The sequence below is a fragment of the Pyrus communis genome, chromosome 3 (genome assembly GCF_041283825.1).
Source record: "Pyrus communis isolate YQ-2024b chromosome 3, ASM4128382v1, whole genome shotgun sequence".
NCBI lineage: Eukaryota > Viridiplantae > Streptophyta > Magnoliopsida > Rosales > Rosaceae > Pyrus > Pyrus communis.
This window is the reverse complement of record NC_142567.1, coordinates 7,617,842-7,689,930: the sequence shown is the minus strand read 5'-3', so window position 1 is coordinate 7,689,930 and position 72,089 is coordinate 7,617,842. Positions and strand designations below refer to the sequence as shown.

General features: G+C 37.0%; 5 protein-coding genes across 7 annotated transcripts; 3 read left to right on the top strand and 2 right to left on the bottom strand.

Annotated features, from left to right (window-relative positions):
* Positions 1–6,255: 6,255 nt before the first annotated feature.
* Positions 6,256–7,247, bottom strand: LOC137716305 (uncharacterized). 3 transcript variants are annotated; one of them, XM_088690851.1, is made up of 2 exons: positions 7,040–7,247; positions 6,256–6,742 (listed from the first exon to the last, which is right to left on the bottom strand). In XM_088690851.1, the coding sequence occupies exons 1-2, from the start codon at positions 7,225–7,227 to the stop codon at positions 6,517–6,519; spliced, it is 414 nt and encodes a 137-aa protein (XP_088546977.1). In that variant the 5' UTR covers positions 7,228–7,247; the 3' UTR covers positions 6,256–6,516. The 3 variants fall into 3 exon arrangements, with proteins under 3 accessions (XP_088546977.1, XP_068311844.2, XP_068311845.2); XM_068455743.2 differs by having other exon boundaries at positions 7,064–7,247; XM_068455744.2 differs by having other exon boundaries at positions 6,256–6,736; positions 7,064–7,237.
* A 3,664-nt stretch (positions 7,248–10,911) lies between these two features.
* Positions 10,912–14,098, bottom strand: LOC137715306 (GDP-L-galactose phosphorylase 2). Its single transcript, XM_068454587.2, has 7 exons — positions 13,202–14,098; positions 12,774–12,895; positions 12,608–12,667; positions 12,236–12,478; positions 11,962–12,147; positions 11,600–11,848; positions 10,912–11,501 (listed from the first exon to the last, which is right to left on the bottom strand). The coding sequence occupies exons 1-7, from the start codon at positions 13,329–13,331 to the stop codon at positions 11,148–11,150; spliced, it is 1,344 nt and encodes a 447-aa protein (XP_068310688.2). The 5' UTR covers positions 13,332–14,098; the 3' UTR covers positions 10,912–11,147.
* A 23,448-nt stretch (positions 14,099–37,546) lies between these two features.
* LOC137732686 (uncharacterized) lies at positions 37,547–38,400 on the top strand. Its single transcript, XM_088690311.1, has 2 exons — positions 37,547–37,639; positions 37,810–38,400. Exons 1-2 carry the CDS (start codon positions 37,547–37,549, stop codon positions 38,398–38,400), a joined length of 684 nt encoding a protein of 227 aa, XP_088546437.1.
* Positions 38,401–46,927: 8,527 nt separating this feature from the next.
* Positions 46,928–49,706, top strand: LOC137715903 (uncharacterized). The gene is made up of 5 exons (XM_068455263.2): positions 46,928–47,235; positions 47,535–47,691; positions 48,517–48,567; positions 49,170–49,262; positions 49,397–49,706. Exons 1-5 carry the CDS (start codon positions 47,093–47,095, stop codon positions 49,454–49,456), a joined length of 504 nt encoding a protein of 167 aa, XP_068311364.1. The 5' UTR covers positions 46,928–47,092; the 3' UTR covers positions 49,457–49,706.
* Positions 49,707–51,232: 1,526 nt separating this feature from the next.
* Positions 51,233–54,673, top strand: LOC137747758 (uncharacterized). The gene is made up of 4 exons (XM_088690310.1): positions 51,233–52,558; positions 52,676–52,768; positions 53,246–53,432; positions 54,009–54,673. The coding sequence occupies exons 1-4, from the start codon at positions 51,233–51,235 to the stop codon at positions 54,671–54,673; spliced, it is 2,271 nt and encodes a 756-aa protein (XP_088546436.1).
* Positions 54,674–72,089: the final 17,416 nt, after the last annotated feature.

Here is a 72,089-nt window from a genome sequence, read left to right as displayed (position 1 = left end):
AGCACCGGTCCGGCCCCACTCACGGTTTTGTTCCCCTCTGGAACGCGTCACTGTAAACTAACAAGTTGCGAATGGATATATAAGGCCCAAGGACAGCCCTCACTTGGTCGATGTGGGATACTACAGCTACTCAGCTACAATGATAAAGAATGAGCATGTGTGGTTCATTGATAGTGGATGTAGTAATCATATGACTTCATATAAATCCTTGTTGATATATGTTGGTAGGTCAGTGAATACCATGATCAAGATGGCCAATGGACAAATTGTTCAAGCCATAGAGAAGAGTACATTGGTGATTGAAACCAAAGATAGAACCAGGTACATGAAGGAGGTAATGTTGGTTCTTGGTCTTGATGAAAATCTTTTGAGTGTTAGTCTTATGATTCAGCATAGATATTTTATGTTGTTTGTTGATGACATGGTGGCAATCTTTGAAGATAGATAGCTTGAACATCATGTGGTCACAATGCAAATCACAGGAAATAAATGCTTTTCATTACTTATAAAGGATATAAATACAGTTGCTAGGAAGGATGTGATTGAAGAAAATATATGGGATTGACATAGAAACATGAGGCATTTGAATTTTCAAAGTTTACAACTGTTGGATGAAAAAGAAATAGTGTATGGGCTACCTAAGCTCAAAGGATGTGGTGGAATTTGCACTAGTTATGCTGCAGGAAAGCAACATAGAGAGGCATTCAACAAAGAACAAGTGTGGACGGCTTCACAACCTTTGGAATTAATACATTCAGATGTGTGTGGACCAATGCAAGTGACTACAATGGGAGGAAATAGATATTTCTTCACATTCATTGATGACTGCACCAGAATGTGTGGGGTGTATTTCTTAACATGCAAGTCTCAAGTATTTGGAGTGTTTAAAGGGTTCCAGTCAATGGTGGAGTTACAATCTAGTTATTAAATTAAGAAGTTAAGGAGTCACAGATGTGGAGAATATACCTCAAATGAGTTTCAAAGCTTCTGTGAAGATATTGGGATTGAGAAATAATTGGCAGATGCCTATTCACCATAGCAAACTGAGCTTGTTGAGAGGAAAAACATGGCAATTGTTGAGATGGAAAAAAGTATGCTACATGAGAAGAGACTGCCTTATTATCTTTAGGGTGAAGCTATTAACATACATGTCGATATATTTAATAGATGTCCTTCAAGGGCAGTGAATGACACAACTCTATTTGAAGCTTTTACTGGAAGAAGATCAGGAGTGAAACATCTTAAAGTCTTTGGTTGTATATCACATTCCTGGACAACTGAGGTACAAACTGGATGAATGTAAGGAATCTTGGTGGTGGAATGAGGAGGTACAAACAAAGGTGAAGGCTAAGAATGAATGTTGTAAAGCCTTATACAAGGATAGGACCGATGAAAATGGTGAAAGGTATAGAATAGTGAAGCAGGAGGCGAAGAAAGAAAGTTGTGAGAGAAGCTAAGCTAGCGGCTTATGAAGATATGTATAAGTGACTAGATACCAAAGAAGGAATATTTGTTGGATATGTGATAGGAGCATATTTATGCGACTTAGTTTGCTTGTTTTAGTGCTTTTATTAGTTCTTAGTTATTTTAGTTCTTTAAGCTTCTTTTGTGTGTTTTTAGGTTCATAAGACGTATTTGGCGAAAGGATGCATTTTGGAGCCTTTTAGAGCAGTTTTGGGCTTATTATGGATAGCTTGTATATGGAGCAAGGTGGATGGACGAATTTGGAGTCAAAAGAGGTTAGAAGCATGCTACAAATCAGAAAAGGAAAGTTCATGACAAAGAAGATAAGGAAAGTGCAAGAAAAGAGGAAACATTATCCAAAACCTTATCCAACCTTATCTTATCCAAACCTTATCCTATCTTGTCCTAACCTAATCTTGTTCCTAAAAACCTAATTTCTAGAAGCCCTATCTGACCCTAAAAGGGTGCCACACCTCCTCCCCCCCCCCTTTTATGCCTTCTAGAATACCCAAAATCAGCCATAAGACACTTAGTTTCTAGAAGGCCCAATTTTGGACGAAAATTCTGAAACCTATTTCTAATTGGATTCTGATTTTATTTGGCCCTTTTTCTCTTGGATTTGGATTGTTTAAGTCCATATCTGAAACCAATTGGACTAGGAATTAAGTTCCCAACCTTTGCCGCAAGCCCTAAGGGCCCTAATCACTTGTATTTGCTAGGTTTAACCCTAATTTTGATTCCTAGGGTTTTTACCATGCTATATATATATATATATATGAACCTTAAGCAGCCACACCCCCTAACACATAACCTAGGCAGCCATCCATCATTCATCACAGAAATTCGTCCATTCACACCCTAGGGCAGAAAAACACCCCAAAACACCATTCTAGCGCCCAGAAAATACAAGCAGCCGCTCCACCTCCTTCCACCCTCTTTGCCGAGTTCTCCACCACTTTCCAACCATCAAATACTCATCCACACTCAACCTACACCCCTTGATGTGCCTCTACACCCCCCCAAAATCCATTCTACATCATCAAAATAGCCCAGGAACCATCATCATCCAATCTACTGCAAGCAAAGGAAAGGAGACAGTTTCACACAATTGTTTGGCTCTTCATTTTGAGTTGTTGAACAATTTTAGGTGTAGTCTATCTTATATTTCAATGTCTAATTCATGTAATCTTTGTTTTGCTTTGAGAATGATTGGCTAAATTCGTTTTGGCTAAGGGTGTATTCAAAACCATGATTATATATGTGAAATAAGTTGATTACTTCCAGTTATCGTTGCATAAGTCGTGAATACAATTTGCTTAACCGTTTGATTTAGAACTTATTCTTGTATGTTGATTGAGAGTGCACGCTTAATTTGCATGCTTGAATTTGGTGCTAGGACATAAATTTGTTTCACCTAATAGTTATGAATTTATATCCACAAGTAGTGAAGGTCGCTAGTCACGATCGTGTTAAGTAGATTCCTGGCAGGAGTATCATGCTTTTCATAGTGACAAATGCCTTGTCGATGCTTATGATTTCCAAAGAACGTAATGATTCTAACTTGTGTCTTTATCATGTTGTTCATATAGAGAACTTGTTAGGAATAATTTGTTTACGATGCATATTCATCCAATTCAATGATTCTAGGGAAATCTTAAGGTTAATTTGAGCGGACCTAATTAACTTGGAGTGTCGAGGTTCATAACTTATTGAATTGATAACTGGAAATTGATTTACGTTGCATATATTACATGTGTGGAGAAGAACCCCTTAGCTATTCCATCATCCATTGATTCATCACAAATTTGTCTTACAATCTGTTTTCTTTACAATCTGCCCATTAAGTTTAATTTCGTCCAAACACAATTCCCCCATATTTTGTTGAGTCTTAATCATTCAAATCTGTCTTATTTTGTGTTTTTAAGTATTTGGAGTCACAAACACTTCCAAATTCGTCCAATTCAAGTTTTAGTTTCTATTTGAGTCAATTTGATTTTTTTGGGCAGTTTTGAGTGTTTCAAATCTGTTTTGAGTCATAGTAGTCTTGTTAGAGTCTTTAAGTTTAGTTTTTGTGTTTTTAAGTCAATTTATATTATATTAGCACCCCTAGTTAATCCCCGGTTAGAATGATCCCTATTACATCATTACTACAATTGTCACAAATAGGGTTTAATTTGTGTGTCAACATAATTTTCACATCAAATTTTGCAAACTGAGAAAGGGTACAGAGTGTTCATTCCAGAAACAAAGAAGTTCATATTGTCTAGAAGTGTTATATTTGATGAGAATGCTACCTAGAGTTGGAATTTTGAGAATGAAAAGAACTTGTGAACTTGCATTTCAATGAAGATGTCAGTTCAATTGAAAAAGATGCATGTAACCAGAATACAGGATAATTACATTTAGAAGGGAGAAATTCTCCAAGAGTTGTATTTCCTGAATCTGTGACTGAAGTTGGTGAAACCAGTTCTGCAAGCATTACTCCAGTGAAACTAAGATCATTGAGTGATGTTTATGCAAAATGTAATCTCAGTATTGTTGAACTGAGAAATATGAAGATGTTGTCGCTAATGAAGCTTAGAAGAATACTATGGACAGTGAAATTAAGATGATCAAGAAGAATGAAACATGAGAGTTGTTGATAGACCAACAGATAAACCTATTGTTGGTGTGAAATGGGTGTTCAAGACCAAATTGAATTGGGATGACACCAGACAGAAACATAAGGCAAGGCTGATTGCTAAGGGCTATTCATAAAAGTCTGGAGTGGATTACAATAAGACTTTTGCTCATGTTGCTAGGTTGGATGCCATAAGAACATTTATTGCTCTTGTAGCTCAGAAAAGTTGAAAATTATATCATCTAAATATTAAATCAACATTTTTTATTATGGTACTAACTGAAAAAGGTTATGTGGATCAACCTTAGGGATTCACTGTTCCTGGTTCTGAAGATAAAGTGTAGAGTCACTAATTGTATCAATTTATGTTGATGGTATCGTGTATACTAGAAGTAGTATGGAGCTGATAAATTATTTCAAGGCTGATATATATGATGAATAAGTATGAAATGATAGATCTTAGTTTGTTATATCACTTCTTAGGAATGGGAATTGTGCAATCTGGACATGGGATTTTTATCAATTAGATGAAGTATGCTTTAACTCTCTTGGAGAAATTTGATTTGAAAGATTGTGAACTTGTAAGTATTCATCTGGCTGTGAATGACAAGCTCAAGAAAGGTGATGGGAGTGAACTAGCTGATGAATAGTTTATAGACAAATTGTGGAAAGTATTTTGTATCTCACTACCACAAGACTTGATATAATGTTTGCAGGAAATCTATTGTCAAGATTTGTGCACAATCTAACCAAGAAACATTTTGGAACTGTAAAAAGAGTACTCAGTATATTCATGGAACCATGGATTATGGTATTGTGTATGAGAAGGGAAAATCAGCAATCTTGTCGACTACTGTGATATTGACTGGATACAATTTTGTCTTGGTCTTAACATTTTAGGTTTGCAAAGAGAAAATTGGATGAGCATGCTTTCCTCGGGAATCGACTTAATGTTTCATACGCTCCTGAATTTGAGACTCTTTCTGATGGAGGCAGATTGTCTGCCCTCCTATTTGTGTGGTCACGATTAAATTGCGTCAACATTTTATATTCCTATTTTTTTGTCTTATTATCTCTATAAAAAAAATCAATATAAAATATTGACGTGGCTTAACCGTGACCGCACAAAATAGAAAGGCATGGGTAGGGCACCATTTTAGGAGGGCAGACAATCAACCTCCCTTTCTGATACAAAGGACAAGCTGGAAAGCAGGGGAAGAGAAGTTGTAGGACGATTGAACCGTATGTTCTTTTGCATAGTGATGTGACCAATAGGTTCAAACTTATCATATCTCCCAGGAACATGACCCATTTATTTGTTTTTTCAGCTGGAAGATATGAGGGGTCTACACTCAATAAGTCACGTACTTCAACTGAATGTTTTCCCCAGCATGTAAACTCGAGTCGAAGGTATTGTGAACTTGGTATGCTGAATTGCCTTTCTTTTCTATTCAGGGACTCCGGAGAATCACAACTTGCTTCACACGTTACCAATCCTCCACTTTCAAGGATTTCCTCTGACAAGGTTTGTTATTATTTTTAAATTTATGGGAAGATTGGTCGGGATAATTTTCCTTAATGAGTAATTTCATCTTCTGCCTTCAAGTCACACCCAATTTTTTCATATTTCCATTCAACATAGCTTGAATATATTGGCGTTATCCGTTGCAATACAATCCTAGACACCAAACAAACCATACTCTTATGCTATCTTGCTGGTTAATTGGCTCGACTAACACTCGATCCTCTTGTAATTCGTTGAAGGAGTATTTTCCTTCCCAATCTATGAATCAAACTGTCAAGATGGCGAGGGAGAAGCTCAATGAGGTGATAACCTCAATGGCATCTTCTTTTTCTTCGGCCTTTATTCTAGGTTTTGTTAGAAATGCAAGGCATTTCTTATTCTCTACCAGGTTCAGTCGAGTAGTGAGCATCTGCAAGATGAACGTGCATCCAAGAAAACACGGGTGGATAGTAGGAGGAGAGTCTAATGATTTTTTTTTTTTCTTCCAGAGATGGAGTATCGAGTAATCCTACTGGGTCTACGAGAAAAGTTTCTGAAGGACGGTCATAGCACGGACTCATGCTGGTGGCATGAGTTTGTAAGACACAATCTACCTCCCTGTTGCCGGTGACTGATCCATGACGAAAATGATCAAAACCAAATCATATGGATGACAAAGTAGATAATATAACCGTGGCATACAAACTCTGTTAATACGCATACAATAGACATGGTAATCCAAAGCCAAATTATACAACAGAAGTAGAAAAGAGCGGTAAGAACTCAAACTTGCGAATCGGAAAAGTTCTCCAACCAAAAATATCAATGGCAGTCAACATGAAAAACATAATCAGAATAGCAAAAGTGCTTAGAAGTTGTCTCAGAATACAAACCCCTCTGGCATTTCGAATGCACATTGAAGTAGCTCTCAAGGCTCGTCCTTCGGGGCAATCTGCTTCTCGTACCGCTGCTTAAACTTGGCAACCTGGCCGATGTTCTCAGCCATTTGGCGTTTCGCCTTCAAGTGGTAGACTTTACCAACGGGGTGGATTTTGGTCATCATAACCTGCATCAATCTGCCGCTCTGCGTCACGTACGATATCCATTGCATCTGAGGGTGCAACCCTTTCTTCATCTTCCCTAACAATCTGCAACTTTAAACCATAACCTGTCAGCAATCCAAACATCGCCTTTCACAAATTCACACCCAAACATTAACAAAAAAGCAAACAAAATCGAGAAACAATTACTCTCCTCTCCTATCACCAAAAATAAATACTAAAACTCGAAAAAACAACATTATTCAGAGTATCGAATGGTTGGTAGAAGCATTTCATCGAACAGTTGGTGTTCATTCAAATTTTTTCGCATCGGTTTGGTTCCAAAATATACTTTAAATAAAGAAAGTACGAGAAATCTGATTGCGTGCGAAGTGCGAAGTGGAACAATACTGGTACTGGTACGGTGGTACTTGCCGAGATAAAAGCAAATCCGAGGAAAGAATGAGATCTTCCAAATAGATGGCTCGTGTGGTTTGGACAAAATCAGAATCAGCCTCTCTGCCGCCCTTGTTTTTGGTGGTCGTCAAAACAGAGTGTAATAAAATGTGATCGACGGCCTTGCTATCGCGGGCTGACATTTGGGCCTCCACCTTACAATTTTAATCCGACTGGCTAGGGTCTTTTTTTATTATTATTATTTTATTAAATAGATGCTTTATTAAAAAGAGACGGTCAAAAAAATTATAACTCAAAACCCAAAATAAATGCAGGTGACATTTTACTATAATGGTAAAAATGTGTTGAATCTTTATATGATGGTGTGAGTTCAAAACCGATCGATGCTAATCTAATATTTAATTCAACAAAATCTATTATTTGACAAGAAAAAGAAAAAAAAAACCAACATTAATATCGGGAGCAAAAGCAAAAAATGAAAACAAGTGGAACTCTAAAATAAATAAATAAATAACTTCCCGAAGAAGACCACACATGAGAAAAAATATCGATAAAAAAATTCTTGACAAGTTCACCCTTTTTGTTTAATGACCTGGAATCATTTTTCTTTCATATCTCATAATACGTAAAGTACAAAAAACTACCTTAACTATTAGTGTCACGACACTTTCATATCTCATCTTTTAAAATTGACAATGTCATACCTCATCTTTAGAATTTGGTACAATGTTATACCTTCCGTTATTTAGCCGTTTACTTTTCAGTTAGATGCTGACGTGGCTTAATTCGGGACCCACTTTCTATTAAAAAATTATTAAAAACTAAAAAAAAATTATTTAATATTTTTTAAATATTAAAAGAAAAGAAAAAAAATTAATTTAAAAAAAAAAAAAAAACCCAGTAACACCCCTCCAGGGCGCGTGAAGAAGAAGAAGAGGAAGAAGAAGAAGAAGAAAAAGGAGGTCACGAAGGTTTCCTGATTCCACCTCAATGGGATCTGGGTTTTTTTTTTTTTTTTTTTTTTTTTCCTTCTCCTTCTTTTGCAGATTTGGGTTTTTTTTTTTTTTTTTTTTTTCTTCTTCTTCCTCCTCCTTATTCTGGGTTGCAGATTCAGTTTTTTTTTTTTTTTTTTTTTCTTCTTTTTCTTCTTCCTCCTTTTTTTTGGGTTGCAAGAAGGGGACTGGAAGGGAGAAGAAGATGAAGATGGGGGAGAAGAGAGAGAAGAGGGGTGGGGGGGGGGGTACGAACATAAGGTTTTTTTTTTTTCTTTTAAACTTTTCTTTATTATTTTAATATTTAAAAATTATTAAATGATTTTTTTTTAGTTTTTAATAATATTTATTAATGTTTTAATAAAAAGTGGAACCCAGATCAAGCTATGTCAGCACTTTACTGAAAAGTAAACGGCCAAGTAACAAAAGTTATAACATTGAACCAAATTCTAAAGATGAGGTATGACATTGTCAATTTTAAAAGATAAGGTATAAAAGTGTCGTGACACCAATAGTTGAGGTAGTTTTTTGTACCCCTCATAATATTTAAGATACAACAATAAATTTTCAATTACGGGTGAAGAATTTAAGTTAAGTTACACAATATAGGGCAACTATAATAATTAACATCGAACTTGTCATTCACATTTTCAGGTATAAAACCTTAGTCCTTCCACTTACATAGTCCTTATCTTGTACTAATTGCACCAATACTAGGCAAACAACATACTTGGGCATAACCACATTAGCTAGGTGCTCCCCTGAGACTCGAGTTCGGATCCTCTTCTACATTATTTATTGTTGGAAAATATTAGTATTTCCATTTATTTTACTTTTGGTTTTTTGAGCTTAGCCCATTAGTATTATGGATCGGTTTCTGATCTTTTAGGATTATGATAAGTTTATTATAAATACCATGTTTGTTATTCAATCATCAACTAGTTAGACACAATTAATGTAGCGTCTTAAGGTTTTGTAGCCATCTCGGCTTACTTTGTTTTTCCTTAATCAAATAATCGTTGTAGTTTGTTTGTATGTTCATTAGCGCACTCTGATAGTCATCTTTTACGTAAGCATAAGATTGCTTTTGAGAAGGAAATGATTAGAGGGACTCTCTCCTAGCTGCCTAGTCTAGAAGGAATACTAACCTTCATGCACACGTTCACGCGCGTGCAAACATTTTTTGAATCATGTGGCGCTAAACGCGGCTAACACATTTTAAATGTATTTATATGTGTAAATTGCTTCAATTTTTTTTATTTCATTATTTTCCTTTTTTTACAAGTCAAATTGGAAACATGAAGGAAACACGATCATCATCACTATCTAATGTAAACAAAATGAAAATGGAAACGCTAAACAGGAAAATGTTGAAATTTCATTTTCATTTCCTTCTAACACTATCATACAACTTTTATGATTTTGCTTATTTTTCATTATATTTTCCATTCCCATTCACGTGCACACCGGTCTTTCGTTTTTTTTTTTTTTATTATTCTTTTCTCTCTTCTCACTTTCTCCAAGTATATTAAAATATATATATATGTGTCTGTGTGTGTATATATATATATCTTAAAAAAGCACTGTTTTTATGACGAAATTACCCCTGCTTTATTTCATGCATTATTTTAGGCTGCTTTTAAACTTTTTTGTTTGGGAGGCATTTTTGTTCAAAATTTTTTGGTGAAGCCGTGACCCCATAAGACCATCTCCAATGGTTGGGCTAAAAGCCAAATATTTTAGCCTGAAAAATTTAGCTTTTAGCTCAGAAACAACTTTTCTGCTCCAACCGTTCTGCCCTGAAATTTTATCCCGGGATTATTAAAGAATGAACTTAGGCTATTTTTTTTCTTAAATTAATTTAAAATATATATATATATATATAGACTATCGTAAATTAATTTTATGAACATTTTAATCTAAAAAAATTTAAATTTCGATAAATATTGAAAAATCACTAAATTTTCCACAAAGCAAGCCTTCAACTTTTACCAATCTTTCAACCCTGAGCTAACTTTCAATTCACCAACAATTCAACAATTTGGAAATGGAAAGAAATGGTAGAAAGATACATTGGAAGAATTGTAAGAGAAAATTGAGTTTTGTATGGATATTTGAACAAATACATAGGTGTTTATAGAGTTTTTGGGTGAATTTTGAGTTAAATAATTTTTTTTAATTATTTTAGCCGTTGGATTTAAATTTGGGCCGTTAGATCTTTTTTTACCGTTAGATTTGATTATATTCAATCTCAATCATTGGATTCAATGTATTTTAAAATAACATATTCTAAAAAAATTAAATTTGAATCTGGACCGTTGGATCAACCAACGGTCCTTAATGCCCATAATCCAACGGTCCTTACTGCCCAGCCATAGGATCAAAATTATAGCCGTTGGGTTTTTGTGGGTGGCCGACACACGCCTGACGGCGGGGCCCACCCCTGTCGAGAAACTTTTGCAAGCGCACCGCGTGGGGCGCGTTGGAGTGTAGGTGGGCCAAGACTGGCCCAACAACCCACGAGTCCACTCGCATTTGGGGGGGGGGGTTTATTTGGCCCAGCTTTGGCATTTAACCCAAAGTTTTAGCATGGGTTGGAGAGCGTTTGGGGGGGGGAATTTGGGAAAAAATTTAGCATTTAGCCCACCATTGGAGATGGTCTAAGGGGCCTAATGGCCTTATATATACTGAAGATAAAAAAGCACTGTTTTTATAACGAAATTACCCTGCTTTATTTCATGTATTATTTTGGATTGCGTTTCAACTTTTTTGTTTAGAGAGCATTTTTGTCCAAAACTTTTTAGTGAAGTCGTGACCCCAAAAGGAGCCTACTGGCTTTACATCCAGAAGGAATGTGTTACAAGAATGGTATCATTTATCGACATTATGTAAACATTTATTCACCCACAAACGAAACCACCACAACAAAGCATTTTACATATCCATAAAGCACCCTAAAATAGATCAATGTTGTTATGCAGTATCCATGCACAACAAACTGCAAACAATGAAAAGCTCACTATGCAAAACCAGTTTTGCTTATTTAGGCATCGGCTAGCATCCAACAAAGGCACATACATTAACCCAAATCGCAAACTGCAATAGTAGATTCACATTGTAAACCGACAAATCTGCTCATTTACTGCAGAACAATGCACTCTTTTGTTGATGGTGTTGACTTCTTCATGAGAACGAGGCTTAACTTCTGGATCCTCGAGCAAGTTTTCATTCCCGTTATCATCCGAAGCAATACCTTCGAAAATAAGAGCATTCACTTCTTGGAACCTCTCTTCAGAAAGGGAGACCTCTGCCAGGAGCTTCCAAGCATTTTCATCCGACGCCTCATCGTAGTCCTTTTTCCTCTTTAGCACCATATGCCCACTAATTTCCCACACAGCTGGATTCACCTGTGTATCCAGAATCTCTGCTCTCACTTCCCCAAGAGCTTGTTTCTCAGCATAACACTGCATTTCATAAGACCATACGCGCGGGGGGTTAGTGAAATGGTCTGTGAATAACACAAATATGCCAAATGAAATATTAAGTTTCATTAACTACATACCTGTGGCATGAGAAATATTCGCTTTCCAGAGTCAGAGATAAGGACATTGTAAGGTATGTTGTTCTGTTGAAGGCATATGCAGTCATCAGAGACAGTGTTTGACAAATCTTGCAGAGTATTTCCACCCTCAAACACAAGACCTCTGACTGGATAATTCAGAAGCTCAGAGACCTTCACCTCGGCATTCAACGTGGCTATTTTTTTGGTAGGAGCCTTCTCAATGGGAAAGGTTACGGCCAGGTAGTAAGCCTATAAATGGAAGAAAAAACTGTTGAGTGACAACTATAAATGGTAGCGAACCATATCAGAAGCTGAATCCAATATTTAAGGCCAGCTTGATTGAGAGGTACGCGGTTAGAAACCTGGAAGTGAAGGTGATTGATGGTAGCAAATGCACCCAAGCTGTTGTAACCCAATCGAAAGTAAGGATTCCCTGCTTCAGCCGCCATGTGAAGTGCAAGCAAGAAGCTTTCCCGGTCAATCCTTTGCGGCAATCGCTCAAGAATACGAGGAATCAACAGCACATGGCCGTATTCAATCGGACTGACCTGTGGAATGGTGGACGAAAAACAATTTAACTTTTTATCCTCAAATAACTAGCAAAGAACTAACAATGCATAAGAAGAAAGAGCATACATTAATGGCCACAACGCTTGGAGAACTTTCAACATCAATGGGTGCGCTGGGGAAAAACTGAACTTCACCATCTTCGCTGGCTTCAAACTGGAACAGAACCTCCTCTTGTCCAACTTTAGTGAAGTTAAACTTGCTGCAATCAAAGGGCTGGAGGACCTTATCAACTCGAAACTCAGTTGGCCTCTTCTTAAGATGGCGACCCTCATTCAGCTGGGCTATGAAACCAAATTGCCCTGGGATCACCTACACCAAATTATCAAAGAAATTGGTATCCATATCCCAAATAAGTATATAGTGTGTATGTTCCTAAGCTCGAATTCCAATTCCCGTTTACGGAAACTACAAAATTGAGGAAACAGTAAGTGAATTCACCTTGGTTTCACAAGCAGTGACATCATAGCGAAATAGCCCTCTCTGCATGCGATCCTCCCACTGTACCATGGAGCGGTCAACAATTTTATTCCATAATAATTGTTAACTACAAAAGGAAACAAACAAAGCTGGTGAGTCTTTCTTCATCTCCTGTAAATCAATATACCTCCCCGAGAAGCAGTGAGTCAAGAAATGCAACGGGAGGCTCTCTTTTCTCATGTCCGAGCAAACCCGTGTCACCATCATTCACGTTCAGCTTCTTGAAGGCATACAATGGAAGTTTTGCACCTACGCAAACCGAAAATGGTACACAACCCAGTCATAAACATAAAAATCATTTTCTTCAAATCCCAAAAAAATAAAGAAAAGAAAGAAGCTTCGCTACTACGCCAACCCGTATAGATTGAGTAACTGACAAATACCCAGATAAGAAATAACGCCCGAACCCGTCGAAAAACACGAAAATAACCAAATGAAGCAATTTCTTGACAACATATCACACAGGGAGGTTTGTTTTGCAAAACGCCAATTCAAGTACGTAAAAGATAAAGCACAAAAATTCAAATTCAAAGTGGAGGACGTTTCAACAAATACCTGGAATGCAACACTGGTTAAGGCAGTTGTGGCCACAACCCCCGACGCGGCGGGCACCTTCCTCGGCCTCATCTTTCTGGTAATTCGAAACGACGGTGGGAACCCTCTTGATCCTCAAAGTCATGCTCATACAGGCCTTCTTTCTCCCTCTCTTTTCCCCTTTTTTTCTCGATTTCTCAGTAAAAATCAAACACCACCAAACCTAAACCCCCCCCCCCCTCGAAAACAACAATGCGATCTACTCGAGCGCTTTATAGAACAAAAAATCTCTAAAAATCTAAGCAAGAAACTCTTAAAAAAAAGCTAATAAAAGCAGAAGAGAAAAACATAGGAAGGGGAACCGCCACCGGCGAGGAAGAGGAGGTCAGAGGGGCTACCGCCTTCGGAAGGCAAAGCACCACGCCCGCCGTGCGGCGAAGGGTTGCTCTCAATTACACAACCCTTTCGTCCGACACCCCGGACATGAATGAGCGGCCGAGGAGCTCTGGGTATAGCCGTGATGTCTACAACTCGTCGAACCTGGGTCTTACCCCAAACGAAATTCGAAAAGAAAATGATCAAAACGCCTCCCTTTCTTCTTCCTCCTTAAAACCCGGAAAGGAAAACAACCAGAAAGGTGAAGATCGCCTGGTTTCGAACTGAATCGAAAAACACAAATGGGTATTGGGGAATTGGGGGAGCAGGCGGGGTTTGTGGTTGTGGGGGTGTGGAGAGGAGACGAGGGCGTGGATTTATAGTGATGGGGAGGAAAAGGGGGGTTGTGGTTGAGGATGTGCCGTGAGGTTTGTATTTGTATTTTGGGGGGTTTAATGGCCTTAGTTTGGTTTGATGGTGTATTTTTTGGGACAATAATTGACTAGTACGTATGGTTGCCGTATAATATGGACCCCTTTGTGTACAGATGGAGGGAAAAAAAGACTGACTTTATACGCAAGAAAATGAGGGTTGAAATATATAACCGCTTTGAATTAGCCCTGATTTGGCTTAACTTAACTTTTAAAAAAAGTGAGTATGGAAAAAGGTTGGAGCATTTTAAGTGTTTGATAAACACTTTAAATTAGTTTTTTTTTTCAAAGTTATGGGTGAAAAAAAGCTGAAAGCTAGAAGCTGGAAATAGCAGCTTCAACAAAACAGCTTATTTTGGTAAAATAGCTTATTTTGGCAAACCACTTTAAATCAGCTATCTCTCTTCCCTTTCGCTTCTCGCGTCCACAGACCACTAACCCAAGAGGAAAAGGAAAAGTGAGTTGAAGAAAAAGCAACTCAGCAAATTGATTGGGAAGGATAATGGGGGAGTGGCGGCAGCAGCAGCTGCAAATAATCCACCAGAATTTGCATAGCCCAGAAGAAGATGATGGGATTGGAAATGGAAATGGAGGGTTGTTTGTGAAGGTGATGACGGACGAGCAAATGGAGGGTTGTTCGCGACAACTGCTCTTGCAGTGTGAAGGGGATAAAGAGGGAAGACACAAGAATGAAGAAGATGAGAGAGAGAGAGAGAGAGAGGGATTTATTAATTTTTAGGCATTAAAAATTATTTTTTTAAATATCTTAATTATAAATATTTGAGATAAAGTTATAAATATTTTTATTTTTAAAATAAAGTATATTTAGAAATTCACCTTTATTTGTTAAGAAAATTAAATTAATGACATATCTAGTATTATACTTTTTTTGGTCATTTCATACAGTCACAATCGTTTTATATAAAAGTTTACCAAACACTATCATACTGCTTTTTCTTCCAAAAGCACTTTTATCAAACACTCTACTGCTTTATTTTACAATTGCTTATTCTCACAGCACATCAAAAACAATTTTTTTTCCAAAGCACAACAATACCAAATCAGCCCTTAATTGGAAAAGAGAATGGGTTTAACGGGTTTTTAATGGTTAACAAATAACAATACTTAAACCACCTTGAATTAATTGGGAAAGAGAAAGGGTTTATCGGATTAAAAATCAATCAATCCCCGTTTACAACATTTCTCTTTTGTTGAAATGAAGAAAATTGTTCAAGATCTCGGAAATTTACAATTGCTAAAATTCAGATTGAAAATTTGATAACATGGTGAAAATTAGGGTATGGCAATGTGTACAAGCATTTTTATATGGATATTCTGTTGTGTTTGTTTTGATTTTCCGTAGCTGTTGGTTTATTTTCCAAGTGTTGCAATCGTCTTTAACTTCTGGAAACATAATAAAATCAATTTTGTGGCTGATAAGCTTGCTAACGTAGGGGTGTTGGTGTCCAATCCCCACTTTTAGAATTATTGCCTCCCTGCTACTTTGATTTGAATTGGGAGTTTGTGTAAGATCTCACATCGTCCAGGAGAGGAAAGGTGATGTGCCTTATATGTACATGCTCACCTCCTTATAGCAAGATGCGTTTTGGGTGGAAGCCCAAGAACAAAACCGTGAGGACGTGGCCCAAAGAGGATAATATCTTGCTATACGGACTGGGATGTGATAGTTGGAACATGTTGTCCTAGATGATTTTCTCTTTAATAAATTTATTTTCCAAAAAAAAAAAATTAAACTGAATATTGTAATTTTATGTGTCATTTCTATTCGTTAGCTATAGAAGGGGTTTTCTAATGTAAAATTTGACGCCTAGGTTTTTTTTTCTTTTTTTCTTTTTATCTTAATATACTAATTAATTGTGTGTTACAAATTTTTTATTTTTATTTGATATAGTAAAGTCTAAAAGGATGTATCCATATGCTAATCTTTGTTCTTTTATAGGCCTAGAACCTCAAGTACAGAGAAATATTTTTAATCACTTAACTTACGAGTCATTTTTAGAGGACTAGTCTTCATATATAATTAGAAGGATTAACTTTTGGAAAAAAAAATAGACGGGTTAAACGCACAAAGTTTTAAATAAGACAAAACAAAAATCAATCAAAGTTTTTTTTTTTCCATTTACTTCAAGAAACGATAAATCTACCAAAAACAGTAAGCCCCTTTCTTACATCTCTCCATCTTATAAACAAAACAACATGATGAGCCCCATAAGCATTCACTCTAATAAAATCTAGATCTTGTTCCTTTGGGAGAGGATTCGGAACAAATACTGAGAGCGATTCAACCTCAAGTGCAGAGAGTCTAGCACTACCCCAAATAAAGTAACCCACGTTTTCTTATGTCACAAACACAAGCGTCCACATAGGAAATTTCCCAACCCCAAAGGCAACATTTGATCTACCACCACATCGCGCCATGCCAATCCATAAAACCAAAATTCGCACTGCATCTCCGAAGCTTCCCCCTTTACAAATTCTGGATATTGTGAATCATTATTTAATTCCTTATTGGCCCCAAAAAGGTAGGAAAAAGAACTAAATATCTAATTTAAGAGAGATTTTTCAGAGTGACTGGCACAAGGGGTGGTACACCATGTGTCATTATATAAATTGTGGAATATGTATGTTAAAAAGTTAATAACCTAAAACATAAAATTTCTTATCACTTACATAAAAACACGTGATGTATCATCTGTATTCTCGTTACAATGAAAAATTTCTCCTAATCTAATCCCACTTAAAGGAATCCACCAATAAGAAAGAATGAATATTCTAAAAGAGGACTATTTTTTAAATAATCCAAAAATATTATTCAACATTCGTGTCGCATTAGCATCCCAACAAGATAATTGATAGAATTTTTTTTTTTTAATACATCGAAAATTTTACACTAAGAAAAGAGGGAGTTCGTCTAAGCCACATAATATGTAACTTAATTTGGTATCGAATTTGTCATCCACGAGATTTGAACCTAAAACCCGGTGAAGAGGAATACCAACAAATAACCAAATGGATGTATGAGTAAATTTCATGAAAGACATTGATGAATTTTGAAATTGAGAGACTAAAATAAAGAAGGCTAATGGTATTTGAATTTCAAGAAAAAATTGTAGTAATGATCTCTTAACTTTAACCTAATTGGAGTAATGGTCCCTTAACCAAAAATTCATGACCATTAGTCCCTTAACTCTTCAAAACGTGCAGTTGTGGTTTTTGTCGTTAACTCTATTAAAACTTCCGTTAAAATGAGTCACGTGTCACATGTGAGAAGGTTATCAAGGGGTAAATATGGAAAATGAAATGAGAAAAATTGTAGCAATAGTTCCTCAACTTTAACCCAATTGGAGAAATGGTCCATCAACTTTAACCAAATTGGAGCAATGATCCATCAATTTTAACCTAATTGTAGCAATTGTCATTCTAACATGTTTCATTTTGACAAAATTCTTACTGATTGACGAAAAAGACTATAACTACACGTTTTGAAGAATTAAGGAACCAATCATCATAAATTTTTAATTAAAAAGTCATTATTCCAATTGAGTTAAAATTAAAATAACAATACTACAATTTTCTCGAATTTCAAATACCATCTTTGATAAAGGGGTGTGCTATTCACACACCCATTATTACTTCTCTCATACCCCTTATTAATTTCTGTCATTTGATCTTCTTCATTTCATTTGATCCGACAGCTGAAAATAAAAAAGGTATGAAAGAAGTAAAAATGTATGTGTCAATATCACATCTCTTGATAAAAACCTTTAGATAAGAAAAAAGAAATAAAAGTTTCAATCTAATCCCACTTAGGGGACCCACCAATCAAAGAGGGTAACACGTGGGTTGTGTGCTTGCCTGTTGGTAACTGGACGAAGTATACCAGGGCCGCGTATTCTATCATAAAAAATTGGAGCCAAGTAAGAAATTTACAAGTACACGGTCCACAGAGCAAGCAGACAAATATTGATTGAAAACGTTTGATGATTCGGGATCTGAGGAGGAATCATTCTACGTGATGCAATTGCTAAACTATTGGTACCACCCATGTTGTGTTTTGGATGACATGGACTTGTAACTTCATACCTACCATTGATGATGGACAGTGTGCCCTTCAAGTATTTACGAGCCTAACTACCCTCATCGTCATGCTTGTAGATTTTTTTTTTTTTAAGAAGTCTTAACCAAACACTTTTAATATTATTTATTTTTAACTTGTAGATTTTTTTTTTAAGAAGTCTTAACCAAACACTTTTAATATTATTTATTTTTAACATTAAAAATATTTTTACTCTAAAAATTCACTTTTGGTACTATTTACTTACAACTTTTTTTTTTCATTTTCGTTAAAACTCACAGTTTTCAAGCCATTTTCATTAATATATTTTTTTAATGGGAGATGGGGACGTCAAGCAAGAATTAATCAATTTCTTGGTGCTCAAGTTACTCACTTAGCACTACCGTATTCATTTTCACTTGCATATTTAAGCGGGATTACTTAAGTTTAATTTGTGTAGATGGCGAACTCGATACTAAATTATTAACCCTCATACACCTTTTTTAATTTTCGGCCATTTATAGTCACACAACCAAAAATTGAGAGAGGTGTGTGAAAAATAAAAATGAGTGTGTAGATAACACTACCTTTAATAAGTTGAACAGTTCTAATTATTTCTTTATGAAATTGGTATTTGATTTGTAGTTTAATTGTATTCAAGTATTGAGTTGAAATGTTACTTAGTACTACGGTCTAATGATATTCCTCTTTACTTGTACGCAAGAGGTAACACACCCTGACCCGAGAGGTCCACTTGGACTCCAAATCAAGTTGTGTTGGGCGACACCTCGAGGTAACGAAGCCATAAATTGAAGTGATGTAGAAAATGTGGATAAATTTAAACCTAAAAGTGCCTAAATATAAGAGTGCGCTTATGAGCATAATTGAACCCAATTCACACATGAGGCAAAACACAAGTAAAGTATAGGAGAGTGGATTGAGAATTATACCATCAAAGGTAATCTCCATTGCCAAGAATCCTGGTCGATACGAAAGCTCAACTACTACAACCTGAAGGGGCGAAAAACAAAGGTGAGTGGGCCTAAAAAAATAAACCTTTGTAAATGCTTTCCAAAACGTAATAACCTTTTGTTGTAAAACAAGTATAGTTTCCAAATATACATACTATGTATAGTATGAAAATACTTACCATAGCCTATAATTTCTCAAGAACTCAATACATCACAATATACTTCGTTAATAAACATCTAACGTCCAGAAATCACATAATCTCATCGACATATGCTGACACACGAGTCCATGCAGAGGCATTCTGACATGAACATGACTGGGTGTAATAATGATTTATGCTCTAGTACTACAATCACGTGAAGACTGGCATTATGTGCATCACATACGAGTCCTAATTGCCTATAGCAATCAAGGACAGGACTGGTACCTACAATGGATCCAAAGTGAGCGTACTGTGCGAAATGAACATACACTTGAAGCCTGGCCCCAACTCGGTCGAGTACAAACACTAGTGTAGCACATGATGAGCAGACAACGTAAATATAGTCATACCACAGTGATTCGATAAATCTAGTCAACAACATACTATTCAAATAAAATATTGATCATAGCCGTATATAAAATTTCTGACACACCACGACCCAGAAAGTCCACTTGGACCCTGAATCGAGCTGTGTTGGCCGACACCTGGACGGTGACGAAGCCATAAAATGTGATAGAGTGTAGAAAAAGTGAATAAATTTGAATCTAAAAGTGTCTAAGTACCAGAGTGCGTTATGAGTGGGAGCGAACCCATTTCACACTCGATGTCAGAGCATAAGTAAGGTACAATAGAGTGGGTAAGAATCATACCCACAGAAATATCCATCAATACTAAGATTCGCCACATATTCTTGTCGATACAAACTCAGCAGCTAAAACCTGGAGGGCACCAAATAGAAGGTGTGAGTAAGCAATAAAACCAAGCTTCCCAAAGTTATTATCTCTCTAAAAGTAATGCCTCTAAATGTAGAACCCGTATTGTTCCATAAGACAGTACAACATATATACATATATCCAAACCATACTCAGAAATGACCAAAACCACGGTTTGCCATCAACTCCACCATACATTAATAAGTAGGCCAAATGAACTAAATCAATACAAAGTGATATATCAGTCAGAGTCATCTAAGATGACATGTACAACTTATCCATATCTCATCAATCATGGCTAGCATATAAGTCAGAGTCACCTATAGTGACCTGTACGACTTATCCATATCTCATCAATCCTGGCTAGCATATAAGTCGGAGTCACCTATAGTGACCTGTACGACTTATCCATATCTCATCAATCCTGGCTAGCATATAAGTCGGAGTCACCTATAGTGACCTGTACGACTTATCCATATCTCATCAATCATGGCTAGCCAATAGCTCAATAAGTATACCTGCACACGAGTCGGAACCACCTAAAGTGGTATGTACGACAGGACTGGATGTAAATAAATACGCTCAAGTGCTACGATCACGTGAAGACTGGGTGAATAATCGCGGGTCACCTATAAGTCGGAACCACCAAAAGTGGTCTGTACGACAGGACTGTGCACCTACCTTGAATCCAAGGTGAGCGTAAGGTGCGGGAGGTGAACTTCACGTGAAGGATTATGCCCTGGCCACGGGCGGGAGCACTAACACCGGGGTGCAGGTTTATGAGCTATACTATGTCTCAACACAATCGTACTCACTACCATCACTAACATCAACATGTACTCACCCGAAGCTTACCTGGGGGTCCTGCGTCCACCTTTGCACTTGAAAGCAGTCCCAATAATTATATGCAAGTATAATACATATGAAGATACCATGATGCAATCTAACACTCAACCATGTTGTAGCATTTTCAATTATAAACTATACAGTGTGAAATGTACAATCAATAACGCTCTACTCCCGAACTACTTATTTTCAGGGATAATTATCCATAATAACCCAATTAACACTATTAACTAACTAGTTAACAAAACTAAAACTTGTCTTTATCAATTTCCTTCACATTACTCAATTTCCCAAATAAGGCTTTTGTCTCAAATATTTTATGGCTGCATCTAACGTCTTGTTAGACTGCCTACGTACCCTAGACAAGGATCAAGCCATTCGTAGTTCATATAGGTACTTTAAGCATTCACAATAATTATACGAAGGTAATATGCCTAATCAATTTAAAAGTGTCGATAGAACTCTCAACAATATGTACGATAAAAAGGAAAAGATCCACTCACCAGGAGTCCACGCTATGATTCTCTAGTGCACGCATCGAGGCGTCCTGAATGATTGGTCCCTGTGACCAATTATCAAATCACATCTCAGAACTCTTATCCGTAGAATATGTAATTCACATAAAACACAACCTCAACGACATTCTAAAATAGTTTGAGACCCATTTACCACAAGTCAACCGTCGATCAAAGATCGACGGTAGGGTTTACAACCCTGTATAACTTGACCCGGAAGATCCGCATATCAGATTTCCAATCCGCAACTCCCAACGATCCACAATATGTTTCTAGAATAACATATTAAAATTTCATTACGATCCAACGGTCAGATCTCCGCCAATTGCCTAAAACAAGTGGCCGTGAACATTTATTTTACTAACTTACAAATCCAATTCAGGAAGATCCGTAAGTCAGATTCCCGATCCATAAATTCCTATGATCTTTAAATATTACGTATTATAATGTATCCAATTTTGGTGACGATCCAACGGTCGGATCATCGATTCACATTTTTATCAAGTAACGTATCGTAACGAATTTAGGTTCCAACAATCAACTTACGTCATTCAAATGACAAAACTGAATTCAAGACATTCGACATAGCCTAAAAATAGCATTGGTGGCCCACTGGCCACGCGCCGTCGCGGGTGGCGGTCGGCCGCCCCGACTCGTCGGAAAATCCAACTATTTCAAAAAATTCTCAAACTTCACAGAAATGAAGATCTCAGTGAGTGGAGCAACTTTCATACCTGCCACGAAGTCCAAAAGTGGACGGAAGATGGTCAATTTTTCCCACAAAGCCGGCGGGTGCCTAAAACTTCCCGATGTTGATTCGTCATCTACGGTGGTCCAACGGGGTCAAGGTTGCTTGGGTTTTGCTCCTGGGATGATGGGCTACAAAGCCCAAGTAGTGGCATCGGCCATCGCTTTGCCGATTTGCCGAAAAATCGAAAAGGGTGGCCGGAGCACCATTGATTTTCGTCAACTTTCGTGGCCTCAAACCGCCCCATACCATGGTTAATCAAGGTGGTTCTTGGTGGGTTTTGTAGAGGGGAATGAGAGCTTCAAGATGGTGGTGGTGGCATCCAAAAACTCCACCGGAGTTGGCCGGAATCGGCCTTGGAAGATGGACTCGCGGTGGTGCGGGTATGGGTGCACGGGAAGCTTTTCCCCTTTTTTTTTTTTTTTTTTTTTTTTTTTCTCTTTTCTTTTCTTCTTTCCTTTTTATTGGCTGCAAACTTTTCTTCTTCTTCTAATTGGTTCCTTGTCCCTTTAATTTAATTGGTCCACTAATCCCACAAGGTGGGAATTCAAATATTTAAATAACCAATTTCAAACGTCCATAACTATACCGTTATAATTCGGACTCGCAAACGGCTTTCGCCTATACGTTCGTACCAATGAGTACTACGAGGATATGCTAAAAGAATAAGTCCCACATCTCTCAAGTCGATGGTCAACGGAAGTCAAAGTCCTTGCCTCTAGTGCAATTTCGTAAATTCACGCTTTTAAAATAAAATAAAAACGTAAAATTTGGAACGGGTTGTTACAATTTCATAATAGTACGCATACTTGTGCATCTCGTAGGTTTAGCGTACTTTCGTAAATTCCGTCGTTTAGCTAATTCTTATAAATGTTAATCTAATATAGGTATACGTTGTAAATTCTTTATTAAACATATATATGGAAACTAGATAAATATATATAGTATTTAAAAGCAAAGACCCACTCACAAATCATGTCGTCATGTCGAACCTGCCTCGCAGGCATCGAAGATCTTTGCAATGCATTTCACTTAGAAACGAAACCATTTACGTAAATATATAACGTACTAACTTATAAACTTGTTTTTGTACAAAGTACGGCAAATAAAGAAACTATTTTAAAATGACTGAATTTCGGAGAACAGACGGCGAATTCAGATTGGGCACGTTGAGAAACTTAATGAGGGACCTCGGGTTCCCACACGTGCCACTGCACGCGCCATCATTGGATAGCGGCTCGGGAAGCCCAGCGCCACCGCGTGCGCCGAATTGAGTTGCTGAAAAATTGCCCGGAAAAGTCACCGACACCGCCATGGACGGCAATGGAGCACAGTACCTCTGGGGAGGCTTATGTGCTCCACCCACTGAACACTGCAACACCATGTACAACCCATACGCCCACGAGTACAACATTAGGCTAATATCTAGCTCGATTAACCACTAAAATCAATGACACAAAAACCAACTTGAAGCTAGAAATGTAGGGAGTCGATTTATACCAATTAATAGTCGTGGTCAGTGTTAGCTAGGAAGTTGGTCTGAAAGTGGTCGGATGGCCATGGTTTTTCCTACTAGTTTTTTGGAAAATTGTCCTCGAGGTTTTTCTACGCTTAAACAGCACCAAAACAAGCACATAACTTCAAAAGTAAACTCAGAGCAACAAGAAGGGAAAGATCGAGGAAGTCCCGAGGCTTACCTTGATCGGGATTGTGGAGAACTCGTCGATAAACTCCTCGAACATAAATGGTGTTACATTGACGCGTAGGTTCTAGTTTAGGTGTGATATGAAGATTTGAGTTCAACAGAGGTGTGAGGAATGATAAGGTGTGGTGGTTTGACGGTTTGGCTTGTCGGAGTCGACGAGTGATGGTGCTCGAGTTTGTAGGATTCTCTGCACTTGCAGAGAGAGAGCTGAAGGATGAAAGCGTAAGTGAAGAGAGATAGATCTGGATTTGTTGGAGAAAAAGGAGACACATGACAGAAAATGAATGGAGAGCTTGGGTGGGGTGTGGGTCCCACAGGCCTAAAAATATTATTAAACTATTAAAAATATCCCCCAAATAATATTAAAATAATAATATAATAACTATGAGAAATATACAAAATTGTTATAAAACTTTTTATTTAAGTGTGATTGTGTAAATCCTAGATTAGATTTGATTCTAGTTATTATTCCCTATTAGGGCTTGCATTCATTTGAGGAGAATGATTTCTTCCTTCCCTTATTACTATAAATAAAGGCACTGTGTAGGGGAATAACACATCATTTACACAACCCTACAAACACATCTCTCTCTGTGCCACCGACCCTATTTTCCTTGTCAGTTAAATATAGGCCACAACACGTTATCTGCACGCTCTTACCGCCGCGCTTAGGAATTTGACTTGGAAGTTTTTCTGCATCAAACCAGTTCATCAATATTATCACGCAATCAGGTTCTTTCAAAACAACGGTTTTTATCTCAATATTTTTGCAGCCCTGATAGCATGAACAATCACCATAATGCATGACCCAACTTTACGTTTTTCAAATTTTAGATTCTACATAAATTGTGTATGCATTATATCCATAATTGTTGAATTATGTGAATTGATATTGCCATGAATTGCATCATATATTTGCTCATGCATTAAATTATATGTTGAATTAATCTGAATTTTTTTTAAAAAAAAAAAAAAGGGTTTCATAAAACCCTAGCATCGCCGGCTCCATGTTGCGCCATCGTGCAAATCGCTAATACCAGGCCAGCAGCCTGCGTCAGCTTGGAAATCCCAGCCCAGCCATGAATTACAAGGCTGTAAGCCCATAACCAAATGGTGCGTTTTAGGCACCATCGTCCTCATTCCAACCCCTCGGCCTAAAACCAAGGTCATCCCCGTCGACTTTTTCGATGAAAACATGATCAACAATCATGTGATTTGGACCAAACTCATCGTTTTCACCAATGATCTTCGAAATTCTAGAAGAATTTTGTGAGTTTTTCATAAGATTCACTCGAATCCCTTCGGTTCTCACACCTCTGACATTAAGGTTTAACCTCCATTGTGCAATCTTGGTTCTTCGATGAACCAAGGCTTGCACCGACCATGGAACACTACCTAAAGCGGTGCCATTGACCATCTCTGGTGGATCCCCAAACCTAACGCCGCTGGGGTGGCCTGAAAATCCAACACGAGCCCTAACGGGCCTCGGATTCCTTTTGGTCCATATTGCACAACACCCTTTTTGTTAGGCCTGCTTGTGCCTAGAGCCTTGACCCACATCACCAGCCCTTTGGGCTTTGGTGATAACCCGGCCTAAGAACCAGTTGAGCCATTCTGGGTTCCTGCTGTTTCTCCCATGCATTGCGTCACACACAATCACAGCCTTTGTTGGTGTATATGTGTCTATACCACACTGGATCCCAGCCCACGTCTTGGTGCAGTCGTGTATGCATCACACGGTATTAGAGCCCGTCATGGGCCCCTATTTTGGGCTTTCACATGCAGCCCACTTATTTGTGATACTGGGCATGCTTGCATGCTAGGCCCAAGCCCAACCTAGCCCAAATTTTGGGCCTAGACCACGGTACTAAATTTGATAAGCCCACCCGTGGGCTTTGGCCCATTATTTTGGGCCCCCGATTTTAATTGTTTATTTTTTTTAGACAATTTGGGTTTTATAATTTTTTACCCGCACTTTAATTTTGGCCCGAAGTCCAAATAATTAATTCAATTATTATAAAGACCTGAAGTTATGTTTGCATATTTTTTTGTTCCATATTTCTGTATATATTTGTGTTTGTCTGCAAGAACATATGAACCAGAAGTTCATAATTATTTCGAAACTTGAAGTTACTAGAAGCATGCCTTGTTTGAAAACCTAAAGTTTTCTTTAAAAACATCACCTATGAAAAATCGAAGTTATTTTCATGTAAATTTAAACCAATACATGTCTATTAGAACCTGAATGTTCTACTCCTATGTGAATGGATTGATTTTTTCTTCATTACACTAACCATATCTTATCCATTTATTTTGTGATAGGAACATATCAAATTTGAACAAACTTGACTTCACCGCTTTATAGGTCTCTAGAAGGAACTACTTCAAGTGGGTCCAAGATGTGAAGCTTCACTTCACCGCAAAGAATTTGCGTCCCACCATTGAAGATGAGATGGATAACCCATTTGGCGAAGCTAAGAAAGCCACTACATGATCTTCGTCCAAAGACACATTCATGATGCACTGCAAATCGAGTACCTTGCTGAGGAAGATCCACTAGCACTTTGGGTTGCTTTGGCTGATCATTTTGATCACCAAAAGACATCTTCTTGCCTGAAGCAAGACATAACTGACAGCATCTACGCTTCCAAGACTTTAAGTATGTGAATGAATATAATTATGAAGTTTGTCAAATCCGATCACTTCTCAAGTTTTGTAACGAGAACTTGACTAAAGAGGATCTCCTGGAGAAGACCTATTCGACTTTCTTTACTACTATATTATCCTGTAGCAATAATATAGGGCTCAGAAGTATACTACGTTTTCGGATTTGATCTTTGTTTTACTTCTCGCTGAAAAGTAAAATTAACTGTTGATGAAGAATCATCAAACTTGACCTACTGGGGCGATTGTTATGCCTGAAGCATACTATAGCACAAACCAAAAATGACAACATATCGGTGGTAGGGGTGGCTAGAAACCACCCCGTTAAGGTCAACAAAGCTAAGGCCCACCTAAGGGAAGAAATCGAGCCCAAAAGCACATTAACCTCACTCCTAAGGCCCCAAACTTCAAGAATAAGGAAAAATCACGTGAAACCATGGATGCAGACATTAGAGATAATAATTACCACACTGAAACCTACGTAGAAAATGGAGTTGAATTTATGTGCATAACTTCCTACGAATATGGCTAGAAGCGTATTCTAAAGAAGATTGAGTGTATCCTGAATGGTCTGTATACTATGACCATATGCCCTATAGAAAGCCATTATATGGCCGGCCCTACCTTTGGGACCGCGCATGAAATTACACTTTGGCATGATCGTTTGGGACACGCTGGATGAATAGCGATTCGCCGTATCCTTAAATCATCACACGGACATCCACTAACCCGAAGTTTAGGTTCGATTCAAGGAATCGCATGTCAAACCTGCTCAATGGGAAAACTTATTATTAAGCATTCTTATGACAAGATTCGTTCGAATCCTTCCATTTTTTCCACAAAGGATTCAGGGGAACTTTTGTAGATCGATTCACCCTCCCTACAGACAATTTAGATATTTTACGGTTTTGGTTGACGCTTCCATACGTTGGTTATACGTTTGCTTGTTATCTATAAGGAACGTTGCATTCTCCAAAATGTTGGCTCATGTCATCAAGCTCAAGGCTCACCATCCTGATTATCCGATCAAAGCTATTCGATTAGATAATGCTAGAAAATTCACATCTAAAACTTTCGATGACTATTGCATGCCCGTTGGGGTTGAAGTTGAACATCTAGTACCTCATGTTCACACCCAGAACGGCCTGACATAGGCATTCATTAAGCGCTTACAAATGATTGCTCGATTTCTGGTCATACATACTAAGCTCCAGATCATTGCTTAGGGCTATGCAATATTGCACATAGCCATGTTGGTCCGCCTAAGGCCTGTTGTGATCCAACCATATAACGTCTTTCAGTTAGTTACCGAATACGAACCTGATATATCGTATCTGCGCGTTTTTTGTTGTGCGGTTTATCTGCTGATTTCGCCGCCCTTATGTACAAAAATAGGGCCTCAGCGAAGGATGAGAATCTATGTCGGATATGATTCTTCTTTGATCATTTGTTACTTAGAACCTTTGGCAGATGATCTGTTTAACGCTCATTTCGCAGATTGTCACTTCTATAAGACAATCTTCCCATCGTTATGGTGAGATAAGAACGTCAATGTTCCTAAAAAATGACATGAATTATCGTGGACGACTCTCACTTTGTCTCATTTAGATCCATGTATGGCTCAGTCTGAAATTGAAGTGCATTACATATTAGATCTTCAGAGCATGCCAGATGTTTTCACCGATCTAGCGCGTGTGATAAGATCACATATTCTAGCTGTGAATGTGCCTGCAAAGATGGATGTACCATATGTACAATGGTCTTCCCTCCTGGAGGCCCAAGACACCATTTTGGCTAATCCACTTTCATTAACAGTTAGCCAATCATCTACCCCTACACATAAGTGTGGCAGACCACTTGGTTCAAATGATTCAAACCCCGAAAGAGGAAACCCAAGGCATAGGCCCTTAAATAGCCTACCATGAATCTGACAGTCGCCTACTCATTTTATCCAACTCATAAGGAAATTCTAGATGGCGGAAGCGTCCTTGAAGAGACGAATCCACCTCTTTAGAATTGTGAGATTTTGGTCCATTATGCTAGCTTGGATGATGTTTGGTGTAGAAATGAAATGATTGTCGACGATGCATTAACATATGCAGTAGCTACTGAGATCATGTTAAGCGATGACATTGAACCCCGTTCCGTTCATAAATGTCGACGTAGAACCAATTGGTCAAACTGGAAACAAGTAATCCAGTCGAACTCAATTCGCTTGCAAAACGTAAAGTGTTTTGACCTGTATCTCCTACTCCTTCAAAATTGAAGCCTGTTAGCTACAAGTGGGCTTTCATTAGAAAGCGTAATGAGAAGAACGAAATTGTGCATTACAAAGCTCGTCTTGTTGCGTAATGTTTCTCATAACGCCTTGGGATTGACTATGATGAAACTTATTCACCCGTTATAGATATGATTACTTTTTGCTACCTTATCAATTTAGTAGTTTCTGAAAAACTGAGTATGCAGCTGATGGACGTAGTAACTGCATATCTCTATGGGGATCTTAATATGAAAATTTATATGAAAGTTCCTGAATGACTTACATTAATTGGATCAATATTTCCAAACCATGGAACATGCTTTCAATTCGGCTGAGGCATTCACTCTACAGTTTAAAGCAATCTGGAAGAATGTGGTATAATCGTTTGAGTGATTATTTGACTAGTCAAGGATATGTGAACAAGGAACTATGTCGTTGTGTGTTCTTTGAGAAGTCACATTCCAGTTTTGCGATTGTTACAGTATATGTCGATGACATGAATCTTATCGGAACTTCTGAAGAACTCCAAAGAATTGTCGCGCACTTGAAGTCAGAATTTGAGATGAAAGATCTAGGAAAGACTCGATACTATCTTGATCTCGAGATAGAGCACCGTTTGGATGGAATCTTAGTACATCAATCGAACTACACCCAGAAGTTGTTGCACGCTTTAATGAAGATAAAGCGAAGCCATCAAGTACTCATATGGTTGTTTGATCGCTAGATGCAAAACAAGTTCCCTTTCGTCCGAAGGAGGATGATGAAGAGATTTTGGAGCCTAAAGTTCCTTATCTAAGTGCGATAGGCGCTTTATTGTATTTAGCACAATGTATTAGAACCGACATCTCCTTCGTTGTTAATCTTTTGACAAGATACAGTAATGCATGAACACACAGACACTGGACTGGTGTTAAAGACATCTTTCGCTACCTTAAGGTTACCACGGATTTGGGCTTGTTCTATCCATATGGATGCTCGAGTGATGCCTCACCCTTTTATCTCAAGTCAATTCTTGTCTTGTTGGTTATGCCGACATATAATATTTTTCAGATATGCACAAGGCACACTCTTAAACATGTTATGTCTTTACCATTGAAGGCAATGCAATCTTTTAAAGGTCAGCTAAATAAGCCTTAGTTTCCACTTCGTCTAACTATGCTGAAATTCTCACCCTACACGAAGCAACTCAAGAATGCTTTTAGCTAAAAGCAGTTGTGGGCCATATTCGAAGTTCCTGCAATCTTTACCCCGTCGTTGACGTCCCAACGACGATGTATGAAGACAACACAGCATGCATCGAACAGTTCAAGAAAGGTTATATCAAAGGAGACAACACCAAGGACATTGTGCCGAAGTTCTTCTTCTCACATCAACAACAAGAGAATCAGAAGATTGAAGTCACGCAAATTCGTTCATAAGACAATCTAGCCAACCTTTTCACCAAATCACTACCGAATGCGACATTTCAGAAGCTTGTTCAAAGAATTGGTATGCGTAAACTTTCTGAGTTGTAACATTGTTAGTTCTCTTTGGAATTATGTCAAACTCAGGAAGAGTATCCTGAAGTATACTTGCTTGATCTTAATGTACTTTTTTTCTCTACGAGAATGAGCATTTTTCCCACTGGGTTTTTGCTACCTAACAAGGTTTGGACGAGGCATCCATCTTTGGTTGATCATATCCTTGATGATGTCCCATAGATGTTTCATTTGACTTACATTTTTCACTAAACTATGGATTTTGTCCCTACTTGGGTTTTTACCATAGCCTTAGGGTTTTTTGTGAGACTTACTTCCTTATGCAAGTTCCTACCTTATTGAGACTAGCGTGTTCCCATAATTAGTGCCGACGAGTCAACTTCCACAATTACTACATGATGCCGAATCTACTTTGAGTATTTTCATATTCAATGGGGAGTGTTATAAACTTCTTATTTAAGTGTGATTGTGTAAATTCTAAATTAGATTTGATTCTAGTTATTCTTCCCTATTAGGACTTGTATTCCTTAGAGGAGAAGAATTTCTTCCCTCCCTTATTACTATAAATAAAGGCACTGCATAGGAGGAATAACACATCCTCCATGCAACCCTACAAACACATCGTTCTCTATTCTCTCTCTGTGCCGCTGACCCTCTCTTCCTTGTCATTTAAATATAAGCCACAACAAAAATAATAAATAGTAATTTTTACAAAACTATTTTTCGGATTCGTAGTTCCGTCAAATCCATCGTAACTCCAATTTCGTTTCTGTTTGCGCTTACTTGTTCATACCATTGAGTACTTCGAGAATACGATAAAATGGTAGCTCGTACGTGTCACGAAAATATGGTCAACAAAAGTTAATAATCTCGCCTCAAGGGCATTTTCGTCAATTCACACCTTTAAAATTAATAAAATTGTAAAATTAGGGACGAGTTGTTACAATCTACCCACCTCAAAAAAAATTTCATCCCCGAAATTTGAAAATTTTTTTATAAAAAAAAAAATAGTCATAGATAGAAAGCAAATATATAAAGAAGAAATCAAGTTAGAGCGGTTGCATAAAAGAGAATGTTATTCCATCGCAATCGGAGTGCAATGATTCCTCTTTCTTGTCTCCAAACTCATACTCTCCTTCTCCTGCAGTATAACACTATAATATAATACCTTTATAAAAATATGAGGTCAAAAATACATACATAATAACATAACGTCAATAAATAAATAAATAAATAAATATATATATATATATATATATATATATATATAACAACATAACTTAAAGTAATTGTATTGAAATCAAAACTGAACATAGAAATGATTTTCCATCTACGCGCTTGTAGTGTCATATACTTCGAAGATATGCGTGTAGTATATTTGGGTAAAGCCCAAACTATAAATAAAAATACTAAAGTAGACGAGACTACTTGTCCAGTTACTTAACGAACCCAACGAACAAGTTATCGATATTACAGTCTGCGACCCGTAACACCAACAACTCATTGTTGTCTCGATAAGCAAGAAAGAAATTCCCAAGGGTGCAATATTACCATCATGCCCCCCATTGGGGAAATACACATATATCGTCTAATTTAGGCCTTAATTGCGCTCACACATTACCCTCTCAGCAACAACGTCAATATCACATAATAGTGCTACATCGTAATCCCGATCATTCGTATACATGTTCACAATACTCGTCTGTCAAACATGTACAGTGCGTAAAATCTCTATACAACGACTTAAATGGTACCATACACATAAACAAAATAGTAATCGTAGTTACAGACAACTCTAATAAAGATAAATGTTTGTTACAACCATACCAAGTCTGCAAAACAAACAAAATGCACATTACACTAAGGTCTGGATAGTTCGTTCAAACTAATCGTTAGTTTGAGGGTGAAATGTGGTACTAGCCAAAAACTTAGTACACATGGTCTTTAAGAAGACTTCCCAAGACTTGGAAGTGAAACGTGCATCATAATGAGATACAATAGTGACATGCACACCATGCAGTCGAACAATATGGTTCACAACGCCTTAGCGAGCAGATTCGTGGTGAATTTCTCTCGAATTTAGCGAAAAATTATGTTGAGAAGGCTAAAAAAACACTCAAGAATTTGAGGGTCCAAAACAAGTCCATCAAATCTAGAATACAAGGTAACTGGACTAAATGCATATATCTTGCTACAATTGTAGCTTCTGGAAGAATCAATCACCAATGTTAAATTTCGTTTAGCAAAGTATTTGTTGGGTGATTGAGGAATTAATGGTCGCAACTAAAATTTCAATGTCCGAGCGATTCTTCTAAACAGTCCACCTGCCTCAGATATAATACAAAGTGCGGTAGAGTAGACACGTACCCAAGGTTGATTGGAATGTTTTCCAGCACAAAGAGGTGACTATGGAATCATAGTCAAAGTAGATGTTGATCAAAACGCCAAAAAATCTTATAAATTCAAGAATGAGTAATTTTATTAAGTGATCTAAAATGTGGTCCATTTGGGCCAATGGAAAGTGAGTTGACTTGTCAAATCGGTATATAATCATCGAAGCATCATCATAATCTCCACATATACAAGATATCTCGTACCAGGAGCTTATGATGATATTTCCCATCTCCATTTGGATACAGGAAGTGATTATAACCAGTTGAACGATTCTTAATGATTTGTAAGTAACGTTATATCAATACTCATGAATCCCAATTGAAATGAGGTATGACAAGTTGAAAGTGTTTAAGGTTAGATATGTCTTTTGCTATGGTAATCAGTAATTACGTTTGTACAACCGGGGTAATACATGATGGTGTAATCATAGGCATTGATTTGGTTTCTCCATCGTTGTTGTCAGAAATTTAGCTCTTTCCTAGAGAATGTGTATTTGAGAAGTTTGTGAGGTTGGTAAAGATTTTAGACACGTTTTTCCACAGAGAAGTATTATCCGATATTTCAAATAAAGACGATAATTGTTGACTCTAGGTCATGAGTAAGAGGGTTCATTTTGTACGATTCTAACAGTTGGGGAGCATAAACGATACAGTGTCACGCTACATTGATACGCAGTTAAAGCATTCAAAGAAAACATCTTTGTGGATTTCGAAATTATCGATGTTATCAAAGAGTGTACCAACAAGGGTAGGAAATAGACAACACCTCAGTTGTCACAACTTAAATCTTATTCCACGCCGCAACTAAACTAATTTTCCTCGACCAACTTGGACGGAAAAGTGCTATAGCTGAAAAGTCGCTAACAAACTGTCAATAAAATCGACAACACTAAGGATATCACGTATTTCACAACACTTTGTGAGGATTTCAACTTTCTTCCACTAAAACTTTTTAGGAAAATGAAAAGAATATCGTCTACTTAGATCACGTCTCCCAAGCAAAGTACCAATCTAAATAAATTAACATTTGAAAACTACTAGTATAAAGCGGACCATCAGTGTTTAAAAAATTTGATTTCATTGCTAAAGTATGTGGGAAAATCGTCAGTAAGACTACCACGAATTCGTCAGGCTATAGAAGAAAACTTGGGTTCCAAAAGTTGGTCAAAAGGACCATCAACTTGAAGTAGGGCTTAACGGTTTTTAATCTTCACCCGATTGAGTTGCTAAAATCTAGGTACGATTCTAAGGTTCAGTTTTTCGCCTTCGTAGATAAGTTTGAGGTTCCCAAGGTAAAGTGATTGGTTGGGTAAATTCCTAATCGGTCAGTTTTTGCAACTAAGTTTTCTCAATGACGTCGAAGTTGTTCAAAAAGATACAAGGAAAATAGGTGTAATACTAGAAGGTGAATTGATGGTGTATTCTACTTTTCTCTTTAGCGATATCATAGATAAATTTTGAGAAATGACTCCAGATATATATGTCCTCAAAACATAACATGCTATTTCTTTTCACAACGCCACGTACTAAAGACCTTCACAACTTCTTCAATACTCATCTCGTTCTTACAACGAGAGTTTAACTAGTGCTACAATTCTAAAGTTTTCCTGTGGAAGTGATCGAAAAGATGGTTGGTCGAAGAGGTTTGGTTACCTAAGTGGAAAGTACAGTTAAAACAACTACAAGTTCATTGTTCTCTAACAAGGCTTGCTCCTAAGTTTCCACCGATTTTAATTTCTTCGGCTCAAGTTGTCGCTGTTAATTAGTTTATCAGTCGCACCGCTAATTAACACAATAATAATATTTTGATATTGTTCGTTGCCCAGAAACTGTGAACCGGTGTTCTGGCATAAAGGTATCACTCCCAGATACTAGCATGAGTCTGGTATCACAAATCATACTGCCTGAATACTGGTTGACAACTTCTGGATATCGAACGGTATTGTTAATTAGTAGCACCACTGGAGGCTGATTATAGGTTAGAGGCTGCCTGGGTGGATGGTTTCTAATGATTGGTAAGGAATTGATCCTAAGAGTTGGTTTCGTTGGTTCTAAGGGAAATTGATTACTGCTTCTAGAATTTTTGCTAATCGAAGGTATAATAACTCGCACTCTCAATGAGTACAGCATCAAAAGAAATTCTAAAAAGTAGTGTTAGTTGAAATGTCCAAAGGTCGGAAAAAAGAATTTGCTAATAACATACTTCAAAACAGGTTTAATGAGATTTGATCTTCCTCTTGAAGATACAGAATTATAACTAGTGCGTTTGAGAAGATTAATGCTATCGGGGACCAAAAGTGACTGTCCCTCATATGTTTTTCCATCGAGCGCTACCACTTTATCACCACATTGTCACTCGAGACATTTCTGGAAATTTCGATGGAAAGAAAAACTTCATAGGAATGCCAATAGGTGGTATACTAATGGGTGCTACCAAGGAATCAAAACTATTTCTGGTTTCCTATCTCGAAATGGTTGGTAAAGATGACGAGATAGTAGTAGTTGGATTGATTAGTAAAATCTCTGGTGGCCCTCAATTACCAATACATTAGCCCTACTTTAGGGCCAACAATCTATTCCAATTCAAAATTTTTCCTTGTCAGGGAGGTTCTTTATTTAAGTCTAGAGGCAGTCGCCAAAATGTTCTTCTAGAAGGTCGATAAGTCGTCTAAGTAACCAAAACTTAGGAAAAGCTACCATGTTTTTTTTTTTCCTCTTGTTTTTTTTTTTTTTTTGTATTCGATGAGATGGCATGGTTCGACATTAGGTTCAAAAATCGAGAATGCTTACATCATGTGTGTGATGAACACAATACTACCCAAACTTATGCTCTAATACCAAACTAACAAATCTCGACTTGGGAGGTTTACCTGGACTCCGAATTGAGTTGTGCTGGTCGACATCGGGAAGTGATGAAGCCATAAAGTGTAATGATGTGGAAAATGTAGATAAATTTAAACCTAAAAGTGCCTAAATATAAAAGTGCGCTTATGAGCGGAATTGAACCCAATTCACACATAAGGTAGAGCACAAGTAAAGTAGAATAGAGTAGGTTGAGAATTATACCATCGAATGTGATCTCCACTACCAAGAATCCTCATTGATATGAAAGCTCAGCTACTAGAACCTGGAGGGGCGAAAAACAAAGGTAAGTGGGCCTAAAAGAATAAAGCTTTATAAAACCTTTTCAAAATGTAATAACCCATCGTTGTAAAACAAGTATAGTTTCCAAATATACATACTACGTATAGTATGAAAATACTTACCGTAGCCTGCAATTTCTCAAGAATTCAATACGTCACAATACATTTCGTAAATAAACATCTAACGTTCGGAAATCACATAATCTCGTATAGATAAACATATCATATCGAGTGATCATTGACATATGCAGACACCCGAGGTCATGCAAAGGTATTCTGACATGAACATGACTGGGTGTGATAACGATTTACACTCTAGTACTACAATCATGTGAAGACTGGCGCTATGTGCATCATATACAAGTCTTAATTGCCTATAGCAATCTAGGACAGGACTGGAACCTATAATGGATCCAAAGTAAGCATACGATGCAATGTGACCATACACGTGAAGCCTGGCCCTCGCTCGAGTGAGTACAAACACCAGTGTAGCACGCAATTAGCAGACAACGTAAATATAGTCATACCATAATGATTTGATATATCTAGTCAACAACATACTATTCTAATAAAATATTGATCATGGCCGTATATAAAATTCCATAATAGTACACATACCTATGCATCTCGTAGGATTTAGCATACTTTTGTAAACGTAGTAAATTCTTTATTAAACATATATGTGGAAACTAGATAAATATATATAGTATTTAAAAGCAAAGACCCATTCATAAATCATGTTGATGAGTCCATATTATATCATATATTTTACCCTAATCTTAGTATTAATTTATTGGTTATTTTGGTAGAATTTTGATACTTTATTATATATTTCTAATATAGGACATTCGACTTCCTCTGGAGCAAAAAGTGACCAAACAGATGAATTTTTGAGTGATTCTAATTAGAGGATGTTTGTGAGTCTTTCAAGATAATTGTGCCAAAATTTCAGATTTTTCTACCTGGCCGTTTGACCATGGTGATGAAATTAAGGCCTAGCGCGCAGCTTTCCCAGATTGACGTTTCTAGACCTTTTGGGTATTTTGGAGGTCAAGATGGCGTATTTTGAGGAAGATTCCTTCTGAGGATTTGTAGGGGATGTCTTCAACTTTTAAAAAAGACCTTTTGGGACCAAATTGGAGTTTATTTGATTGGTCAAAAGATGGATTTTCTAATGAAATCGGAATTCTAGTTCAAATAGGAAACCTTTTATTTTCTGTTTTATTATTTTATTATGTTTCCTAGTTTTATTCTAAGACCTTTTAGACCATCTCCAATGATTGGGCTAAAAGCCAAATATTTTAACTCGAAAAATTTAGCTTTTAGCCCAAAAATAATTTTTCTACTCCAACCATTATGGCCTAAAATTTTAGCCCGGGATTATTAAAGAATGAACTTAGGCTATTTTTTTTCTTAAATTAAATTTAAAAAAATAAAAAATAAATATGTAGACTGTCGTAAATTAATTTTATGAACATTTGAATCTAAAAAATTTTAAATTTTGATAAATATTGAAAAATCACTAAATTTCCCACAAAGTAAGCCTTCAACTTTTACCAATCTTTCAACCCTGGGCTAACTTTTTATTCACCAACCTTTCAACACCAAATTTTCAATTCACCAACCGTTCAACACCAAACTTTCAACTTTCACCAACTGTTCAACACTAAACTTTCAACTTTCACCAACCATTCAACACCAAACTTTCATAAATCATCCTCTATATAAACATATGTCCAATATTTGTTGATCACACAACCTTTCAACCTTCAATCATCCTCTATATTCACCAATATTTCAACTTTCAAACAGTTTTTGTTTCCTAAAAATCCTCAATATCTCATCAATGGGTGATAGAAGAAGGCGTAGTATGACAATGCAGATGGCACAATACCAAGCAAGGATGGAGATTGAGGATGCAGAATTGTTCAACGCCGAAGTTGAACTTATCAACTTGTTTATGCAATCTAAGCACCATGGTGAATCTAGCCATCGTGGTTTTGTCACGGAGCGTTCATATATGCAGCGTGATAGAGAAGAGTGTCATGATCGAATGATGAAAGATTATTTCATTGAGTGTCCGAGATTTCCCGCTCATGATTTTCGGAGGTGGTTTCGGATGAGGAGAGAGCTTTTAAAAGCATCTTGAATGCAACTGTCAATCATGACCACTACTTTGAAAGGAGGGTAGATACCGCAGGCCGACAAGGTTTATCATCTCATCAGAAGCTCACATCTGCTTTTCGCATGCTAGCTAATGGATGCTCTGTAGGCTCAACTGACGAGTATTGCCGACTTGCAGAAAGTACTGCTATTGAGAACCTGAAGTGTTTCTGTAAGGCAATTGAAGGCATATATGGAGCCACATACCTCCGCAACCCAAATCGTGAAGACTTGAAGAGGCTTCTACGCAAGGCAGAAAAAATAGGCTTCCCTGGCATGATAGGAAGTCTCGATTATATGCATTGGGAGTGGAAGAATTGTCCTACTGCTTGGGTTGGCCAATTCAAAGGCCGTCATGACAAGCCAACCATCGCGCTCGAGGCTGTGGTGTCTTACGACACATGGATTTGGCATGCTTTCTTCGGCGCTCCTGGATCAAACAACGATATCAACGTTCTTTGGTCTTCTAATTTATTCGATAATGTTGTCAATGGATGGGCACCAGAATTTCGGTACAAGGTAAATGGTAATAGGTAGAGCTAGGTTACTACCTAACTGATGGTATTTATCCTAGTTGGTCTACCTTTGTCAAAAGTTTGTCTCATCTAGATAGTGCAAAGAAGAAATTATTTTCGCAGAGGCAAGAGTCTTACATGAAGGATGTGGAGAGAGCATTCGGGATTCTACAAGGTCGATGGGCCATTGTTAGAGGGTCTGCACGATTTCAGCAGTCCGAAGACCTCCATTCAATCATGATGACGTGCATAATTTTGCACAACATGATTGTGGAAGATGAGTACATTGAAATTGAAGAAGATTCAGACGAAGATGTGGATGATGACCAACCAACACATGCAAAAGTTATGGCAAAAGATGTTGAATATCTCGCTCCAACCACATATGAGACCCGATAGGATAGGGTCACCTTGAGTGATTATATGAGACATTTAAATAGAATTCAAGCTCCTCAATGTCATGACACACTCCGTAAAGATTTGGTTGAGCATGTATGGCACCGAGAAGGTGAACGTTGATGATGTTGGTTAAGCATTTATGTAATAATTTTAAGTGTACTATGTTGTTATTTTCTAGTAATAAATTTAAGTGTCTTTTTGTGCAAAGTATTTTGTATAGTACGTTGGATAAATGATTAAATGGAGGTTGAATTATTGAAGGCATCTATTCTACATCAAAGTGGGGAATAATAAGACATCAATTATTGGATAATTAATAAGACATAAATTTAATAAAGTACATAAACTTAATACAACCGATAATTCACAAACCACAATTAATAAACTTAATTAATAAAGCACATAATTCATACACTACATAAACTTAACAATCATATCCACCATCTTCACTTGGTGATGGACTTCGTTGAAATGTTGGGATATAGGGTTCAGAAGATTCATCATCTTGAAACATACTCCTTGAGGTAGACTTTCGCATAATTTCCTTTTGCTTACCACGTAAGAACTTTTTCCTCTCTGGAGTGTATTTGCTGAGGTCCTTCATCATGAATTCAATTTAAAACCTATTTTCCTCCCTATCCGAGATTTCCTTCATTTGCAAACGAATTCGGGCCGCTTCTTCTTGGCGAGCGCTATGAGTTTCGTTCAATTTTGCAATTCTAGTATCAAAGTGTCCACTCATCAGATCTTGGGACTTCCCTTTTCTCTTTGCTTCCTTTTGCTTATATCTTCCTGGGGGCCTTGCAAAAGAAGGAGATAGGGTCATTTCATCGACACCTTCATCTCCGGCATTTGTCTGTGCAGCTTCACGTTGAAATAATCTTCCCCATTGTTGGTCCGTATCAGTTCCCCACCTTGGACAATCCTTGAGGATGTCCCAAGCATGTTGCAACTTAAAAACTTTATTTTTTGGTGTTACTCTTGTCTTGTAAATTTCCATTGCTTTGTCACCCTATGCAAAAAATACATAAAAATAATTAGTTGCAACATAATATTATGTACATGACAAATAAAATATCAAGAACAAAACTCACAATTTCTGTGGCGCTCCTCCCACTAGCCATGCCAACCACGGCTCTCTCCAAGCTTCCCTTCCATAAAGTGCATGCTTTGTTGATAGTCTTCCACCGATCATAAACACCACCACCATCCCGCTTGCCGCCATTGCAGTTTTCTTGAAACTTTGTAATGATTTTATCCCACAAAACATTCTTATTTTGATTAGTGCCGACTGCACCATCTTCGCTAACAGAAACCCATGCCAAGCATAGAGCAACATCTTCCTCACAAGTCCAATTATGACCTCTAATATGCTCTCTTGCCATGTTGAACAATTTGGAAATGGAAAGAAATGGTAGAAAGATAAAATGGAAGAATTGTAAGAGAAATTTGAGTTTTGTGTGGATGTTTGAACAGATACATAGGTATTTATAGAGTTTTTGGGTGAATTTTGAGATAAATAATTTTTTAAAATTATTTTAACCGTTAGATTTAAATTTGGGCCGTTAGATCTTTTTTTTATCGTTAGATTTGATTATATTTGATCTCAATCGTTGGATTCAATGTATTTTAAAATAACATATTTTAAAAAATCAAATTTGAATCTGGACCGTTGGATCAACCAACGGTCCTTGAAAAGCAGCCATTGGATTGAAAATGTAGCCGTTAGAGGTGGCCTGGGTGGCTGACAACCCGCTGATAGCGGGGCCCACCTTGCCGGGAACGGATTGCATGCACTCTGAGTGGGGCACGTTGGAGAGTGAACGGGCCGAGACTGGCCCAATGGCCAACTATTCCAGTCGCGCAGGGGGGGTGTGAATTCTAGGGGGGTATTTGACCCAACTTTAACATTTGGCATTTAGCCCAATGTTTAAGCATTGGTTAGAGATGGTTTGGGGGGGAAATTGGTGGGTAATTTAACATTTAGCCCACCATTGGAGGTGGTCTTAGGGTTTTCTTTTATAGTAGTATAAATAAGACTTGTTTGCCATTAAGGTTCTCTACGCAACATAGGGGAGAACGCAAGCACTACTCTAGAGGGTTTTTGAAGTTTATTTTCTAGGTGTTTTCTATCCTTTTTCTATTTCAATAAAATTTATTTTGTTTTATGGTTGTTCGTAACTAATTTTCGTTTGCTATGGCGATGCCTTGAGCCTTAGCATGAATATGTAGTTTTTATTTAATTGCTTATGATATTATACATGCATACTTTGAATTATTAATCATTGTGCTTTAAATTGTCTCTATATCTTAATGGTTAGCTACCATTAGGATGTTTAGATAAGTAATTGAATGCAATTCGGTCGGAATGCCATCGGGGAATTGAGTATTGCTTCTTGCAATTGATAGTTGTAAGTTCACCTAGGGTGAATGCCACGTCGTAGGGGTTGCATGGTTTTTCAAAGGGATTTCACAAAGCGTAATGAGTCATGCATGTTTATATTTGATTTGAATGCCACAAACGGATTGCATGTTTGATATACGTTCTAGCTTGAATGCTACAAGTAGAATATGCATAAGGAAAACCTAACCTTCAAAGTTGCATAGGTAATTCATAAGTAATTGGTAAATCTACATAGGATTGTTAAGTGGACGGTGGAACCCTAGGCTTTTACAATTTGGTTTTCAAAACGTTTTCTTTTGTTTGCTTTACTTTGTTAATTTATTTAATTGTTTAATTTAAAATTTGTTTTTAATATTATAGGTCATAAAATCAACTTCTTCCAAACTTTATTTTCAAATAATTAATTATGATTTGGTATTTACATAAATTATTCATTCAATCTCTGCGGAAAACGACCTTGCTTGAGCCGTTTATACTACAACTACTTTGTTCTCTTGCAAGTATTTTTAAGTGTTTTTATTCCTACTTTTGCAGGTGGTAAAAACTCTATCACATGTCATCAAGTCGAACCCGCCTCGCAGGCATCAAAGATCCTTGAAATGCATTTCACCTAGAAACGAAACTATTTACGTAGATAGATAACGTATTAACGTATAAACGCGTTTTCGAAAAACGCGTTTTTGAAGAACGGATGGCGGATTCGGATTCCACACATAGTGAAACTTAAGGAGAGACCTTGGGTTCCCCTACGTGCCACGGGATGACGGCCCGGGAGGCCACGCACCACCGCACATGTTGAATTGAGTCACCATAAAGCTGATTGGAAAAGTCGCCAGCACCGCCGTGGATGGCAACAGAGCATAGTACCTCCCTGGAGACACGTGTGCTCCACGTGCCAAGCACTGCAGCACCAAGCTCAGCCCACACGCCCGCGAGTACAACAATACTCGCCGTCTTCGTGAAGCACATATTCAGCCTGATTTTTGGGCCGACTTCCAGGGCTAATATCTAGCTCTATTCACCACCAAAATCGATTATACAAAAACCAACTTGAAGCTAGAAATGTAAGGAGTTGATCTATACCAATTAGTAGCCCAGTTGTGGTCGGTGTTGGCTGGTAAGTTGGTTTGAAAGTGGTCGGATAGCCACGGTTTTTCCCTACCAGTTTTCTGGAAAATTGTCCTCGAGGTTTTTCTACGCTTGAACACCACCAAAACAAACACGTAACTTCAAAAGTAAACTCAGAGCAACAAGAAGGGAAAGATTGAGGAAATCCTGAGGCTTAACTTGGTCGGGATCGTGGAGAACTCGTCGAAAAACTCCTCGAACAGAAACAGTGCTACAATGACGCATAAGGTATAGTCTAGGTTCAATATGAAGATCTTAGTTTAACAGAGGTGTGGTGGTTTGGCTCGTCGGAGTCGGCGAGTGATGGTGATCGGGTTTGTAAGATTCTCTGCACTTGCACAGAGAGAGAGACAAGAAGGAGCTAAGAGATGAGAGTGTAAGTGAAGAAAGAGAGATCCGAATTTGTTGGAGAAAAATGAGGCACACGACAAAAAATGAGAGGAGAGCTTGGGTGAGGTGTGGGTCCCACAGACCTAAAAATATTATTAAACTATTAAAAAAAATCCCCAAATAATATTAAAATAATTATATAATAATTATGAGAAATATATAAAATAATAAATAGTAATTTTTACAAAAGTATTTTTCGGATTTGTAGTTCCATAAGATCTCCATCATAACTCCGATTTCGATTCCGTTCGCACCTACGCGTTCGTACCGTTGAGTCCTTCGAGAATATGACAAAATAGTAGCTCATACGTGTCACGAAAAGATGGTCAGCGAAAGTCAACAATCTCGGCTCAAGAGCATTTTTATCAATTCACTCTTTTAAAATTAATAAAATCGTAAAATTAGGGACGGGTTGTGACAAGAGGTCTTAGATTCGGTTCCCACCACAGGCAAATTTGAAGCACATTATTGTTAGCCTATTGTGAAGCTAAGGTCATCTCCAACCAAAGGGGCTATGTTTAGCCCTCGTTCGGATTATAGCTCTGTAAGAAATAATTTTTAAAGAACAGTGCTAGATTATCCTTATATACCAACTCCAACCGAAGGGGGCTATTTTTTAGCCCCTCAATAATTTATCCTTTGGTTGAAGATGTGACCTTTTGAAAAAATATTGAAAATTTTAAATTTAGATTATTGGAAAAGGTAAAGGAGGGGTGTTTATTAAAGGGATGTGAGAAATGGCTTAGGTATTTATACGAAAAAAATATAAATTTTTAATTTTTTTTTTAAAGTTCGGCCTATAAAAAAAAGAATGGGCCTCTCAAACGGATTACTCGGCTGGCCAAAGGGCTGAAGCTTGGTCGGTGGGTCCCCTTTTTTTTTTTTTTTTGTTTTTTTTTTCAGTTCAGCCCTCAATTGGAGTTGAATTTTATAGCAGTTCGGGTTGGATTTTGACCTATAGCCTATAGCCAATGAAGATGCCCTAACCTCACACCCTAGATATTATCGTTTGTTATATATATATATGGGTTGAAGCAATTTTTGAATTTAGCTGAGTTAATCTAAATAGGGACATGTGCACGTCCCACATGCCCGGGTTACATATTAAAATGTCAGGTATGCTCACATGCCCGAGTTGTTTTGCCTGCAACTCCCCAACCAAAGAGGTACTCACGTGACTTGTGACATGTACCATGCCATAAGGTTGTCTTTTTTCCATCAAATAACAGTGCTAGTAGTAGTCCTAAAAATTAAAGGACATACACCAGAATATCCAAGGACGATTACCTTATCCATTGGCATTGTTATATCTTCCTCACATGGGTGTAGGTGATCACCATAAAAAATGAATTGGGTGGGTCTTCATGCCACTATCACTACATGGCTGCATTATTCTTATATTCTTAAGCTTGTACCTAAACACCTATATATTGGTATCCAACACTAAACTTTAGTACATTGAGCATGTAATCAACAACACAGAGATATTGTGCCTAATTAATTTTATTGAATCACACGATGATAGTTAAGAGGAGACTGAAATGTCTCTGTGAGTTTTTCTAGCTTCCGAAAGAGTGGGTTGTCAGCAAAGTCACCAACTAGTACCCTTTTAAAAAGAAAAAAGAAAATTGAGAGATTCCTTGAATTTGTCACAATGCGGAGCAACATTTATTTTGATAATATCTTTAGAACTTTAATACAAAATACATGGTTAAGGGGGCAAATAAGTGACGTAAGTCCTAACAATGTTACTCAAAACAATTATTGTTCTATATTGACAAGTTCTGTGACTAAATACTCATGGATTTTTAGTTAAAAAACCAAAGCTATTTGACTAAAATTCAGGGACCAATACTCCAATTTTCTTTTCTTATTTACTTTTTTAATATGATCTCACATGTTTTTTTTACAAAAAAGATACATTAATACTCTAATCTAGATAGAATGATTTGAACTTGACTGCAGAAGAGGAAGCACACTAATATAATCAACTTGAATACGCCCATCTCATAGTTTGTTTCATAAGTCTTTAATAGTCCGGACTACTGGGTAGTCCAGTTTTATATCCATTAGATTGACCACAAATTATAAATATTATTTTCTCAATCTAATCACGATCACCGTTTATTTTCTACACTATTGAGTAGTCTGAACTATTTTAAAAAATTGATCTTTCACTGCTGCAAAGTATCATTGCAAAGTATAAGTTTTATACCCTATAAAAATGAATGTTATTGAGAAGAGCGTGTCATTTTCGGGTTGAAACATGCCAGCATAAGGATTCGGCCCAGTTCAACTTACCCGGCTCTCTAAAATGTATTCTCATTTGCGGCCCAATTTTTTCCCCGTACCAACGTGTTACTTACAACATGAGCCCGTCAAACTAGATCGAGTAATAAGGGTGAAAAAAGAGTTTTTATCTTTATTTTGCTATATATTATTCTAAACGGGGTCAGCTCATAGACAAGGGCAGATGCATTAAGGGGTAAGGGGTTCAGCTGCCCTTTTGAATTTCGGTAAATTTTCATGAATAATTTCGGTGCTACCTTTTCGAAGGTTGGATTTACCCTTTATATATGTCCTTCAATTACTTGATAAAATGCCTCAAAAAGAAGTTAGCCTTTTTTAAAAATTTATTTATTACCTACAAAAGGAGAATTGTCGGCCTAGAGGAGTTGCTTATAATAAAGCATTTTCCACAAAGACTTTTTCCAGAGTTCCTCAATGCTTTAATTCTGAATGGTATGATGAATTTTCTACTTGTGAACTCTTGGCACTTCAATATCAACTTGGGCATTATATTTTTGGTATACGTTCGAGTAGTAAATTTTCTCAATTGAAAAGAATTGATAATCTTGCAAAAAAAATAAAAATAGAAATAAAAATGGTGGAGAAGGGAGGAAGGGAGTATATTATCAAGTTTAATTGCCAATTACATTGACTGTTACCAATTGCTACTGCTTTGGTGGAGAGAGCTTTTTCCACTATGAATATTGTAGAAAGTCCATTGTGTAACTGAATAGAGACCAATGGTTGAGTAATAGTATGACAGTTTATATTGAGAACAATGTTTTTTCTTTCATTGATAATGAAGCTATAATGCAGGGTTTTCAAAATATAAAAACCGTTGTGGACAATTGTAACTTGTATTGTTATTTGTTTTATAAATTATGAATGATGAAACTATGACTAATTTTTAAGGTTATTATATGTCTAAGAAATGTGAGTAAACTTTTACATGTGACCTTCTAAATAATTTTTCTTGAATCTGCCATTATTCACGCATAAGGTTAAAATATCATTCATGTTTTGCCTCCAATCCAATCCCCATCCATGTTTTTTATTCTTCATACTCGACTCATTAAGGGAAAAAACCTACGAAGATCCAAATCCGTTGAGAAAATAGCCATCCCTATATTTAGTTGCCCTTGATTGGTCATTACTATTTAACCAACTACGCTTGTCGCTACGAACGAGAGGAACTTACACACAACAGTAAATGTGTTTAACTTTACTTTACGTTTCGTCCTATAATGTATTCTCATGTGTAAGTTTTTCTTCACATGACAATGTACCATTGTGCCGAGACACCACGATAACTGTAAACGTGTCTCATATAAGTTGTTCTCATAACAAATATGAAAATAAAGTTAATTATTTTGTATTTTATTTAATGTTGTATTAAAAGGGTTAAGATTCGAAAACACATTTGAACATACATTTTTATGAGACTCACTCAGTAATGTATATTAAAAATTCGAACTCTTTTAGATTTGGATAATCACTATCTTTAATTAACTATTTAGAAAGAAAAAAAAAATTAGATAGTGCTATGCACACATCAATTTTTACTTCTCACACAAATTCTCTCAATTTTCAACTGTCAGATCGAATAAATTAAAAAAGAAAAATAAAACAAATTAACAAATATGTATGGGATGTAAATTCGATGTGTGAATAGTAGGATACAAATTTAACTTAGAATGGAGCTTGGCTATTGAAAAATCAGCAGCAGTTCCTGTTACTAGCGAATCACAGATGTACATATGTTAAAGTTGTGATTAAAATAATTACTTGAGTACGTGTCCAACCGTGATTCGTTAGCCGTAGGAGCTGTTGCTGATTTTTTCAGCAACCAAACTTTCTCCTTTAACTTATTGGTTTGAAAAAGAAAAAAAAAAGAAAAAAAAAAAGAGGATTATGAAGCCAGAAATATGTGGGAAAAAAAAAAAAGAAAGTCAGAAATTTGTAATTTTGACGTCTCGAGAGTCAGTATCTGAACCCAATTCCAGCTGGGCACGCAACCACGCGGTTTCATTTTTAGTTTTATTTTTGCATCGATCTCCTCGTCTTCGAGCTCTATACCTCCCTGACTCAGATCATCGGGGCTTCCATGGACGAGGTACTCACTGCTGCTGATGCCTCATCAAATGGATCTACATCATCACAGCCGTCCATTCTTCCCTATAATCTCCCCCTCCTCTCTGCCTTCCTGTCCTGCGCTCTTGCTCAGTTTCTCAAGCTCTTCACTACCTGGTAACATCCTCCCTCTCTGCATTTGAACATGTACTTTTATGCTAGTGATTTGTTATTTTGCATTTTCTGGAAATTTGCTAGATGAGTAATTATGGGTTCCTTTTGATTTTGTGAAATTATGTGACAATTTGAGTTAATTGGATGATTAAGTTAATCTAAACGCACTATTCTGTTAAAAAGTAGATGAATTTTTGTTCGGTTTTGTTAATTCTATGTTGGGCTTTTGTTTTTCCATCTTGGGTGTGCTTAGCAAAGTTTAGTTTGCTCAGGTTTTAAAATATTTCGTCGTTGACGCGCAGGTACAAAGAGAAAAGATGGGATTCCAGAAGAATGCTTGGGTCAGGAGGAATGCCCTCATCGCATTCCTCAACTGTGACGGCGTTGGTAGTTGCTATTGGTTTACAGGAAGGAACCGGAGGGTCTGCATTTGCCATTGCCGTGGTTTTGGCATGTGTTGTATGTAACTCTTAACCAGGTTTTGTTCATTCTTTTTGGGGAGGCTCGCATGCTCACGTTTAATATCTTTTGGATTGTCATGTGAAATGCTCCGCATAACGCCAAAGTCCCATTTTGTTTGTTTTTTGAACTTGTTGCATTCTCTATAGATTTAATACCCCGAATTCTTATTAATGTCATATTTGAAACAGCAATTGATTTGTTTTGCTTCACACACTCATTACTCCTACTTCTGCAAGAGGATTATCTCTTTTTTGCCTGTGTGTCATCAACTTTCCGTTTGTGATTGGATTGTCTTCGCTTGTATGGAATCATTTATCTTGGTTCTGTACAAACTTAGTCGACTAATCTTGGACCAACAATCTTCTTTGATTGAAGAGAACATAACAAAAGATAAGTACCAGAATGTTGATCTCTGAGACATTTGTGAACCGTCGAGTGAATAATATAGATTTAAGATCTAATGAAGCCTTTTACTGGTACCATTAACTTGTTGTTTCTTATGGTTTTTACTCTGTCTATTTTGATATTTAAACTCACCCAGTTGTCTTTTGTTTCCTGGGAAAATGTAAGTCTTCTACTTCATAACGTGAGGTTTGACCAGTTATAGGTGTAGAGTCCTAGAAGCCCTTGATACAAAAGTTACTATAGGCGGTAATTGACCTTAAACAAAGATGAAACTTGAGAATCGCAATCAAAACCGATAATAATTTAAGGAGATGATACCTATATTCCCAGTTCTCAATCTTTTTTGTGACTTTACTTGCCATGCACAATTTCTCGTGGAATTAGGTTTCGTGCATCTAAAGTTACTGTTTCTTGCAGGTCATGTATGATGCCACTGGTGTAAGACTTCATGCTGGTCGTCAAGCTGAAGTAAGAATTTTTGAACCCAACATGCTTTGTTGATATTACACGTACAATTCCACTAACTAAAGTTTGGGGGTAGTTTGGTGAATGGGATGCATACTGATTGAATATATGCCCATTTGAGCCAATTTGCTTTTGAGTTTCTTCTATTTTATTTTCTGTGAATGCTATGTTATAATTGTTCTCTTTACATCAGTTATTATTATGCATTGTTTTATTTATCCTTGTAGCATATATTACGTAGACACACATGTTCACAGTTAACTCTTATATTAAGGAGAGAAAAAAGCCATATAACAATGGATCCATGATGTGTTCATTCATTACCGACATTTCATGTTAACTTCACCTAAAATTCTGGATAAGCCCTGGGGATTGTGGACTTGTGTCTAGCCTTTATATTTGAAGTTACAAACTTTCATCTTCAATTCAAAACCTTAGTCGTTTTTTGTTATATATAAAGACTAGTGGTTTGATTTTGGTGGTTGTTTAGCGTGTACTTGTTCACGTGATTTGTGTAAGTGTTACTGTATATTTGGTTTATTACAAAATTGTGTTTTTATTGTATTTTTCTTTTCTAATTCCATACAATCTGTTGCTTATTGCAGTTATTAAATCAAATAGTGTGTGAGCTACCTCCAGAACACCCTGTTTCTAGTGTTAGACCTCTGCGGGATTCACTTGGTCATACTCCATTGCAGGTCTGCTACATTTGCGTCTTCATGTTCATTTAGCTGAGCCTTTGCTTATTTATGCCCTTGATCGTCAGGGATGAACAGTAAATACGTGTGATCATAACCTGTATCTCTGTTTTGTTCGATTCATATTGCTGCAGGTTCTTGCAGGTGCAGTGTTGGGATGTATAGTAGCGTATCTCATGAAAAGTTCCAGCTAGCAGATAATTAGTACAACACAGGCTTTAGCGGTGATTTGCATTTCCAAAAGATTTTTCAACATTTTTTCCCCGCCGATAGTGAAAGGATTTAGCAAAAAGAATGCCAAGTTTGTACTCAGGAATTCAACTGTAAAATCGCTAGAGTGCGTTTTAATTTCTTTAAACAATTGGCTGTATGATAATACGATTGTTGACCCAATTATATAAAGATGATTTTCAGCTCGGATACTTACAGTGCCGTGCATTTTCACTCGTTCGTGTTGCGGTTCATCTGATAGGTTCAAAAGTCCCGTACAACCCGGCCAAATAACTGGCTGAACAGAACTGTGCCCGGGACATTCGGTCGGGTTCAATAGTCCGGCATACAAGGCCGCATACAAGCTTGCCGAGACAGTTACTTGTGATGGAACCATCAAATATTAAAACGAAAAGAAAATGCAGTATTCCAAGATAATATTAAGTGAATCTCAATTAAAAGTCGCAAGTGGTCACAAAAGAGGAATATCCAGTTTCTTCATTTCTCAGTTTTTGATGCATCACCACGTTCAAACAACTTTGATTACTTAACTACTGTACATTCGTCTCCTGAATGTTCAGCAAAAGTTCATCGGCGTTCAAGTAAATCTTGTTTTTGGAATCTGAGATAACCCGTGCGATTTCTCTTGCAGCCTCGATCTTCCTTAGAGTGATAAACACCGGATTGTTGGCGATGACTGATCAGCTTTGCACTGGTGGCTTCACCCTAGAAAGGATGGGCAACTGATCAATGTTGCCGCCCCAGTACCACCATGCTATCTTTGATTTTGAAATACTTTATGGATAAGTAGACGTGATAAGTAGACGTTGCAAAAACATACACTAAATAGACAACCATATTCAAATTTGAGGAATTAGCATTCCTCCATCTCACCTCTGCTCTGATAACAGCACTTTTCTTGTCTTGTTCGGCTTTCTCCACAACGAATTTTGCCCTCTCAGCCTCTTGTGCAGCTACCTGTTTCGCTTCAATTGCATTCAGAAACTCCTTTCCAAAGGTCAGGTTAGTGATAGACACATCATCCAGTGCAATGTTAAAATTCGCTGCCATTCTGTCAAAAATTTCCGTATCTCCCTACTGACGGCCTGCGAAATAAAAAGAATACAGTCAATAAACAGTTAGTAAGTTCTCCCTCGGATAATATGTACATCGCGATGTACCGTGAAGGAAGAGGAAATAATAGACCCTACTCATCATCAGTACTGCTTCAAATGATTTGAGTTATGAAAATCAACAATTTGAATTGCATCAGAAATAAATGGATCGCCGGAGATGCAAAATAATCCAAGAAACACTTCCCACTAGCCACTGAACATAACCAAACAGTCCTAATTATAGCCAAAAGAAAATGATAAACCTTCTGCTTACCTCTCTCTGAGTAATAAGTTGGCCGGCTTTTACTGTGCAACTACAGCTTGCAAAGTATTGGAAGAATAAGCCGTCCTACAGCCGTCAAGCCGTCCTACAGCCGTCCTACCTTGTCCTACCTACACACTAGCCGTCCTACAGCTGTCAAGCCGTCCTACAGCCGTCCTACCTTGTCCTACCTACACACTAGGACGGCTACCTTGTCCTACCTACACACTTGTATCATGTATATATATCCTTGTAATCTTGTAGAGAAATATAATGAGAAAAAGCATTCTCTTCCATATTTTCCACATGGTATTAGAGCCGGAACCTTAACCGGCCTGACTCCATTGTTGTCCCTTCTCTTCTTCTGCACATTCGTTTCGATAATGGCAGAAGATAATCTTTTTGACTCAGAAGCTGAAAGCTTCACAGCTCCTCGCCCTAGTTTTCCAGAAGCTGAAGTCAACCCAAACCAACGTTTGTGTTCTGTGTTGTTAAATGAGTTTAACTATCTTCCATGGTCCAGATCAATATCTCTTGCCCTTGGAGGAAGATCCAAACTTGGATTCGTCAATGGAAGTATTGAAGCACCTGACGTCGCATCGCCGGTGTATGAAGCATGGCTGTGCAAAGACCAGCTGGTCATGTCGTGGCTCCTCAACTCCATGGATCCTAAGCTGTCTGAAATTTTCAGTTTTTCAGAATCCTCTAGTGCTCTTTGGAAGGCAGTCAAGGACATGTATGGAAATCAAAACAATGCTGCTCGAGTGTTCCAGCTTAAGAGGAATCTTGCAAGTCTTCAACAAGGTGATAAATCCTTTGTTCATCATCTCGGTTGCATGAAAAACATGTGGAACGAACTAGAAATGTATCGACCACACACTATCGATGCTGCCGTATTGTTAAAAAGGTCTGAGGAAGACAAAATCTTTCATTTGCTTGCAAGTTTGGGTTCTGAATATGAAGATCTTAGAAGCCATATTCTAATGAATCCCGAACTTCCATCATTTGCAAGTGTTTGCACTACTATCCAGCGAGAAGAAGTACGTAGAAAAGTCATGAATGTTGACGTAAAACCTAGTGTGTCTGAGGCTAGAGCTTTTGTGACAAATCACAAGTCATTTGGAAATAAAGTATACAAGGGAAAAAGGCCAGATCTGAAGTGTCTACGTTGTAATAATGTTGGACATCTAATAGATCGATGCTGGATATTGCACCCTGAGTTGAAGCCAAGGTTTGAGAACAAGCCTTTAAGAGATCATAAGGGCTCACACGCCAGACCACATACAAACAAGTACCATGCTGCTGCTGCTACATCCATCGATGGGTCGATGAACTTTACAGCCAATCCGGCTGACTTGTTGAATGAGTTCTCAACCTACCTTCAAACCAGAAAAGGAAGCACAGGTGAAACGTCGACTGGGGAAAGTCAAACTGCTCTTCTTGGACAGTTTGCAGGGTTCTTAGCTGAATTTGGTCATGTACCTCAAGGAGACATTCCAGGTATCATGTGTGCTCTTTCAGCTGCTCTAAATGTTAGTTACTCTCATGATTATTGGATTATAGACTCAGGTGCCACAGATCACATGACAAATCAATATTCTAAGCTATACGATTTTGAAAGCCACACTAAACCATCACTAGTTTCTGTAGCAAATGGTAGAGGTGTGCCAGTTCTAGGTAGAGGGAAAGTTAAACTGATCTCAGAAACTGTTGAGTCCACAGCGTTATATGTTCCATCTTTTCCTTTTCAATTATTGTCCGTAGGAAGGATTACAAACTCTCTAAACTGTCGTGCAATTTTTTCCCCCCACAATGTTGTTTTTCAGGATCTAGCCACCAAGAAGCTGATTGGTGAAGGTCATTACCTAAATGGGCTGTACTATTTTTCAGAGGACCTCAATGTTCCAAAGGGGTTCCAAGTCAGCTCAAACCTAGAACATCGGTTGTGGCATCAACGCCTAGCACATCCCTCAGAATCTGTGTTGTCTACGTTGTTCCCTAGTTTATGCAAATCCTCCTTTGTATGTGAAATTTGTCATTTGTCAAAATCTACTAGACTCCCATTCAATTCTTCCATGTCTAGGACTAGCAAGTTGTTTGAGATGGTGCACTCCGATGTTTGGGGACCTGCACCTCTAGATTCTTTTGATGGTTATAGGTACTACGTTATCTTTGTTGATGATTTCTCAAGAGCCACTTGGTTGTACCTCCTAAAATTCAAAAGTGAAGTTATGGATGCTTTCAAGGACTTTCATAATCTTGTCATGAACCATTTTTTGTCCCAAATCCACATACTAAGGTCTGATAATGGCATTGAATATACATCCAAAAATATGACTAACTATTTGAGCACCCATGGAATTATACATTAAACAAGTTGTGTTGGTACTCCTCAGCAAAATGGAATTGCCGAAAGGAAGAATCGAGACCTACTTGAAAAAACCAGGGCGCTAATGTTGCAAATGAATGTGCCTAAGAGGTTTTGGTCTCAAGGAGTTCTTGCAGCCACCTATCTTATCAACAGATTGCCTAGTCGTGTTCTGGATACAAAATCACCATCTGAGGTTATGCAAAACAAAAAAGGTAATCTTTCCCATCTGAGAATCTTTGGATGTACCTGTTATGTTCATATTTAATCCCATCACCGAGACAAGCTTGATCCCAAAGCTGTTAAGTGTGTTTTCATGGGATACTCCTCCACCCAAAAAGGGTACAAATGCTACAATCCGTGCTCCAGGAAGATGTTTGTCTCAAGAGATGTACGGTTTGATGAAAACCAACCATATTTCAACAAATCATCAGATCAAAATCGTCAGGGGGAGCATTTCCTAGATCTCTTCCCATTGCCAAATCCAGTCGAACCAAGTGACTGTGTCCATTCACTACCTCACAACCGGGACTCTCATGCAACTCTTAATGACAACCTGCTTATTGGAGACGACATTGAAGCCTCAGAAGCACAAGTAGTTCCCCATGACCATAACACAACATCTATACAAGAGAGTGGAGCTGAACTTATTGTGATCCCAGCTTAACCCCGCAGGAATCCGACTCGAGATCGACATCCACCATCAAGGCTGCAAGACTATGAAACTTACCATGCCAGGTACCCTATTCACAAGTTTGTAAATTACTCCAAAGTCTCTCACTCTCATGCAGTCTTCCTCAGTAAACTGTCCTATGAAAGTGAACCAAGGAACTTTCAAGAAGCCAATCGTCAAGTTGTGTGGAGGCTAGCCATGGAAGAAGAACTCAAAGCCTTGAATGAAAATAAAACCTGGAGTGTAGTTCAACTTCCCAAAGGCAAGAAGGTGGTAGGCAGTCGATGGGTCTATAAAATCAAGTTTAATTTTGATGGCTCAATTGAACGACACAAGGCAAGATTGGTGGCTCGCGGTTTTACTCAAACTTTTGGAGTGGACTATAAGGAGACATTTGCTCCCGTGGCTAAGATGAGCACAATAAGGGTTTTGTTATCTGTTGCAGTGAACCATGAATGGCCATTGTACCAAATAGATGTAAAAAATGCTTTTTTACATGGAGACCTCGAAGAGGAAGTCTACATGCAACTACCCCCGGGTCATCCACAAACACAGAATTCAGGTATGGCTTGCAAGCTTCATAAGTCAATCTATGGCTTGAAACAATCTCCTCGTGCCTGGTATGCCAAACTGAGCTTGGTACTTGAAAATTTTGGGTTCAAGAGGAGTCATGCTGATTCCTCCCTGTTTGTTCGAATAGGATCAGTTGGCAAATTAGTTGTACTAATCTATGTTGATGATATCATCATCACAGGTGATAACATTGATGAGATTCACTCTTAAACATTCTCTTCATCAACAATTTGCCATTAAAGACTTAGGAGTTTTAAAATACTTCCTTGGGATTGAACTGGCCACTTCCCCCAAGGGACTTTTTTTTTAGTCAAAGGAAATATGTGATTGACTTACTTCAAGAAGTGAAGATGATGGATTGCAAACCAACTCGTACTCTTCTTGATAGCAAATTGAAGTTGGACTTGACAGGAGAACCTCTCAGTGATATCAGTTACTACCAACGATTGGTGGGTAAGCTTATATATCTCACCATCACCAGACCGGATATAACTTACGCCGTCAGTCTTGTAAGCCAATTCATGCATGCACCCATTGAAGCTCATTTAAATGTTGTTAAAAGAATTCTCAGATACCTCAAAGGCTCCATTGGTCGGGGAATCGTCATGAAAAACAATGGTCATACTCAAATCATTGCCTACACCGATGCTGACTGGGCAGGGAATGCTATTGATAGAAAATCTACTACTGGCTACTGCACGTTGGTTGGAGGAAACCTCGTGACATGGAAGAGCAAAAAACAAAATGTAATTGCTCGCTCAAGTGCCGAAGCTGAGTATAGAGCCATGCCTTCCACTGCATGTGAACTCATTTGGCTCAAGGGCCTTCTCTCGGACTTGGGGTTCTCAATCAACACACCTATGTCTCTTTTCTGTGACAATCAAGCAGCTATGCATATTGCCTCCAATCCGGTGTTCCATGAACGCACCAAACACATTGAAGTTGACTGTCACTACGTTCGGGAACAAGTCCAGTCCAAGGTAATTCAAACCACATTCACTCGAAACCAAGATCAACTTGCTGATATTTTCACGAAGTCTCTTGCTTCTCCTCAGTTTCAAAGTCTGCTCTCCAAGCTTGGATCAATTAACCTTCTTGATCCACCTTGAGGGGGAGTATACATATCATCTGGAGGTCATGGCTTAGGAAATATACATATCATCTGGAGGTCATGGCTTCCAGCTTTACTCTCCACTACATAAGGTTTTGCAAAAACTTCATAGATGACTGGCCCTTCATACCATGGAATTATTAGGTGTGTTCCTTCAAGATAATTAAACATGCAATTTTAAGATGTAATTGTATTGTGTTGACATAGTAGATACAGAAAAAAGACATGCTATAGATATAGTTATGGATATACAAGTATAGAACAAAACACTGTTCAATTCGTAGTAATGTCGTAGTCCACTTTTGTTTCTATGTTGTGCAAAGTGTGTGCTGAATTCGACATAGATCGGTTCATGTGGGCTATATAAGCAATTACAGAAAACCTCAACAGTCTTCTTAAAGTCAATTCTTAGGTCATGGAGAATATGGGGCATGGAATGATAGATTCACTACTTTTCTGCCTAAATTGAGACTTCCCAATACTTACTCAGATTCTTCCTTATTTGTGAAAACTGTTGGATCACACATTGTGATATTATTGTCATATGTTGATGACATAATCATCACAGGAAGTGCAACCACTAAGATACAACAAGTGATCACTGATTTAACATTTGAGTTTGATATCAAGGACTTAGGTCCTCTTCACTTCTTTTTACGGATTCAAATTTCTAAGACTTCCAATTGTTTGGTTCTATCACAACAAAGATATGTCCAAGAGTTACTTGCTAAAATAGAAATTCTTGATTCAAAGGCCTGTGATACACCTTGCCTTCCCTACAACAGGTTATTAAAGGATGATGGTGAGCCCTATTCTAATCCCACTTCATATAGAAGTGGGGTAGGTACCTTGCAATATCTCACATTCACACGACCTGATATTGCCTTCTTTGTGCATCAACTATGTCAGTTCAAGCAAAATCCAATGGTCTCTCATTTCACTGTAGTAAAACAAATCTTGAGACATTTGAAAGGCACTATATGGATGTTGGTATTTCTTATTCACGAGGTGATTTGGCTTTACATGCCTTTAGTGATGCGGATTGGGTAGGTGATCCCAATGATCGACGCTCTACAACCGGATTGGTTGTGTTCTTAGGAAATAATCCCATTTCCTGGTCTTCCAAGAAGCAACAAACCGTATCCAGGTCCTCCACCAAGGCTGAGTATCGAGCTTTGTCTTCTACAGCAGCAGAGCTTGATTGGATTCAATAAATTCTTGCCTTTCTTCAATTTCCAATATTTGCACCTCCTGTGTTGTTTTGTGATAATCTTTTTGCTATAACACTATCCTTCAATCCAATACAACATCAACGGACCAAGCACATCGAGATTAATGTACATTTTGTTCTGGACAGAGTAGCAACAAACAAGCTTATGGTGCAGTTTGTGTCATCAAAGGAGCAGTTTGCTGACATTTTCACCAAATGACTTAGTGCTCCATTGTTTCGTGTTCATTGTAACAATCTCATACTAGGATATTCCAAGCATCAGATTGAGGGAGGATGATAGAGATAGGTTGTGTGACTGAGATTATGCCACTTGTATGAAGATTAGAGAGTCTGTTAGCTAGTTAGGTTGTTAGAAGTATTGAGAAGTGTATAAATATTGTGTAATATACTTGCTTAATTGCTAAGGAATCAATATACTGAAATTCTTCATTTTTCTACTTCTCTCTCTAAAATCTTTCTACTTCCTTCTCTCTCACAACATTTTTGTAGATTAACATAATCTAGATATGCATTGAAGAATAGAGATACAGAGATAAAAAATATAAAGCGATCAATGTGCAAGGTATACGATACACATGAGTAGAAAAGAAACACACAATTTTCTCACAAAATTCTCTTTCCTTTTGGGTCTGAGATAAATGAGAAACAAAAAGGAAACCTCGACAACAAAATTACCAATTAAGAATGCCCAGTTCTCACTTTCCAAAACACTCAGTGCTACCATAAAGAACACAATGCAGAAATGTGGATTACCCTAAAGGCCAAGGCAACCAAAAAAAAAAAAAAAAAAAAAAAAAATCCCAAAAGGTATTCTCATTTTTCACTACTCCTAAAATTATCTTACCTGCCAAACATTAACCTAGAAACTTGGAGGAAAAACAGAAAAGAAAACGAACCCAATTTGCAAATCTCATTGTTTTGTTGCCTAAACAGTAAACGAAGAACGACTGAACAACCATCCGTTTAAAACTAAGATCCAAATTCTCGATTTTTCCCTAAAGTTTCTTTTGTTTGCTAAATAACTTTCTCACCATCCGAACACAAAACAAACAAATGCAGAAATGTAAGAAAGTTGGGTGGATAGAATGGAACCCTAAAACACGAAATACAGAAAAGATCGCACAGAAATCACCAGAGACTGGAGAGTCCTCTGACGAACAGTGATGAGCTGCACGTGGAGGGTTTAGGGTTTATGCGTGAGGAAGGGGTTGGAATTGTAGAATAAATGACATGTCGTCTCCTCTCAGTCCCATGTTGGCGGGAACCACAGCAATGTTTTTTAACTACACGTCGTTTCCCGTCTCGGGGATTGGACTCGGAACTATATGTAAACAGTATGACAGTGTGACATCCCACATCGCCCAGGGGAGTGATCCTTAAATGTATATTCCCATCTCTACCTATCACGAGGCCTTTTGGGAGCTCACTGGCTTCGGGTTCCATGACATCCCACATCGCCCAGGGGAGTGATCCTTAAATGTATATTCCCATCTCTACCTATCACGAGGCCTTTTGGGAGCTCACTGGCTTCGGGTTCCATGGGAACTCCGAAGTTAAGCGAGTAGCGCGCGAGAGCATTCCCAGGATGGGTGACCCATCGGGAAGTTCTCGTGTGAGTTCCCAGAAACAAAACCGTGAGGGCGTGGTCGGGGCCCAAAGCGGACAATATCGTGCTACGGTGGTGGAGCGGGCCCGGGAAGTGATCCGCCCCGGGCCGGGATGTGACAGACAGTTTCTATTGTGTAAAAAAAAATATGAGGTTTTTGTTATTGATTTGGTGTTGTGCTGCTGATATTGAATGTGCTTCTATTGGAAATTTCTAATTTCTCTTTCTAGTTGTATCGATTCGTTCTTCTTGGGTTTTCAAAATCAAGATTTGTATGTGAATGAGAGATGTAACTGAGAGGCATTTCTTTGTGTGAATGCTCTATATAATTTCCCATGAAACATTTGACAAAAATAGCATGAGGGAGGGGACAAGCTGTGGATTAAAAATGTGGTTGATGTGATAGTTTGGTTAGATTTATGACCTAGACACATTTATAACCATTTGATCTATTTGACGGCCAAGATTAAGCGTTGCATAAGTCTATCAAAATCCATATAAATATATTATATGAATCTTCTCAAATCTTCCAAAATCATATGGATTTTGTAGAAGTCTACATAATCCTATAGAATCCATCACTTAAAAGAGTATATTAAAATCCTCTGAAATCCAAATTGACTACACCTTAGAATTTTCCTGGAACAGGATTAGGAAATATACATATCATCTGGAGGTCATGGCTTCCAGCTTTACTCTCCACTACATAAGGTTTTGCAAAAACTTCATAGATGACTGGCCTTTCATACCATGGAATTATTAAGTGTGTTCCTTCAGGATAATTAAACATGCAATTTTAAGATGTAATTGTATTGTGTTGACATAGTAGATACAGAAAAAAGACATGCTATAGATATAGTTATGGATATACAAGTATAGAACAAAACACTGTTCAATTCGTAGTAATGTCGTAGTCCACTTTTGTTTCTATGTTGTGCAAAGTGTGTGCTGAATTCGACATAGATCGGTTCATGTGGGCTATATAAGCGATTACAGAAAACCTCAACAGTCCTCTTAAAGTCAATTCTTAGGTCATGGAGAATGTGGGGCATGGAATGATAGATTCACTACTTTTCTGCCTAAATTGGGACTTCCCAATACATACTCAGATTCTTCCTTATTTGTGAAAACTGTTGGATCACACATTGTGATATTATTGTCATATGTTGATGACATAATCATCACAGGAAGTGCAACCACTGAGATACAACAAGTGATCACTGATTTAACATTTGAGTTTGATATCAAGGACTTAGGTCCTCTTCACTTCTTTTTACGGATTCAAATTTCTAAGACTTCCAATGGTTTGGTTCTGTCACAACAAAGATATGTCCAAGAGTTACTTGCTAAAATAGAAATTCTTGATTCAAAGGCCTGTGATACACCTTGCCTTCCCTACAACAGGTTATTAAAGGATGATGGTGAACCCTATTCTAATCCCACTTTATATAGAAGTGTGGTAGGTGCCCTGCAATATCTCACATTCACACGACCTGATATTGCCTTCTCTGTGCATCAAGTATGTCAGTTCAAGCAAAATCCAATGGTCTCTCATTTCACTGTAGTAAAACGAATCTTGAGACATTTGAAAGGCACTATATGGATGTTGGTATTTCTTATTCACGAGGTGATTTGGCTTTACATGCCTTTAGTGATGCGGATTGGGTAGGTGATCCCAATGATCGACGCTCTACAACCGGATTGGTTGTGTTCTTAGGAAATAATCCCATTTCCTGGTCTTCCAAGAAGCAACAAACCGTATCCAGGTCCTCCACCAAGGCTGAGTATCGAGCTTTGTCTTCTACAGCAGCAGAGCTTGATTGGATTCAATAAATTCTTGCCTTTCTTCAATTTCCAATATTTGCACCTCCTGTGTTGTTTTGTGATAATCTTTTTGCTATAACACTATCCTTCAATCCAATACAACATCAACGGACCAAGCACATCGAGATTAATGTACATTTTGTTCTGGACAGAGTAGCAACAAACAAGCTTATGGTGCAGTTTGTGTCATCAAAGGAGCAGTTTGCTGACATTTTCACCAAATGACTTAGTGCTCCATTGTTTCGTGTTCATTGTAACAATCTCATACTAGGATCTTCCAAGCATCAGATTGAGGGAGGATGATAGAGATAGGTTGTGTGACTGAGATTATGCCACTTGTATGAAGATTAGAGAGTCTGTTAGCTAGTTAGGTTGTTAGAAGTATTGAGAAGTGTATAAATATTGTGTAATATACTTGCTTAATTGCTAAGGAATCAATATACTGAAATTCTTCATTTTTCTACTTCTCTCTCTAAAATCTTTCTACTTCCTTCTCTCTCACAACATTTTTGTAGATTAACATAATCTAGATATGCATTGAAGAATAGAGATACAGAGATAAAAAATATAAAGCGATCAATGTGCAAGGTATACGATACACATGAGTAGAAAAGAAACACACAATTTTCTCACAAAATTCTCTTTCCTTTTGGGTCTGAGATAAATGAGAAACAAAAAGGAAACCTCGACAACAAAATTACCAATTAAGAATGCCCAGTTCTCACTTTCCAAAACACTCAGTGCTACCATAAAGAACACAATGCAGAAATGTGGATTACCCTAAAGGCCAAGGCAACCAAAAAAAAAAAAAAAAAAAAAAAAAAAAATCCCAAAAGGTATTCTCATTTTTCACTACTCCTAAAATTATCTTACCTGCCAAACATTAACCTAGAAACTTGGAGGAAAAACAGAAAAGAAAACGAACCCAATTTGCAAATCTCATTGTTTTGTTGCCTAAACAGTAAACGAAGAACGACTGAACAACCATCCGTTTAAAACTAAGATCCAAATTCTCGATTTTTCCCTAAAGTTTCTTTTGTTTGCTAAATAACTTTCTCACCATCCGAACACAAAACAAACAAATGCAGAAATGTAAGAAAGTTGGGTGGATAGAATGGAACCCTAAAACACGAAATACAGAAAAGATCGAACAGAAATCACCAGAGACTGGAGAGTCCTCTGACGAACAGTGATGAGCTGCACGTGGAGGGTTTAGGGTTTATGCGTGAGGAAGGGGTTGGAATTGTAGAATAAATGACATGTCGTCTCCTCTCAGTCCCATGTTGGCGGGAACCACAGCAATGTTTTTTAACTACACGTCGTTTCCCGTCTCGGGGATTGGACTCGGAAACCGTTTTGAAATTGCAAACCCACAAGCAACCGCCATATTCCCCTCTTTTCAAATTTTCACCTGCTCTCTCTCTCTCTCTCTCTCTTTCTCTCTCTCTCTCTCTCTCTGCTCATCAATGGCGGAGGCAATGAGTCCAAAACCGCCAGCTGCGCCAAGGAATACGGCTTCGGTAGCGAACCGTCCCCATTCTCCCACCACCAGTCCACTCTTCGTTTTGGGGTCCAACGACCACCAGCTCGAACGTGCACAGGCACATGGGCGGCACGTGCCGCTGGGATTCGTCGCAAGGCGGCTACAGTTGCAGCTCATTCTTCTCCGCCTGACGATTGTCTCAGTAGAGAGCAGATTATCAAACTCTTCCAAGAATGCATCAAACTTGCCACAGAAAATGTCCGTACATAGTCACACTCGCTCTGCTTCTAATCTATGAAATCGCATACAAATAATAGATTATTGATTGCGTTTAGTAATATAATTACTACTTTCTTGAAAAAATTTATGAACTTTTGCTGTTATTGACTAGATTTTATGAGGGTTGGTTTGATTGCTGAGAAAATGCGGACAAGAAAATGAACTAGAATCGGCATATCAAGGACAAGGAATAAGAAGCATATATTTAAAAATCATACCCATCTTAGTTTTTTCATTCCTAAAGCAAAAAATGAAAAGATATGAGGCTCGTTAATTTATTTATTTTTTAAAGTTTTCGATGTTGTTGTGATTTTTTGTTTTGTTTTCTGTTTACTAGAAAATAACCCAGAAGAACACGTTGGAGCTCAAGCTTATCGATGATCTAGCAACATTATTAAGGTTGAAACCGAAAATGGCACGCAGACTAATTTCCAAAAGGTTTGGAGCACTTATTGTGAAAATTGGTTGGTATTTGAGATATTGTTGGGTTTATGTACTTATGCAGATAAGACGTTATTGGTTTTGAGTGGCTAGGCAAGTTGTACATTGGAAGCCGGGTTGAGAATTTACTCGGTGAGGGTGGATTCATTGCACGCTGAGGCATATAAGGTCCTAAGTGGGATGAATCGATGTCTTGAAGATGAACAAGGTTGGTGGTTTTAGACATTGGTTTAGGTCTGATTATTTTTGTGTCACAGATTTTGTGGTTTGTTTTTCTTTATTTCAGTTAGTTTTCGGATTTAGTAGCTTTGAGGTTGACCATGTCAGCAACAAGCAGGGTAGGGAGAAAGAGTCAGAGAGGAAGGTATGAACTTTTGTTTACTACAAAATTTGACTGCAAATTGAAAGTAATGAATGTAGTTTTAACAGATAGATCCGACGACCACAGTGGAATCCTCCTTCAAAGCTCTTAACATAAAGAAGTTTGATGGTAACGTAGACAACCATTTTGGTTATTATCTTTTTATTTTTTATAAGTTCTAACTTGGTTTATTTTTTAATTTTAGTCACATTGGTGGCGGATCCTCTATATCATCAGACATCTGCACAGTTGAATGAAGGTGGAGACACGGGTCTGCTAGTGAATAACCTTGGAGTAGATGGAGGATGCCAGGTGCTTTTTGATGCATACGAAGTTCCAGTGAAGTACAGATCGTGTTCATGCTCATTAATGCCTTGGAATTGATTGATCTCTCTTTTGCCAAAGGTGAGTGAGATTAGAATCTCTTGTTTGAATTGACCAAAAAAACCATCTAGAGGTGGCAAATCAACCCATTTGGTTGTTAATGGATAACCATTATGACCCGTTTAGTTTGATTTCACCATAAATGGTGGTGGGATTGGTAGTGGTAATTATGGTGAAATCAAACTAAATGGGTCTTAATGGCAGTACGAAGAATAAAACTATAATAATTCTATTTGACCTACTACACGATGAATAATAAGATTCCTCTGTCAGAACCTCACTTTTACCCATTAACAACCCAATCTGTTGATTTGCCACCTCTTAACCCTTCTTCCCTCACTTGCCTTTTTTATTTGTCTTCTCTTTCAGCCATTGATTGGTTTTGGTCTCTATGTAGAATCTCTTGAGCAGATGGTGGTGGGCATATGCGCAAAGAATGAAATATGTCCTACTCCACGGAGATATTTTACCAATTTGATGAAAATAATCATCGATCATCTCTAGATTTTAATATAAGCCAGAATGCAGATCTCAAAACGGATGCCTTTAACGCTGCAAACTTTGACACATCGAACATTTATCATAATGATAATATAGGTGATGATCTTGAGAATATGAGTTTCGGAGATCCCTCATTTCAAAGTCATCACAAGGTACTTGTTATGGCTATATGCTGAAGTCAATTAGACCTTGATAAATTGCTTGTTACATAACACGCTTCCGCCAACAATTCTCTAATCTTCTCTATGGATCCTTGCTAAATGAAAAGGATAAGATAAATGGAATGCGTTTTCTAATTTGTGTAGGATAGTAACTCTCATACATCATATGAAGCTGATGTGGATGACAGATTTGATAAAGTTTCCACGTTTTCGTTTCAAGGTTTGGGATTAGAGAAATGACTTTTCGGTTTGCTTTCTTGTGGGTAAGCCTTGATTTTGCTGTCTTTCTTATCTAAGGGTTGGTATTACAAAGGAAATGACTTTTCGGTTTGCCTTCTTGTGGGTAAGCCTTGATTTTGCTATCTTTATTATCTATTCTGTAGGTTCGGAGGAAGCTCCTGCCACTCGAAGCAGACCTGGTACTAAAAGATCAAAGAACACAATGTTGGTTTATAAGTGTATATGCTGAAAATGTTATAAGAAATTAGAGTAGAACTCAGTTTGAATGTCAGCCCTTGGATCACAGTCCAAGTGTGTAGCTAAGATGTAATCTTAGAGTAAGTAATAGTTTATGTCAAGTGTCATTACCTTATAGGGTAGATGAATGAAGGGTTAGATTTAAGTGATGTAATGAGGATATTCCATTCCCAACAGTTACATGTGCACAGTGTGCGTGTGAATGAAAAGTAATCAGCTTATTTGCTTCTTCTTCAAGCTCTTGCACTCTCTCTAAAATTTATCTCCCCCTCTCTCTCTCTCTCTCTCTCTCTCTCTCTCTCTCTCTTTCTCTCTCTGTCTTTAAAAAAGCTTTAATCTCTAGCTCCATTGATTGTTGATTTTGAAGCTTACATACAAGATAATAGTCTGTATGGTAACATGGTATCTAGACCTGGCAATTTCTGACACGACCCGATAACCCGACACGACACGACACGAAATTAACAGGTGTTTGGGTCGACACGATAACGAATCGGGTCTTATCGGGTAACCCGATAAGCACCTATTAAGATAACGGGTTGGGTCGGGTATACACGTGGGTAAACACGATACACGATAAGCAGAATATTATTTTTATAATTTTATAACCCTAAAAAAATACTGTAATAATTATATACATTAATTTTACAATTTTATACCCCTAAAAATTATAATAAATAAATATATATATATATATTAAATTAACTATAAAATTTATAATAATTATAATAATTATATATACTATAATAATTATACCCCCAAAATATTAAGTCTATCTATACTAATTTTATATATATATATATATTAAATTTTATAAAAACTATAATGCATATTAATTAATAATTTAATATGCATGATCATGCATTTGCCAACTTGCCGCCCTTTTTGAAAAAAAAAATGGAGGGAAAATGAAAATGTTAAGAAAAGTTGACAATAAAACAAAAAAGTGAGGGAATTAGGGAAAGATGTTGGAGGGAAAAGTGAAAATGATAAGAAAAAGTTGAAAAGGAAACAAAAAAGAGAGGGAAAAATGAAAATTAATAGAAGTGGTGAGAAATTTTTTTTTTTTTTTTAAGTTATTAACTTTTTATCACATACATGACTGTCATGACATATCTCACTATTTTTATAATGAACACGTGACACGTGATGTATGTACTATTCCATGTACCAGTCAATTATAATTTATACGTACAAAATAAATAGATTTAAATCTACTTAATAAATATATATATATACACACACACACACGGAACTTGATTGATGGCATACGAATTCTCCAAAACTAATTTCAACGATCCAAACCGTCAAAATTGTTTGTATATGCTTGGAGATCACATCAGCAAAAAATCACAAAAAAAAAACATTCAGAGGTTAAGTAACGGGACAAAGTTTTTCAACGGTTATAAACGAAAAATCACGATTTAACGGTTATTTTAACTCTGATTTTGATGATTTTTTATAACTACACTCCTTGACCCTATATGAATACAATGAATGAATTCGATCTTCAATTTAAAATATTTACACAAGTGGATACCACAAAATCTTATGTTATACTTAATAAAAGTATAAATAAACTCTAAGTGTTAGTCAATCTATCGTTTTACGAATTCTCCAAAACTAATTTCAAAGATCCAAACCGTCAAAATTGTTTGTATATGCTTGGAGATCACATCAGCAAAAAATCACAAAAAAAAAACATTCAAAGATCAAGTAACGGGACAAAGCTTTTCAACGGTTATAAACGAAAAATCAAGATTTAACGGTTATTTTAACTCCGATTTTGATGATTTTTTATAACTACACTCCTTGACCCTATGTGAATACAATGAATGAATTTGATCTTCAATTTAAAATATTTACACAAGTGGATACCACAAAATCTTATGTTATACTTAATAAAAGTATAAATAAACTCTAAGTGTTAGTCAATCTATCGTTTTACGAATTCTCCAAAACTAATTTCAAAGATCCAAACCATCAAAATTGTTTGTATATGCTTGGAGATCACATCAGCAAAAAATCACAAAAAAAAAACATTCAAAGATCAAGTAACGGGACAAAGCTTTTCAACGGTTATAAACGAAAAATCACGATTTAACGGTTATTTTAACTCCGATTTTGATGATTTTTTATAACTACACTCCTTGACCCTATATGAATACAATGAATGAATTCGATCTTCAATTTAAAATATTTACACAAGTGGATACCACAAAATCTTATGTTATACTTAATAAAAGTATAAATAAACTCTAAGTGTTAGTCAATCTATCGTTTTACGAATTCTCCAAAACTAATTTCAACGATCCAAACCGTCAAAATTGTTTGTATATGCTTGGAGATCACATCAGCAAAAAATCACAAAAAAAAAACATTCAGAGATCAAGTAACGGGACAAAGCTTTTCGACGGTTATAAACGAAAAATCAAGATTTAACGGTTATTTTAACTCCGATTTTGATGATTTTTTATAACTACACTCCTTGACCCTATATGAATACAATGAATGAATTCGATCTTCAATTTAAAATATTTACACAAGTGGATACCACAAAATCTTATGTTATACTTAATAAAAGTATAAATAAACTCTAAGTGTTAGTCAATCTATCGTTTTACGAATTCTCCAAAACTAATTTCAACGATCCAAACCGTCAAAATTGTTTGTATATTCTTGGAGATCACATCAGCAAAAAATCACAAAAAAAAAAACATTCAGAGATCAAGTAACGGGACAAAGCTTTTCGACGGTTATAAACGAAAAATCAAGATTTAACGGTTATTTTAACTCCGATTTTGATGATTTTTTATAACTACACTCCTTGACCCTATATGAATACAATGAATGAATTTGATCTTCAATTTAAAATATTTACACAAGTGGATACCACAAAATCTTATGTTATACTTAATAAAAGTATAAATAAACTCTAAGTGTTAGTCAATCTATCGTTTTACGAATTCTCCAAAACTAATTTCAAAGATCCAAACCATCAAAATTGTTTGTATATGCTTGGAGATCACATCAGCAAAAAATCACAAAAAAAAAACATTCAAAGATCAAGTAACGGGACAAAGCTTTTCAACGGTTATAAACGAAAAATCACGATTTAACGGTTATTTTAACTCCGATTTTGATGATTTTTTATAACTACACTCCTTGACCCTATATGAATACAATGAATGAATTCGATCTTCAATTTAAAATATTTACACAAGTGGATACCACAAAATCTTATGTTATACTTAATAAAAGTATAAATAAACTCTAAGTGTTAGTCAATCTATCGTTTTACGAATTCTCCAAAACTAATTTCAACGATCCAAACCGTCAAAATTGTTTGTATATGCTTGGAGATCACATCAGCAAAAAATCACAAAAAAAAAACATTCAGAGATCAAGTAACGGGACAAAGCTTTTCGACGGTTATAAACGAAAAATCAAGATTTAACGGTTATTTTAACTCCGATTTTGATGATTTTTTATAACTACACTCCTTGACCCTATATGAATACAATGAATGAATTCGATCTTCAATTTAAAATATTTACACAAGTGGATACCACAAAATCTTATGTTATACTTAATAAAAGTATAAATAAACTCTAAGTGTTAGTCAATCTATCGTTTTACGAATTCTCCAAAACTAATTTCAACGATCCAAACCGTCAAAATTGTTTGTATATTCTTGGAGATCACATCAGCAAAAAATCACAAAAAACAAAACATTCAGAGATCAAGTAACGGGACAAAGCTTTTCGACGGTTATAAACGAAAAATCAAGATTTAACGGTTATTTTAACTCCGATTTTGATGATTTTTTATAACTACACTCCTTGACCCTATATGAATACAATGAATGAATTCGATCTTCAATTTAAAATATTTACACAAGTGGATACCACAAAATCTTATGTTATACTTAATAAAAGTATAAATAAACTCTAAGTGTTAGTCAATCTATCGTTTTACGAATTCTCCAAAACTAATTTCAACGATCCAAACCGTCAAAATTGTTTGTATATGCTTGGAGATCACATCAGCAAAAAATCACAAAAAAAAAACATTCAAAGATCAAGTAACGGGACAAAGCTTTTCAACGGTTATAAACGAAAAATCAAGATTTAACGGTTATTTTAACTCCGATTTTGATGATTTTTTATAACTACACTCCTTGATCCTATATGAATACAATGAATGAATTCGATCTTCAATTTAAAATATTTACACAAGTGGATACCACAAAATCTTATGTTATACTTAATAAAAGTATAAATAAACTCTAAGTGTTAGTCAATCTATCGTTTTACGAATTCTCCAAAACTAATTTCAACGATCCAAACCGTCAAAATAGTTTGTATATGCTTGGAGATCACATCAGCAAAAAATCACAAAAAAAAAACATTCAGAGATCAAGTAACGGGACAAAGCTTTTCGACGGTTATAAACGAAAAATCAAGATTTAACGGTTATTTTAACTCCGATTTTGATGATTTTTTATAACTACACTCCTTGACCCTATATGAATACAATGAATGAATTCGATCTTCAATTTAAAATATTTACACAAGTGGATACCACAAAATCTTATGTTATACTTAATAAAAGTATAAATAAACTCTAAGTGTTAGTCAATCTATCGTTTTACGAATTCTCCAAAACTAATTTCAACGATCCAAACCATCAAAATTGTTTGTATATGCTTGGAGATCACATCAGCAAAAAATCACAAAAAAAAAACATTCAGAGATCAAGTAACGGGACAAAGCTTTTCGACGGTTATAAACGAAAAATCAAGATTTAACGGTTATTTTAACTCCGATTTTGATGATTTTTTATAACTACACTCCTTGACCCTATATGAATACAATGAATGAATTCGATCTTCAATTTAAAATATTTACACAAGTGGATACCACAAAATCTTATGTTATACTTAATAAAAGTATAAATAAACTCTAAGTGTTAGTCAATCTATCGTTTTACAAATTCTCCAAAACTAATTTCAACGATCCAAACCGTCAAAATTGTTTGTATATGCTTGGAGATCACATCAGCAAAAAATTAAAAAAAAAAAAAACATTCAGAGATCAAGTAACGGGACAAAGCTTTTCGACGGTTATAAACGAAAAATCAAGATTTAACGGTTATTTTAACTCCGATTTTGATGAATTTTAACAGCTACACTCCTTGACCCTATATGAATACAAAGAATGAATTTGATCTTCAATTTAAAATATTTACACTAGTGGAATTTCATGATGTTCGATGTAAATTGAAGATTTTGTAAATGGAGGTGTAAACTTTTAAGAAAGACTTACAATCTTAAAAACAAAAACTCTTTATCCTTGCACATTTAATATTTGTAATAGATTAGTAGTGTATGTATTATTTTTTTTATTAGGCTTTCATTTTCGAGTGTAGATATAGTACTTGAACGAGAAATGTTTTAATGTTTTCAAGTAATATTTATGTCGCAATGTGTGGTATGTGCAAATTGTAAAAAAATATATATTTTTCTTAACGGGTCATAACGGGTCGGGTCACTTTACCCGTTGGGTAAAGTGACACGACCTGTTAAGGACCCGTTAAGATAACGGGTGTGACACGACACGACCCGTTAAGATAACAGGTGTTACACGAAAACGACACGAACACGACAGACACGACCCGTTTGCCAGGTCTAATGGTATCAGAGCCAGGTTCGATCAACTGATACTGGGCGTTTGGATTTGTGAAGGAGCTACCAAGAAACTCAAAATTGAGTTTGAGTTGATTGTGATATGAGTCTAACATGGCAGGATCAGGTAGTAGTGAGGTGGTGAGACCACTGATTTTCAATGGTGATAACTATGAGTTCTGGAGTATTAAGATGAAGACCATTTTCAAGTCTCACGGGCTGTGGGATCTGGTTGAGAAAGGGTTCAAAAGCTCAGATTCGAAGGATGATGATGAATCTGATGGAAAGAAGAAGGAAAAGGAGGCATCGAGCAGCATTGAGAAGATGACTATTGCAGAGAGACTAATAAAGGATGCTAAAGCTCTGGGTCTGATTCAGGGAGTTGTCTCAGACGAGATATTCCCCAGAATTTCTCATGAAGAAACCTCAAAAGGCGCATGGGACATTCTGTAGCAAGAATACCATGGTGATAAACATGTTAGAAGTGTTAAATTGCAAGGTCTTCGTAGGGAGTTTGAATATACAAGAATGAGAGACGATGAATCACTTTCTGCTTATCTTACAAAACCGTTTGATTTGATAAATCAAATGTGAAGTTATGGAGAGGAATTATCTTGAGAAAGAGTTGTTCAAAAGTTGTTAATTAGTTTGCCATCAGCTTATGACTCTATTTGTTCTGTTATTGAGCATTCAAAGGATTTGGATGTGATTGAGGTCCAAGAAGTAGTAGCCTCTTTGAAGAGTTTTGAGTTAAAGCTAGATAGGCATTCTGAAAACAAAACTGAGAAAGCATTTGCTAGTCTTAGTGTGAATCCTAAACCAGTTAAGTTCATTGGAAATCAAAATGCTAAGTATCATAAGAATTGGAAGTCAAAAGGTAAGAAGTGGATAACAGACCCACAGATGGTGCTAGAAATCCTTGTAAGCAATGTGACAAGTTACATTTTAGTGAGTGTCAATTTAAAGGCAAGCTAAAGTGTTATAACTGTGACAAGTTTGGTCACACTGCAAGGGAGTGCGACAGCAAGAAATCAGTGCAACAACTAAATTACGCCACTTAGGTAGAATCCACACCCACCATGTTTTATGCTAGTAATCAAACTAATACTAGTGTAAAAGGATGTGATGATGTTTGGTATGTAGATAGTGGGTGTAGTAATCATATGACGGGTATGGAGGATCTACTTGTTGATATTGACAAAAATGTGATTGCAAAGGTTGAAATGGGTACTGGACAACTTGTTGAAATAATTGGTAAATGGAGTCTTGTGGTCGAAACTAAAATAGGGAAGAGATACATCAAAGAGGTTATGCTTATGCCTGGATTGAAAGAAAATTTGCTTAGTGTAGGACAAATGATGGAGCATGGCTATTACTTGGTGTTTGGAGATCACAAGGTGGAAATTTATGATGACAATTCATATTTCAACATGGTTACCAGAGTACCAATGAAAGGAAATCGAAGCTTTCCAATGAAATTGCAGTCTGAGATGCATATTGCTTTTAAGGCAACTGTATGTCACTCTACTACTATGTGGCACAGAAAATTGGGACACTTGAACATAAGCAGTTTGAAGTTGATGCAGGAACAAGAAATGGTGGTAGGGTTACCAAAAATCAAAGCAGTTAAAGGAGTGTGTGAAGGCTGTGTTCTTGGTAAAAAAATGTAGGGAGGCATTTCCAAGGGAAGCTACTACTAGGGCATCAACTACTCTAGAGGTTATACACAACGACATTTGTGGTACAATGTAGACAACTACGAAGGCTGGCAATATATATTTTCTCACTTTCATAGATGATTGCACAAGGATGTGTTGGGTTTATTTTTTAAGACACAATTCTGAAGTCCTCAGTGTGTTTAAAAGATTCAAAGCCACCGTGGAATTACAGAGTGGTTATAAGTTGAAGAAACTTAGGAGTGATCGAGGAGGAGAATACACTTCAATGGAGTTTACCAGATTCTATGAAAATGTAGGCATGGAAAGACAACTCACCACTCCATACACACCACAACAAAATGGTGTGGCAGAGAGAAAGAACAGAACCATTTTGGAAACGGCTAAGTGTCTCCTATTAGAGAA

Coding starts and splice junctions, on each gene's coding strand:
- LOC137715306 (XM_068454587.2), bottom strand. CDS start 13,331: ATGAGCATGACTTTGAGGATCAAGAGGGTTCCCACCGTCGTTTCGAAT. Junction 12,479..12,607: donor TCACTGCTTGTGAAACCAAG/GTGAATTCACTT, acceptor AATTTGGTGTAG/GTGATCCCAGGGCAATTTGG. Junction 11,502..11,599: donor GAATATTTCTCATGCCACAG/GTATGTAGTTAA, acceptor TATGAAATGCAG/TGTTATGCTGAGAAACAAGC.
- LOC137715903 (XM_068455263.2), top strand. CDS start 47,093: ATGGACGAGGTACTCACTGCTGCTGATGCCTCATCAAATGGATCTACA. Junction 48,568..49,169: donor ATGCTGGTCGTCAAGCTGAA/GTAAGAATTTTT, acceptor TGCTTATTGCAG/TTATTAAATCAAATAGTGTG. Junction 49,263..49,396: donor TTGGTCATACTCCATTGCAG/GTCTGCTACATT, acceptor ATATTGCTGCAG/GTTCTTGCAGGTGCAGTGTT.
- LOC137716305 (XM_088690851.1), bottom strand. CDS start 7,227: ATGTCAGCCCGCGATAGCAAGGCCGTCGATCACATTTTATTACACTCT. Junction 6,743..7,039: donor GTACCACCGTACCAGTACCA/GTATTGTTCCAC, acceptor TATGGTTTAAAG/TTGCAGATTGTTAGGGAAGA.
- LOC137732686 (XM_088690311.1), top strand. CDS start 37,547: ATGGGTGATAGAAGAAGGCGTAGTATGACAATGCAGATGGCACAATAC. Junction 37,640..37,809: donor CAGAATTGTTCAACGCCGAA/GTTGAACTTATC, acceptor TGATTTTCGGAG/GTGGTTTCGGATGAGGAGAG.
- LOC137747758 (XM_088690310.1), top strand. CDS start 51,233: ATGGCAGAAGATAATCTTTTTGACTCAGAAGCTGAAAGCTTCACAGCT. Junction 52,769..53,245: donor ATGTTCCAAAGGGGTTCCAA/GTCAGCTCAAAC, acceptor GGTACTCCTCAG/CAAAATGGAATTGCCGAAAG. Junction 53,433..54,008: donor GGTTATGCAAAACAAAAAAG/GTAATCTTTCCC, acceptor ACTCTCATGCAG/TCTTCCTCAGTAAACTGTCC.